Source organism: Argiope bruennichi, chromosome 5 (assembly GCF_947563725.1).
Source record: "Argiope bruennichi chromosome 5, qqArgBrue1.1, whole genome shotgun sequence".
In the NCBI taxonomy this organism is placed as follows: Eukaryota; Metazoa; Arthropoda; class Arachnida; order Araneae; family Araneidae; genus Argiope; species Argiope bruennichi.
Genome location: NC_079155.1, coordinates 82,677,633 through 82,729,596, shown reverse-complemented (window position 1 = coordinate 82,729,596; position 51,964 = coordinate 82,677,633). Strand labels below are relative to the sequence as shown.

The 51,964-nt window shown below is 25.6% G+C and overlaps 2 protein-coding genes across 2 annotated transcripts; one reads left to right on the top strand and one right to left on the bottom strand.

Moving 5' to 3' along the window:
* Positions 1 to 30,412: 30,412 nt before the first annotated feature.
* Positions 30,413 to 42,635, bottom strand: LOC129968713 (UPF0415 protein C7orf25 homolog). Its single transcript, XM_056082889.1, has 6 exons — positions 42,395 to 42,635; positions 41,988 to 42,243; positions 40,022 to 40,561; positions 37,958 to 38,142; positions 35,856 to 35,936; positions 30,413 to 32,651 (listed from the first exon to the last, which is right to left on the bottom strand). The coding sequence occupies exons 1-6, from the start codon at positions 42,545 to 42,547 to the stop codon at positions 32,571 to 32,573; spliced, it is 1,296 nt and encodes a 431-aa protein (XP_055938864.1). The 5' UTR covers positions 42,548 to 42,635; the 3' UTR covers positions 30,413 to 32,570.
* Positions 42,636 to 42,878: 243 nt separating this feature from the next.
* LOC129968718 (peptidyl-prolyl cis-trans isomerase H-like) lies at positions 42,879 to 51,734 on the top strand. The gene is made up of 7 exons (XM_056082895.1): positions 42,879 to 43,061; positions 44,368 to 44,432; positions 45,579 to 45,647; positions 47,747 to 47,789; positions 47,949 to 48,044; positions 50,686 to 50,773; positions 51,579 to 51,734. The coding sequence occupies exons 1-7, from the start codon at positions 42,978 to 42,980 to the stop codon at positions 51,686 to 51,688; spliced, it is 555 nt and encodes a 184-aa protein (XP_055938870.1). The 5' UTR covers positions 42,879 to 42,977; the 3' UTR covers positions 51,689 to 51,734.
* The last annotated feature ends 230 nt before the right edge of the window (positions 51,735 to 51,964 follow it).

Genomic DNA, 51,964 nt, shown 5'->3' with positions numbered 1-51,964 from the left:
TTTGAAACTCGGAGTCATCGTTCAGCAAATTTTAAAACTATAACACAAGTACGGACAACTCATGAGTGAACCATTAAGGAATATCTGTCGTTAACTTTAGGCAATTAAGCGTTACTTTTAATTTGAAATTTTTAAATATAGTTCTATCTGAAGCAGAATTTTTGCTTATTTAACGAATTATTATTTTTGCTTATTTAACGAAACAGATATTTAACGAATTCGAATAGTTTTATCAATCGATTAGTGTTATCAAAATTCTTAAGCTCCGAAGTAATCACATTAAGCAGCAGCTACTGTGTTTTAATATCTCTATTTTATTTTTAAATATAATTTAGCAATATTTTTCATTGGCTTTTAATTTGTAAAATATTTGTAAGTTGTAAAAATATTTTATGTTGTTCAAGAACAAGAATACAGATGAAGAACTGTAGCTAGAGCACTATAGCTTCTGGAAGAATGCTAAAAAAAAGTAAAAAGGAAGAACTTTAAAATAATTCTGGAAGAACACTGAAGGAAAAATTTAAAAACATATGATTAACAATTTATACTCAAAGCAAATATTGATTTTATTTATTGATATAGAGAAAATTAATATGAGCAGTTTCTAAAAGTCATCTGGTTCAAATGATAATCTAGTTTTAATTTCAAAAAATATTTTGGACGACAAATGGATTCTGTGTATAGTATAATTTTAAGAAAAAATCATTATTTTACATTAATAATATTACACAAAAGTGTATTTTTACCCTGAGCAACGCCGGATATATCAACTTGTCAAATAAAATATGAACAAAAATTGTTATAAATAACAAAAGAATATTTCTAATCAATGGATTCAAATTTCATTTAGTTGATCGCTTCACGTTCATCACATTAATATGAATGGACTTCATTGATTTTAATTCACTCTTTAAGAAATTTATAAAAATAAAATATGAACGCGCCAAGTTAATGCATTGTTTTTGTGAAATTTCGGTGCAACTTTCTTTCCAAAAACTCGTCCGTGATTGCTTTGAATGTCTGTAAAATTGGACCAATAATTTTTTCAGAAATTTTACTTTCCGAAATTCTTTCTTGCAATCGTTTTATTTCCAAAATAAGCAACAAGAATAATACAGAAACAAATAACAATAGCTCAGTATACACTCGTTAAGAAGTTTTTCCAGAGAAAAAAATTGTGCAATGAGTAGCAGTTATTTCTCCGTATTTGCCTGAAAAGCAACGAAAGTGAAATTGGGCAATCAGGCCATATGGCAGAATAAAAGCTTTCATCTTTCATGCTTTAGTTACGAAAACTTTGAGAAAAACTCTGTGAGAGAATTTCGAAGAAAGAAACCGATACACGAATCAAAATTAACATATTTTGTAAGTTATTTTGAATATCGCTTACCAAGAAACTGAATAATGAACTAAATATATCTTGATTCTTCTAAGCTATATTAAATCTGTAAGATAATTCACTATAGCGTAGGATATATTGTATTACTTTCGTATTTTCAGAGAAGAACTATTTTTTTTGTAACTTATATTTAAGAAAGTTCATTAAAAAGATATTCCTATAGAAATATCTTTGCATTATTGATTGATAGTAGGTTTGCTTTTATCAATTATGAATGAAGAGAGAACAGTTTTTTTAGTTAATATAGTTTAAAAGGTTAGTAATTTTACTTAAAACAAACTCAGTAAAAAAAGAAATTAATTGACTAAAATTGGCACAGTAAAAAATTTAATGTGCTTGAATGAATGAACTAAAAAAGATATAAGATTTTTTTTATCAAAAAGATATGAAGGTCAGAATTGAATAATAAAATCTTGAAAAATTTGTAGAAATCCTCTAAACAAAATGCAAATATAATCTCATTTACATTTTTTATTTTTCTTGAAAGTTCAGCAGTTTTCTTTCTTGAAGACGTTGTAGAGTATAATTTTTGATAGTGCTTTTAACATTAGATACTTTTATATTTTTGTTACATAAGAAACTGATACAGAAAAATATAAACAGTTTCGATTAAAAAAAATATTTTTAAATATGTGCTTATTAATTATTTTTAAAAGTGCATATTAATAAAATCATTTTTAAAAACTTTATTTTTTATATTTTATACCTTTTTTTAAATTAATAAATTCTTAATTCATTCTTATATAGACATTATGGAATTTCGCAAAACATTTTTTTGCTAACTTCATTTTATGATTGAGCCTCTTATATGGAATTAAAATTTAGCTAACATTGATTGAATAATTAATATTTAAGCTCTGAAAATATTAAACTAATATGTTTTCTTGGGAACATATACGTACAAAATTTCAGAAATCTAGTACATCATAAAGTTAAAGAATAATTTATTATATAGTTCCATCTTTACTTATAGTGAGAAATCGCAAGTTTAAACAAAAATGAATCAAAATTGGGAATATATTTCTCTCTCTAATTACTCATATATTTCCATTAAAGAATGGCATTTATAATATATGGTCAAAAATGATTTTGCCTAGGGGCTTGATGCCACCAATCATTCATTATATTTATCAGTGAAAATCCTCTTAAAGTATCTGTTATTACTTTGTCATTGGTTCTATTTTTGATTTTAGTGTTCTGACATATTCTAAAGCTCTTCTATCCAATTAAAAAACTCACAGTTTCACATATTTCAAAGTATTGTCGATTCAATGACGCCAATTTGGTCTACATGATCATTTTTCTCTGATTTTTCCAATTAGTAGAAATTAATTTTTTATAAATGGCATCATAATTTGCATATTGATAAATGCATTTTAACTTTGAAGGCCCTGTGCAGGTAAATAATTAAAAATCTATATATGAATTTCGTTTAACAATATTGCAACATCATAAACTCTAAAAACAGTTCAGATTTTCATATAGTTTTATAGAATTGGGAAGAAAACTGAATATGAACTTAGTTGTATGTCTTTTCAAAGAGTTTTGCGTGTAATTTTATACAGATCTTCAGTACAATCTAACTATCTAATACAATATTTTATCCATCAAAAGCATTGTATTGTACGAATATGCAATTATTTTAACAAGATGTAATAATTTTATTACTGTTGAATCACCATACAATAAGATTATCTACAAATTATATACATTTGAAAAATGAAATAATAAATTAGCAAGCATAATGCCATTTACAATAAATAAAAATATGATTTATTTCTCTATTAATAATAAAGATGAAAGGGTGTGTGCCAGGTCCAAATTCCAATTTTACAAATTATATTTGAACTGAATTTGGAGAACTCTAGGTCAAACTGTTTGGCGTGTAGAAGGCCAGAATTCTTAAATAAGCACACACAGTCTCCTTAATTTCTACTACTAATAAAAACGAATGTATATGTTTGTATATATGTTGGTGCTTTACAGATCAGGTCATTTATTTTAAAGCTATTAAACTTGACACATACATATTTTGAAGATTGGAAATGCCCATTAAAGAGCAATTTTAAAAAAATTATATTTGAGTTTTAATTAATTAAAAATTAAGCAAATATACAACTTCTGAAAATAACGAATTCAGACGAATGCAAATGAATGAATTGGAGAAAACATATAATAGATACTGATAAGAATTAATTTCTAAGCATAAATGGGATAAACGAAGGGTTCAGATTCTGAAAAAAAAAAATTCATTTCATATATATACTTCTGTATCTGCTGGGAAGTCCTTTATTTAGTCCATTCTGTCTAAATTTTTTACTCATTTTATTTGCGCATTTCCTACAATCAATAGAATTAGTTCATAAAAAATCACGTGTTAGAAACTATTATAATATAGCTTACATAACATAATGGATTATTTTAGAGTTTTTTGTAACTAATGAAATTTATTATAGCTTGTCATGGTGAATTTTTTTTCTTCTTATTTTTGGAGACTCTTCATAATTATTTAAATAAGCTTTCAGTTCAACATAATGGCATAGAATTTTTGGTGTACACTTAAGCATAATAATTATCCCTATTTGTTTATTTCCTCATATTTTGCTTTTGTGGCACGTTGAAATTCAGAAAATAATCTATCATTTCATAAAGCTGAAGTTGAAAATTCTAAGATTCATTCCAAAAATAATATGCCGTTTTACAAGTGCAGAACAGAATTTCATCTATTTAAATCAATCGAACATTCCCCGAACTTAATTTGTAAATAAATTTACCATTATCCTTTATCACGTTCACAAGCTGGTTGGGAAATCAATTTTTCCATTACCACCAGATATGCTGCTATAAAATCAAAAAATTTATTTCTAGATGGTCCCTCTCTCTGAGCGGATTTTCTCCAATTTGCTGTTACATCAGAAAGCAACAGGTGGAGTCGTCTGGGAAGGCTCATATGGATTATTCGCTTCATTTCACTATAACCGCAAAAAAAGAAAGTGTGCATTCATAACTTCCCGTAGCAGACGCGTAAGTCTATTAGATCTGAAAGAAGAAAAACTATATAATCGAAATTTAAATCGGTTGGAAACTTGCGCATCAGAAATTTTATAAACAGATCTTTTCGTCGAATAAATGTTTAAATTAAAGATTAGAGTAATAATTAATATGAAATATGAAGTAATGAATAGCAATAATAATAATAATAATAGTGTATTTAAGTAATTAGTATCTATAATATTTGAATAATAAGTATGGAATAAAAAATTTTAGCACTTAATTATAAAACGTGATATATGATTAAATTTACTTTATAGTAATCTTTTTTTTTTTTGCAGAGAAGGTGTTAAATGGAAATATAGCCCGTTACGTTTAATTTCAATTAAATATTTTATACATAACGCGATATCTATAATTCCCTCTACAAAATATATTTAAGCATCAAATTATGAGAGGCATTAAAATCATGTTATTTGAATAGCCCTTACACCTGTTCAATTTACCATATGCATGAACCTTCCCAATGAAATATCAAATTATCTATCTTCAAATTTCATACTATCCTTCGGGGTAAATTCGTTTTTTCGTTCTTTATGCAAACTGCACAGGTGATAAAAATGATCTTTCTTCCATTCAATATTGGGAGAAAGTCATGCATTTAAATATTTGATGAAGCAATGAAAAATGGTTTTAACTTCATTGTAATAATGAAATATATTATTTAAAATCATACAAAAAAAAACTATTTTTTAAAAATTGTTAAAATTTAGGAGAACATTACGTGATAAATTAATTGATATAATTAAAACCCAAGTTTTTTAAATTTTAAAATGGCATAAAAGTTATATTTTTATAACGGCTATAATATTTTTGAAATATTGGTGAGAAAAAGTAAAATCCTGTATAAAACTTTTAAAAAATGCGCTGTTAAGTGCATATTCTCACCTATTCTAAATATATTTGTGCTATGTTCCGTTACTCTATGTCCAGTGATCTGCTCTGCAGAAAGTCATCACACATGTTTCTCCCATTTATTAGCAGAGATAGGCAAGCGTAGATTTGGAAAATTTTCGTCCTCATGATGACCTAAAACTGCCCTTTGTTAAGCATTTTTTTAAATGTCTATAAAGAAGAGTGCAAATACTAAAATATTACAAATAGAAAATAAAATAACGAATAACTTTGAAGTAAGTAAAACTTCATGCCCTTTCATTCTGGAAACATGTAATTATGTTTTATTTTAAATAGTATATAGTTGATTAATAGAATTATATTTTGAAAACTTTTCATTATAAGTATGAAACTTCATACCTGATACAAATAACTATAATTCAAAGAATTTTCCCTATAAATTCGATATTCTATAGTTGATACGCAGAATTATAAATTGAAAATTGCACGTCTTTTTTTATTTGTGTTCCAAAGAAAAAACAATTTAGCAAACTCCGTCGTTTTAATTTATAATTTTTAATCCATAAATTAAATTCACTCATTAAGTCTCAAATTCTGTTAAATGAACTTTTAACTTAATGAACTTAATCATCCATTAGAAACATCACGAGTTCATTGATGAGACGCCAGTTCAGTGGTGCGATTCCTGCTTTCTTGATTGGCATAGAAATACTCCAATGAACGGAAATACCTCCTACGGGAGGTGTTGCGCTGTGATCAATGATGATCCCTAAGACTCAATCTCTATTTCTTCCCTGCGGGTATCGCGACGACGCTCGCTTAGTTTAACGGGACTAGTGAATTTGCAACTAGCAGACAAGACCGCTGGTCTCAGAGACAACCGGAAGCAAGTCGAGAAAAAGACTTTATTTTACTAATTGCGAAGTAAATAGGTTTGTAAAAGTATTAATGTCTACATTTTATTATGTTTATTTGATTATTACAATATTAATAAAATCGAACGTCTGCTTCTATTTTTAGTCATAATGAATAAATAAAAACAAATGCAATTTCAGAAATTAAATTGCATAAAAAATATTATATCAATAAGATATAAAGATGTGTTGAAATGTGAAATTAAATTGACTAGCTATTAAAAAGTAAAGACGCTTCATAGTATGCACTGCCTAATGCCGGAAGATATCTAAATACGCAGTTACCAACCCGGATGTTTCAGCAGGGTGAAAATTACTGTTTTGTAATTATAATTTATAAACAACGAAATATTCTATTACACTTTAGTTTTTAATATGTAGATTGTACACTATAATCGTGGCCCAACCGTTAATTTCTAAATTGTTAAAAATAAGTGTATACTTCCAACTGAAAAAAATGGTTCTACATGACGTAAAGAATAATATACTATAGCATTTCAATACTTTAATTTAAAGTTTAGTTACAAAATTAATTTTTATGTAATTTCCCTGTTTTAATATTTAAAGTTAAGGAAATATTCCCGACACACTAACGTTTTAAATTCGATTCCACGATTCTACACCCAAAACTGACCAAGTTATGAAGTTCTGGATTTCCTCATTTTAGGCCATTCAACATCCAATTAAAAGAATCTCCATTTCCTTGGTTGGTGGATCTTCCTCGAGACAGCGAATGAAATGAATATTGAAATTCTGATATTCGAAGCTTCATAATTCAAAGTTTTAACCGAAACAAAATAGAACTTTTTGTTTCTTTAAAATATTGTGTGTCAAGATTTTTTTTTGTTAAATTTGACCTATAAGACTGTCGGACTGTCTAAAAATAAATTTCATTTGTTTATTGACTCAATAAAAATAAAATATAATATTTCATATCATTTAGAGCATTTTTCCTACAATAAACAATGAATCATTAAATCATTAACCTGCATCTAAAGGTTTAAAAATTCAGCTAGGCCACAATTAGAGAGGCCATAACAAACCGAGAGGCCAAGAAACACAAATACATAATTCTTATGAATAAATTTATTTCGCATTTAAAACTTTTTTTTTGCTCACACCTTTGGCATATAACAAAATAATGTCTTCCATCAAATATTTACTACCAAAATCTATCCTCGATTTCTTTTAACGAAATATTAACTATGTAAATTTCACGTTAATCTTCAAAACACGAGACGTATCTTTTTAATCCCAATTCTTGTTCTTTTTTTAATAGTTTACTTCAACTCTTATAATATTTAATGTTTTCCTATTTTACTTATTTTACACTCTTTTGAGAAGGAATCAATGAAAATGCCTTTATGTTAATAAGTAAGACTTAATATTTTAAAATAAGTTTATTAAAAAAAGATATTATAGAACCAATTTAACATTACAGCTTTAACATAATTAAATTCGTCTGTCAATAAAAATTAAAAGAAATTTGTGATTCAATCAAAATGTGTACACATACAATTAAAAAATGATTTTATCTCCAGAAATTGCTGTTAGGTTTTTAAATGATTGACATCAGAAATAACAGTTATAGATAAGTCTACAAGCAGTACTAAAAACACTCACAGCATCAGAAAAAAATAAAGAAATTTTAACTTTCCCTTTTTTGTTCCTTATCTATAAATAAATACAAGATTGCTTATACTGTGTATTAGAATTCCATTAAATGCATATCAGTTTCTTTATACTTCTGCAAGTATAAGATTGTAATAATCATCTGCATCTACATATGTATTAACAATAAAAGGGAATGTCTCTTTATTAATGCTTACAGGACAAATTAATTACCAAAACTGGAATAAATATAATTTGGGCACACCTCGAAATGATTTTTAAAAATTTTATTTATATTTCGAATTAATTATAAATTAAGCATTTTTGGGTGTTTTCCGTGATAGCTAGCAGAAATATTTGAATAAAATGATTTTTACCCTATTTTAAAATTTAAAGAAAAATATTTTGTTTACTTTATTTAATTCTTTAGCACTAAAGTAGATTTTCATTTCTTGTATGTCATATATATATATATATATATATATATATTATTTTAAAATTTTAATTTACTCGTATCTGCTTATAATATTAAATATTTATACGTAATCTCAATATACTTATCTTTAAAGTATTTTTTCTTAAAAAAAGATCATTCGTATTGACATGCATAAATTTCAATTTCAATTCAATTCTTATTTTACAATCTTATTAATCAAAATTTAAATGGTTATATATTGTGTATTAATAATTTAACGATCATGGAAGCCAATATTCTTTGCATATAAAGTATTCGACATAGAGGGCTTATAAATATATAATATATTTTTTTATATGGGAAAATAGTGCCAAAACTTTTTTCTGGAAAAAAAGAAGCCTTTTATTTTAGTGCATCATAAAAATTTCAGTCATCCAAATGTAATATATCTTGCAAATCTCTTCAAAGAACTAACAATATATTACATAGCTTTCTGGCCATTTTGCAATGAATATATAAGATTTTCAATACTTTTAAATATAATAAAAGCTAAAATTCCAGAATGAGACTTTGAAACGAATTGTTACTTTAAATTCTTAATAACTTCTTATAGATAAGATGCATTAAAAAAAGTATTCTGTTTCGATGCCATATTTAAAGTATATAGAGTACACTTATTCTATCATAAAGCTAAACTACCCCACTATTGAGCTCCCAGATCACGAATAGCTATCTCAGATACCCAGTAGTACACTTATCTGCAAACAGCTTAAAGAAATCAAAAATTCGGCATCCTTCCACAGTTTCGTCCCTCTGGATATACTCAAATATTTAAAATTCGATTCTCTTCAAAGAAATACGTCAAATAAAATAAATAAGAAGTGAATAACGCTCTATATCTCAATTTCTCAAAATAAAAGAATGTTCTTTTGGCGGGAAAGGGAGAAAAAAAAAATGGCGCGCTTCGGTTATTGAAAATAAAAGTTTTTCGAAATCTTTTCTGAATACGATAAAGGCCGGATTTTCTGTCCTCGGCATAAAGAAGTAGAGAGAAATTTTTCAAAGTTATTTGTTTGAGGTTTATCTCTTCTATTTTATTATTTATTTTTGGGGGGTTGGGTTTTTCATCTCTTTATTTCGACCTGGAACAGACGTGATATGTTACCGTGCGGCGATCGTGACAGCCATCTGAAAAGGACACAGGGTCGTGCTAAGAAGGACTAAAAGTTAAGACAGATAAATGTTGGCTGTCGAAACGACTTAAAAAAGAGAAATTAATGATCGAAAATGAGAAGTATTTTCAGAATTGATGTTGATTGCTGTTGATATAATTGATTGCACTGGAAAAAGTATCAAATTAAAAAAAATATTTTATAAATTCTTAGTAACATTATATCGTTGAACAATTTTAGATAAGTTAAATTAAAATGTTTAAGTGTAGTTAGTTAAAATTAAACTATCACTTTTCAGAGCACTGTTAAAAATATCAGTTATATAAGAATACCGAGTTTGGTTTTTATGAAATTCTGAGATCAAGAAAAGAAATGGCACAAAATATTTTATATAATTTGGAATCCCTTTATGGAATTATCAATTATTATTTATTATCAAATTCCACAAGTCACCAGTTTGGTGGTGGAGAATAAACACACAACTTCATCATGAAAAACCATAAATTTAATTAATCATTATTAAAGCCCTTTAAGTACTTGAAAAATATGCGATGCACATCAATGATAAACTAAATTCAAAATTTGAACTGCAGCAAAATCGAATAAAAAATGGCAACATTTTACAGTGTTCCATCAGCCAGTTATTTTAAATAATAATAATAATATATTTTTAGCTGTTGTTGCCAACACCACAAGTAGAATACATTTGAGCTGAATAATTTGAGCTCCTGTTGCCAACGCCATAAATAGTTGATTTACCAAACATGGAATAAGCTTGAGTCTATCAAAGCTCATTTTATAGTAATAAAGAATTAAGAGAAAAAGAGAAAAAAAAAAAACAGTATTTTTTTAACGTATTAAGATTAATTATGAATGCAAGATTGCCACCATCATTTTATAATTTTTTTTAAAAAAGGACTCTTTGATCTTGAGCTGTTAAGATCTATAACTTCATGATGATGTGAATTCATATTCACATGGCACATATAAAGTTTATATTGTTAATTTAAATTTTAATTCCATTGTGAATTTTTCAATAAGAAAAGAGTCTTAAAGTCATAATGTAAAATAAGGAGTTAAATAATATAAATAACATTTATCACTTGGCTTCATATGAATGTATTCCATTATTGTTTGTTTGGCTGTTTATTGTATAAAAGGGAAAGATGATATTCCACTCAAATGCTAAAATATGTTGTGCAGTCAGATGGTATACGTAATCATGTTTTCATGTAACAATGAAGTCATGTGATTTTACTCGGTTAGTGTCTTTCTCGGTTATTGTCCAAAATCATTTGTATTTTACTTTCTCGTATAGGTAGTTTAGAGAAAGTATAGTAATTGTTAGAAAATTCGAACCCGAGATTTTGACGAGAAATCACCACGTTTTAGATTTTCCTGAATTCGAAAAACACATTTTTTAAAAATTTCTGGCTATCTGTCTGTGACAAAGATAAATCTAAAACGTTTCAGCTAAACGGTTGAAATTTTTTATACGGTCTTTATACCGAATTTGCAGATTTCTATCGAATTTTCAGGAAAATCTGTTAGCAGGAAATCAGTCTGTCCATCCGTTCGAATATAAGTTAACACGATAATTCAAAAGGAAGAGAGCTAGATAGATAAAATTCGGTGCCCATATTTTATATCTAAATTGTAGACACATGTTAATTTTTGCGCAATATCCAACTGCGGGTTGATTATTTTTCAGTGTGCAATTTTAGAAACATGTAAACGCGAAAATTTAAAAATGCAATAACTTAAATTTATCAAATTTTGTATGTGATTTTATGACTACAAGTGCTGCTTTTATGTAAAATTATTGTTTCAATCGGTTGAGAAAAACATGTCTAAATCTCAAATTAAATTTTTGGATATTATTAACGCATGTCAGAGATAAATCGCCAAATAACTCGCCAAGGATGATACTATATATTTAGTAAAAATACTAAATTCATACCAAAAAATAATATATCGTGACTATTGTGCGTCAATGCCATGTAAGTCTTCTCTGGCATGACAAATTTATTAGAGAATATGCTAGCAAGTTTCGGGGAGACCTCTCATACTGGTTTTCCATTGAAGCAAAAAAAAAATATTAGAAACAGAAATCAAATATTAAATCATCAAAGAGAGGATTAACCTGATACAAATCAAGGCAAAACAAAAGAAAATTTATTGAAACGGCATAGTCTAAACTTATTCCTGTATTGATTTTGTAACGTTTGTTCAAATGACCGATGTTTAATTATCACCAATTTTGTTTTATAATTTTTGATATGTTTCTATTATATATATTTTTGTGAAATTTTCATTTTTTTTCAGACTAGATAAGTTGAATTACCTTGCAAAATATTCTATGGAATTAAACCAGAAAATTATTTAAATGAACGAAATTTCAAAGCAATTAATTTACCGATGAAGATTTATTACCTATATGTGATGTCCTTGTCACTTGAAATATGAAAAAAAAAAAAATCAATTTGATTATGTCATGGTGAAATTCTACGTCAGAATGCTCAAATATATGCAACACTCTTTGAATTTCAATTTGCCAATTTCAGATCTCATGTAATATGATATTAATACTATTTTTAATGTAATTAATATTACTATTGTTCCATTAATACTTTTTTTCAAATTCTTTTATGCGTACAACATAAAATTCTTAAATTCGAAATTACTCTTTCTTAAAATATAACAAATTTATAGTCATTCTTCTCATGAGACTCATTGTTTCTTTTCGTTTTCAAATTTATTTATTTATTTTTTATTTTTTTTGTGAATAAGAGTTTTCCTTATTCGGCTGGTAATATTTCTAATTCTTGAAATATAAATTTTTATTCTGTAACGATTTTTATATTTCTCTCAAATTAGGTATATTGAAAGCTATTTGTCCTTAGGGGAGGGGTTAATCTATAACTATTCAAGAATCTTTATACATCTATTTCTTAAAATACGTATTGATTATTTTCATCTATAAGATAATTTACTTTAGCAAAAGCTGTTCATAAAAGGCTTTGTGTGAAAATTTTTCTAAATAAGAAAATGTAATATAATACTAATTATAATTTATATTTTATAGATACATATACATATTTTATATACGTTTTTTTAATTTATTTATTTAATTAAATTTATTAAATAAATTTTTTTAATAAATTTTAAATATTAAATAAATTTTTTCCGCTATTTAAATAAAGTTTTGTGTAAAATTTATATTGAAGTGTTCTAAAAATAATATATCTTCAGCATTAAGAACGTTACTGTAAAAATAAAGTTAAAGTGAATGAAAAAGAATTTAAAAAATTTGTAACTTTCTGCGATCTTTAGCGATTTAGAGTTAGAACGTTCCCTTTATATATTCGTAATATACAAGTTTTTTTTTTTTAAATATCAAAATTTCCAAATCATTCTTAGTTTAATTTATAAATGAAGATATCGGCAAAACTTTCTTTTGTTTATAAATACAAATGCTCAAAATTTTATTTAATCCAAATTTATATTTAAACAATATGATTTAATATGACTCGTTTCATTATGGAAAAATGAAATCTTGTGAAATCAGAATTTTCATTTATTCCTGATATCTGGTGAAAATTTGTAACCTTGTATATTATCGATGAAGTTGTACTATTTTAGAATATTCATAATTTAATCATCAATTAATCGATTAATTTTTTTTTTAATTCTGCATGAGTGGCATTCGCTGATGGCGAATATAAAAAAAAGAAATAGTTGAGTTCAGGATTCCGTAATGTTCATAATAAGGAATTATAAAGTTGAATTATGAAGTCGTGAAAATTGACATGTAGCGAAAAAAAAAAAATGAAATAAAAGATATCTGTTTTTTCGTATTCAATGAAATGTGTACTTTTAAAAACTGTAAAAAATTATTTGTAATATATTCTAAATTAACCATTTTAGGTAAACTGTGAATAATGAAAAAAAAAAAAAAGAATTTAAATCTAAAAGAAAGATTTAAAGAGATTATAATATCATAGAATTTTTTTCAGATCAATCATTGTATATTATGATAAAATCCTTCAATTACATAAGAAGCAATAAGATTTTTAAAATAGTGTCTAATCTGTGACATTATCGGTCACATAATTATTCTATGTAAGTATATTTAATAAGTTAAGATACCTGGATTATTCAACATTTTAAAAATATCTGAATTAAAAGAATATATAATCTGATTTGTTATTTCTTTAGTTTTAATAAAAAATTTTAAAAAGTTTCTACATAATGTCAAGAATATAAAAACAATTTCAAAACAAAAGTTGGAGTTTAAACAACAATGCAATATTGAAGAAAATCGATAACGTTTTTATTCAAAATAGTTAACAAATCATAATGAACAATAACAAAACAAATAACATAAATATGAAAATAAATAGCCAGTTTTTTTGAAGTTAGCATATTAATTAAAGACAACCGTTGTTTCATTATACCAAAAACATATCAAACAAGAAACATTTTTCAACAAATTCTCTCAAGAAATCACAATATTAATGGAGCTTGATCTAATACCACACATATTAGCTGCAAGTTCTCTGCTTTTTGAATTTTAATCAAAATTAAAATAATATAAAATGGAATTAATCAAAACAACATGAAATTCATAATACTAATGAATAACTTTTGCAAATTATAGCAAAATTTCAGAAGTAACATCACTTGTTCAGAAAATGTTACTTAATCACAGAAAAGTGAAACAAATGATGAAAATAAATAAATACATAACAATATACTCATTTAATTATAAAACGGAATCCAAAATTAAATAAAAATGCGCGTATGAAATAAATAAGTGCATGAAATTCGATTAACCAATAAAAAATATCACCATTTTATCATAAAATAATATTCAAAATTAAATAGGGAAAAAAATATATGCAATAAATAAGTCATGAAATCCAACTCTCCAATCAAAAATGCCTTCAAATAATAATTAAATAATATCCAAAAAAAAAAAATAGATCAAAAATACATACATCAAATTCTACTCAACCCTAAAAATATCCTCTAGTGATCATGAAATAATATTAAAAATTAAATTTCAATAATATGATCATCAAATAAATAAATATATGAAATTCCATTTGTCATTTAAAGAGTGCGCTGTCATAATCTTTTAAATAATGTCCGGAGTTTAATAAAAATTCTAACATAAATAAATTCAAAATCAAATTCAACTCACCAGTTAACATTATGTTCAAATGATTATTGGTATAAAAGTAAATTAAACAACAAGTGCTTTTAAATACTGAAATTACTCAGGGGGAGTGATCCCAACAACAAAAGCTCTTTTACTTTGAATTATGGGTGGTTCGGTGGGGACACACGCCACGGCAATTTCTTCCCAACCTTCCTTGTAGACATGCAAGGCATCGTCGCAACCAACTCTCCAAAGAACGCGAATTTTCGACTTCAACTCAGCACAGGAATTTAAACAAGAACACTTAGCTTCATATAGATACTCCGGAATTCTGGACGGATTTCTTTCCGATACCACCCACTGGAAAGGACAAAGAGCTCTTTGGATAACATCCTTGTCAGGCCTCATGCGTCTTCTGAACCCACAAACAGGTTGGCTTGAATCTTTGCCTATTGAATATCTTTCCAACATCTGTGCTTTTAAATCCTCAGAAAATGTAGCACTAAGATGTGGCTCGAGTCTATATTGAGGACTTGACGAACAAGTCTGCCCATCGTTAAAGGAGTGGTTGGTCACTGAACATGTATCTGGTAACAGTTGATCTCGTGACAATGCTTTGTGTAAAAACTGGAAAAGAGATTCTCTTGAGTGGTAATCTGGTTCTTTCGGTTCGATAGGTTCATCAGCTGATTCTTTTGACGATAATGCTTCCTTTAAAAAATCAGACAGGGAAATAGTTGAATCGGAATCAGATTCTCGGATATACAAGATTTCTTTTACAGGGTGATGATTTCCTTTTGCATTTGATGAAATCTTAACTTCATGGACATCAATACCATCATTTTGATGCAATAGATTGGATTGCGGTACATTTTCAGCTGATGTCAATTGTGGTTCTCCACTGCCTCTTGGTGTTAAAGTCTCTTGGACATCTTCGTAAAGTAAATCATCTGATTCCTCGTTTGATTTATCCCAATCGTCAGTATCAAAATGCGGCAAGTTTTCACCTTCTTGGTAATGCTGAGGATTTTCTTGGTGTTCTGTCAAAGGTTTCGCCATTTGAGGAATTTCAATCTCATGATTTGAAATCTTTTCATTTAACCAGTTTTGAAAATCGACAACTTCTTGATTAAGGAAATAATCTGATTGTAAATATCCAGGGCTTTCGCAAAAAACTGCACAAAATAATTTAAATATGAAGAAACATTTGATGACAGCGAGAGATGATGTTCTAAAGGCGCAAGACATGTTGGATTAATAATCGAAGTCAGCACAAAGGATAAATGAAGAAATATATTTAATCCAATAATATATATATAATGAGAAGGAATATAACGGAAAACTGATAAGAAGAATTATGAACAAACTTATCTATGTAATATGCAAATTCTGTTGCTAATCAGGGCGCAATGATTTTTCCCTTCATTGTTTGTATTATAACTGTCAGTTAGGAAATATAAACAATTGAAATGTTGATTCCAAATAGGAGTAGTTCCCGAGTTGAATCCAACTCAAATATTGAGATAATGACTTTATAATGCAAGGAACTATAAGGTTTTTTTTTAGTTGCGCTGCTCTATTTTCTCTATTTTCTGGGATAATTTTTAATCATACAACTTAGAATTGCAGGAAAACCTTTTGGTTAAATGCAATAGGAAGCCTTTATCACTTAGTCTGAGATGAATTACATTTATAAAGTGATAATAAAAACAGTTTTTATAACTGCAAACTTTCAAGGAAGCATTTTGGAAGATGTAGAAGTTATTTACCCTTCATAAAAGATAAGAAAAACTTTCTACTGTTAAAACTTTACATCTATGAATGTTATTCCAATTTTCGAATTAAAGGGATTTCCAATGGAAACACCCTTTTTTCTTCAAGGATGGAAATAATTACTCTTTAAAGTGCACCTACTTCTTTCCTCGCGCTCTGAGAGTCTCTTAGCTGCTGTGCTTTCACTTTCGATTCTTTTACAACATCGTTTTTAAGATTCAAAAGATGTTTATAACTGAATCAAACGTCGACAACCCTTTTACTATCATCGCGAGTACAAGCATTTCTGCCTCACCTTTTCTTATTATTTTTACCGGCCATAACGTATTTTTGAATGATTCAGTTCAGATGTCAAAGCAAAATTTTGACGATTTTTGCAAAAATTAGCGATTTTTTTTGTAAGTTTAATTATTTAATTATCATTTTTTCGGTGATGGGGGGAGTCTTTGCTTTTTCACTATCCATTAGAACAATTCATTTAAATAAACTAAGCTTTGGTTCATTTTAAAAATTCATTTAAATATTCATTCATTAATAATAAATATTCATTTAAACAAAATAAACTTTTTCTCGATTTCCTCTTTTACTTTCACGAATGCGGCACGTTTCATTTTTAACTTCGGGGCATATTGGAGAAGATCAGGTAACCTATTCCTTTTGATGTGGTGGATCCAAAATTTGATAGAGATAAAGCAATGTGTTACATTTAATTCATCTAGTTATGCATGCTTTTTTAGTATAGTGTTCACATACACACAGATCAACAGATAGATATTCTGTCAAAGGAATTCCTTCAAGATTCGAGAGAAATTTGTAATTATGATGTAAGAAGTATAAACTATATTTCATTCATCTAGCTTAGTACATTTCTGAATAATAGTGCCCACACACAGACATAATTAAAAATTAATTTGATTAATCCTCATTAAAACAGGAATATTAATAAAAATCTCAAAGCCATATAACTTGACGATTAACTAATTCTTCTTTTTGCTTTTATTTAGTGCTTTACGATCCCTTTTCAAGCGAGTATAAGGTTTTACGCCCCCATGTTCGTCTGAAATATTTTATCGAAACCCATGATAGACGCATAAATTTAAAAATGTAACAATGAAAATACATTGAATAATAATAAATATAAAGCATTAGCTCAATTTAAAGTTTTTGTTGGCTCAAGTTTTGAAAATGCAAAATACAAAACTGATGAAAGAAAAAAGATTTATGAAAATTTTTGCTGCTCCTAATGGGGTAACGATTTAGGAGATCTGAAATTTTTGTAAAGCAAAGTTGTTTGCTAAAGTTCGAAGTAGTCTTTTAAGATTGATAAAATATTTCTTAAATGTGTGGGAATTTATTTCGGGCATAATAAAAAAAAATACGAATTAAACTGTATTTTTATAAAATTAAAAAAGTATTCAGAAATTAATTTTTCACACGTATTTTTTATCTCTGTCAATAATAATAAAAAAGAATTTATCTTTTATAATCTGTCTAGCAAACTATTTGATTTTGAACAAGCTATATATTTTGGATGAAAAAAATGCATGGCTTGGGGAATTTTTTTAGAAATTTAAATTAACAAAAAATTAAACAAGATTTTTTCATTCTTTCGTTCCAAATTATAGCATAAATTTTTTTTCCGAAAATATTATTGCAGAAAAGATATTTTAAAGCTAGTGTTGCAGTAAAAAAAAAAATGTTTTACTTACGTTAATTTTAAATTAATAATTATAATAATAATTTAATAGTAAAAGTTTTTTTCTAATTTTGACAATTCTTACAAATAATTTTAGGCATAATTTGCAAAAATACTTTTCATTATTGCAATGAAATGCAAATTTTTTCAAATATTTCTTCAAATATTTAACTTCAATAATTTTATATACCAAATATAAAATTGTTCCTGTAAGTATTTAATCGCATTCTAAGGGTATATTGTTGTTTTGTATTTGTTGCTGCATTATCGTGAATTTTTCCCCATTTTATTTTATTCCGTTTTAAGAGAAATTTAAACACAAAGTTTATTAAGATCGTAAGCCTACCAGGAAGTAAATTCTATGCGCGGAATGAAGGCATTTGATATTCTTCAATTCTTATTCCTTCGTGTACGATAAAGTACAAAGTAAAAATGTGGAAAACGTCAAAAAGTTTGAACTCGGGATTTTCACGTATCTTCACATTTTAAACTTCCCGAAGATCACGTTTTTGTAATTGTGTTTATCTGTGAAATGACAATTCAAAACTCTTTGAGCTGGATAGATGAAATTTAGTATATGGACTTAACACCGAATTTTAGATTTCTAAAAAAACTTTACGTGAAATTTACACAGAGATAACCTGTCTGTCTGGCTTTTAGAGTGCTAATGAACACTATAATTACAAAACGTAGTTATTATTAATTACAAAACGTAGTTAAACGTAGTCTATCTCTTGTAGTTACTTACTACAAGAGATAGACAGATAAAATTTATTATATAGAATTAGAATCTACAATGTAAATATCTATGAAATGTTGAACCAAATCTGTTAAAATGTTGATTGTCTGTCATTGTGTACTTTTGCACGTCAAAAAAATTTAAATGAATTAAATTTGGTCATCGTTTAGCATCTAAAGTGTAGATATTCTTCAAATTTTGAACCAAATCTTTCAAAGGGGCGACTGCCAGTCGATCTATACTTTCTCATGCACATAAACACGATAACTCAAAAACGCAGTGAGTTAAGTAATTGAAATTCGTTATATTATCATGTGATTATAACTGAAATTCGGTACCAAACTTTGATTTCAATTGAATGGAAAAAAGGCGTCCAAAATACATATTCGATTTTCTGGTACTTGTGTATTAATAGCATTCCAGCGATTAAATGCCGAAAAATCGCCAAAGATTATGCACTAGATTTAGTTCACGTCAAAGATTGATATTTCATATCTATTGTTCGCCAGTCTTTGCAATAATTACACAATCATTGGATTTCTTTACTATTAAAAAACTCACATTTCTCATATATAGGACTTTGAAAATAAAAATCTGCGCAATTATGGAATTCACAACTTTGCCACAATTTAATGTAGGTTTGAGGAAGATGACATCTTTTTCAGAGAATATGCAAGAAAATCGGGTCAGCATTTCAGCTCGTTTTATGGACTAATATGTAGTTGGTTTCTCGCGATTTCTTATTATACATAAATTGCGCACACCAATACAATGTTGGAATTAATTCCTTTGAGGAATAAGAAAATGAAATGAACCATTTCACTTTTTTATCTTTTAAATATCTCATGATATCTGAAAGAAAAAAAACACAATTATTTTATGCTACTTTTATAAAAAAATTGCCCTTTAGCTGAAATATTGAGTATATCTGCAACCAAGCATAAAACAATTAAGAGGAGCAAATGCAGTTATGCAGATTATAATTTTATTGTTTCATAACTGACTTGGATTTCTCAACCATTACTCACTCAATAAAATCATCTTAAGCGTTGTTATTCCCTAAAAACAAAAAATGAGAAGGTGTTAATTGCATCTGCTTATTAATTGTTTCTTTCTGTTTAATTTTTTTAATGTATAGATTTTTTCAAACAATGTCTCAACGAAGTGTGTTTATTTTTTAGACCACTTCTTGATTTCTATATTTCCTTTTCTCATATTATATTAAATTTTTCACCTCATGTCCAGTAATTTATTCTGTTGCTTGGGTACACATGTTCTATTTTTGGTTGAAGAAATGAAATTAACTGCTGACAAATTAATGCAATTAATTAAATTATTATTGTTTATTTGGTTTTTTCCGTTTTATAAAATCCAATGATTTTTGATAATCTAGTTGAGAGATATATCTAGTTGATTATTTTTGTAACATAAATTATTTTCAAAACATTTTTTTGCACTTAAGAAATATTTTATTAAATTAATTAGAAACCTAAGTATCAACGTATAAATTAATGAATCATTTAATTAAAGAATTCCTCATTAAATTAGTAATACAGTATATAATTCCACTTCGAACTCAGGAAAATCTGAAATGTGGAGATTAGTCAAAATCTTGAATTCGAATTTTTTGAAGATTAAAATACATTCTCCATATTTCGTAAAAAAAGTCACAAACAATTATCCAATTATTATTAGGATGAAAAAATACTGAAATATAAATCAAATATAGAACTATATTAGGTAAAGGCTCATGCTTTTTATCTTGATACTTACATTTGTTAATCTTTGCTATCTTTTCTCAAAAAGATACCGAAACAAATTTTAAATAAAGTTTTAACTACTCATGGTTATTTTCCATCATAACAAAATCGTTACTTTTCAAAATTGGCAGAAGTAAATATGTTATATGTAATAATTGGTAATCAATCATTACATATAAGAAGTTCTATAATTTTTTTTCAAATAGTTATGATACTCTGAGAAATATGGAACTAGTACAGCGTAGAGATCAAGAACATTATTAAAAATACATTTGGAAACTTTATTGCAAAATAACTTTTTGTTGAATATTAACTTGAGATTTGAACCGTGTTATAAATATGTCACATATTAATTTTAAATAGATTATTTCTCCTTATCATTAATAAGAAATTTTTGTTATACTTTAAATATATTATTATCTCATTATTTATTTTTTATTGTATATTTACTCATATTATATTTTATTATTTTATTTATTATGTTATATATATATATATATATATATATATATATATATATATATATATACTTATAATATTATTAATTGTTAATCTTATGCATTATTGTTATTTTATATCTTACTAGCCGCCTTTGGCGACCAGCTAGTTCGCCAATCTTCATATTCGTTTAAATTTTAATAATTAAATATTTTACGCAATTCCTACTTTAATAGATTCTTCATCAAAATATTTTAAAACTTCAAATTTTCATAGTCATATAATTCACACATAATATTATAAAGGCCTCCAGTCATAACGTAATATGTATCTCTCTAATTTTCTGTTAGTTCCCATAGAATGTATGCTTTAAATTAAAGTGGAAAGAATTAATCTGCAATAATTACAATAATATTTTTTACTGAAACAAAGCAATTTTTTATAATATGATTACTGATAACAGAGTCACTGAGTGTTTAAACTTTATGGACACTAAAGAATATCTTTCTTAATTTATGTAATATCTCAAGAATTTGTCAACAAAATTTTCTCAGATTCATCATGAACAGATCGATTCATTAACAATGTTTCATTTTAAATGCATCAAACACTAAAAAAATAAAATGAATCGTTTAAAATAATCGGTCGAAAACAGGTTTTAAAAAAACGATGTACTTAAAACTATAAACATATACAAAAAATATATAACTAACATAAATACAATTTAATTACAAAAGCATGCAACTAATCTAAAAATAATTTAAATCAAGAATCATCCGTTGATAATATTGTCAACAATCAGAACACAATGCACATGCGTGAATTTTCAACCCCAGTTACGGTAACGCAAATGCGTGAATTTTTCTACGCCAGTTGGGGTAACGCTATACTGATTAGACATTTTTAATTTCCTTTATTCTGCGTTATTTTAATTCAAAAGTATTTCAGAATGAATCTGAAAGATCGATTAATTAACAATGTTTAATTTTAAATGCATAAAACATTAAGAAAATAAACAGAATCGTTTGAAATAATCGGCCGAAAAATGTTAACCCTAGCCTCATTACTGTTGGGGAAAAAAAAAACTGAAGCCTTACTCATTTGGCGGTGGGGAAAATGGAAGATTTTTTGGCGGGAAAGTTAGTTTTTAATTAATAATTAAAAATTCAAAAAAGGAACCCCAGGTGCACATTCCCGACCTCTAAGGTATACATGTACCAAATTTGGTAGCCTGTCGGTCAAATGGCCTGGCCTGTAGAGCTCCAACACACATACACACACACATTGAGCTTTATATAGTATAGATTACATTGTTTTGTATTTTATATTACTTTTTTATTTTTTAAATTTTATTATTCTTGTGAGTTTTATATATTTTGAATTTCCTAATTTTTTGTTTTAATCGTTTATTACATATTTTTTAAATCCTCATTTATCGCATTTAAATTCTATTTTAATTTTACTGATACTGCTAAAATTAAAAAAAAAAAAAAAAAAAAACCGTCAAACCTGAAACTTTCTGTTGTATCTTCCTGGTTTATTTTGTTTTTGCGGACTTGCGCCTGATTGTTACTAAATTAGTATAGAGGCTGTAAATGGATCAATTTACTTCATCTTATATTCCATGCTAAATTATTGTAGAATAACAGTGTCATCTTCTTTTTATGCCAATTTAATTTTCGAATAACCAATTAAATTTTTGAATCCACTGCATACTTTATAGATTCCACTATATGTTTGGCGTAGTTTAGTCGAAAATGGTTCTAACGTCAAAAAACCCGAATAACTTAACCTAACTTAGCATATCCTATAGAAGAAAAAGAATATAGATACTAGACGATGTTCAGTTAAATTTTAGCTGACAAATGCAATTACATTCTTCTTATGGCTGTAATGTTACAAAAATTTACTTAATTATGCTATAACAAAAATGCCTAATTAAACTATAAAAATGAAACAAAACGAACTATATAAAAATTTATCTAATTGAAAAATACTTTTTAATTTAGTGAAATAATAACCAGTTTAATCATGCAAATAATTTATTATTGTTGCATATTCTCAATCTGCGCTTATTAAAACTTAAAACTATCAAGATTTCACAATCTACTAATAAGTAAGCATATAAAAAGGTTTTACAGCGCTGTCACAATATTAGCGTTCATTGAATAAAGTTGACAGATTTTCACAATGTAAACAATTCGAATAGATATAATGCTGAAGTCGAAACTTATTCAACATTAATATGTGCTTTCTTCACAACTCTTAAATGAATAAAGTAAGCCAATTTTTTTTTTTTTTTTTTTTTTCCTTCGTAAGAGAAGTGATGTTTTTATCTGCCAATTTTCCTCCAAAGACGCCAATCCAACGAATAAAAATAATTAACGTGTCATGAATCTAATTTCCTCATTATTTACTTAAGTTTGCCAAGGGAAGGAGAAAAGATTTAAAATTAATATCCTCTTTTAAACTACTTTTTGATAACCTTTTAAATAATTTTCGAAATATCTCAGAGTTGTCTGAATTGATTGTCAGTTCTAGTTGAGATATACAAATAAAATTTTTTTTCTTAAAATTTAATGAACTGCACATCATGATCTCTAACAAATAGATTTATATTACGAAATCGTTTTTTCACGAAGTTAAATATACTGTTCTAACCTTTATTAAAATAACCATTGTTAATTGAATGAAACTTTTGTCTTAAAAAGTTATCTGATGCCTATTCCTGATAAGAATAAATTAAAGTTCTGATTTGAAAGAAATGTAAAAAGGGAATATTAATGCCTTTTTTAGTGACTAATTAAATCCAATACATATCAGGAAATGTCAGAAGGAATTTAAGAAAATTACTTATAACTGAGTATAGTTAGTTTTGAGCGGACGAATTAATTTCACTTTTTGAAACTCGTTAAATTTATTTTGTGACAGATCATGCAATTTTTAATGAAGGTCAGACGACGAATCCTGACCATACCCTTTCTTCCAGATTCCTATTCTTCACCAGCAGATTGGTGCTTTACATAAACAAATCTACAAGTGCATCAGAGTATGTATTAATAAATATATTTTCAAGTAGCCTAAAACTTGTAGATGTGTAATTACTTTTTTATAATGTTCTTAATCGATTTAAATTTAATCTTTCTGTAAGCAATATTTAAATAAACAGTAAGATGGAGGAGTACTTAGGGTATAATTAAGATATGATTTTACAAAATAAAACGATTACTTAAATTAATAATAAATGACGGTAGGATTGTCATAACAAAGCATTTAATTCTACTTGACCTTCAAGAAAAGATAATTTCAGGGTCTCGGGTATATAAAAGAATAAATTTTAAAGAAATTTTAAACAAAATCGTTAGCAAAAACTCAAAATTCATTTGATACAATCTAAATATTTTAACATAAAGTTTACAAAGATAGTTAACTTATAAGTTATATTTATATATTATTTTGACTCAACCTTTCTTTTGACTCAATTTTTCTTTTTTTGTGAAATAAATTAGGATAATATAATTCATGCTCGAGATTATAGGATATAATCTAAATATTTAATATTAAGTTTACAAAGATAGTTGACTTATAAATTATATTTATATATTAACTTAACCCTTTTTTGCATGAATTTTTTTTTGTGTGAAATAAATCAGGGTGATATAATTAATTCTCTAGATTAAAGGAAGAATGTTTAAAAAAATAATAGTATAAATATATAATATAAAATAAATAAAAAAAAAAAAAACAGTATAATGGAAATATTTATCATCTTGAAAATTTACAGTACAAAATCTTCAATGTCCCTCTATTTTAAATTTCTCAACTCATTATCGCTTTTATAAGCAAAAAAATCTCAGATTAGTTATATAAAAATTATTCAAGGAATCCCACGTTTCTTCCAGCCACAAGAAATAGCGGAATGACAACTTCAAATCCGCTATAATGATTGTGACATTTGATTTCTTTTTTACAGCTACGCTTCTTACTACGCAATAATCGTGAAAAAAATTGCCAACAACAACCAGCTTACAGTACACCTATTTTGAGTAAAATTTTTTGTTCGCTAAAGCAGGGCCGCCGCGTGGGGGTGGCAAAATTGTTCACCGCACAAGGGCGCCTGGGCCAGGGGGGCGCCAAAATTTATAGTACTTATAGTTTTTTAATTTAATGTTACTTAAAATAAAGTTGTTAATTATACGCTTGCAATTTTGCATGTTTTATATTTTCTAAGTAATAAAATTAGATTTTATTTTATACTTTAATATTATTTTACTTTTGTTTTCCTTTCTGCGGGTTGTTTTCTTTTGTGTAAAACAAAATTTGATTCCCGATACGAACAATAAAAACACGTTCCGTGTGGAGTTCGCGCTACCACACGGAACGTGTTAAAAATCTAAGAATTTGTGACATGAAACAATAGGAATTGGGAATGTTTTGTATTGGCATATATTTATTCTTTATGTGCTGTGAAGCTGTTGCGGCTCAACGTCTTTGTTTAGTTTGCTTTTTTTTATGATGGTGACGGCACCACCGTGCGTGTGTGCCCTTGAATTAACAGAGAATACCTTTATTTTTAATCATATGCGTAGTCGCTACTGATAAAGTGCGTACATTCTGTGAATTGCTTCGGATGCAAAGTACTGTGATAATTGTTTTCAAATCGTTTTTTGTTATTAATTGCTCAAAAAAATATCACTATTATTTAGAGGTAAATGAACAATCTAAATATATTATTAGTATTATTTTCATAGCAGTAAAAATTCATAAAAAGAAACAATTCATTAAGAAAAACTTTTATCTTTGAAATTAACAAAATAATTCAAAAAGCAACTTTTTATTTATCTCTATAAAACCCAGATAAATCTTACCCTTAATTGGGCAGAATTTGATTTATCTATTTCTGATATACAATTACAATTTCCAAATAATCGAAAAAAAATTCTAAAAAAATTACTAATAATTATAGCTTTTTTTCATTAAAAGTTTATAATGTACCTGAGATGTTTTCAATATTTCAATTCTTATAACAAATGCTTTTTAGTAATTTGTATTAATATTGGTTTAATTTACTTAAATATTTTGAATCAGCAGAAAGAAGAAAAAATTTCACATTAAACTCTCAAAAATAAATTTTCCGAAAAAAAAAAAAATGTTTCTAAAATTTTAGTTAAATTAGTTTCGTTATCTGAATCTTTATTTAATAGCAAATGACATAAATGGGCTTTCGACATTTAAATAGTATATTGAGAGAAAATCATATGATGCAGCACATATAATTTGCAACAGTGCAACAGAACCCCATAAAGGGGCGCCAAATTTCCATTTGAACAAGGGCGCCTAATACCCATGCGGCGGGCCTGCGCTAAAGGTTATGATGGAAATTTCCATCATCATGCAAAGAAGGGTCAAGAATCAACTTTATATAAAATAGTTACTTAGCTAATCAGCCAAGTTAAAAAAAACGGCCTCACTAATTAATGTAAATTTGAAATTATATATATAAAAAAAACACTTTAAGAAAAATGTTTTTTATGTTTATTTATTTTTGTTCTTGAGTTGAATTTGAAAAAAATCGACTATATTGCCCTTTTAAATCAGTCGAACCCATAAAAATCAAACCGTGCTGAAAATTTAAATTTAAAAAAATGCAAAGCTTTTATGTAGTTATTCAATCTGTCGATTCGCCAATCAAACACTGCTGAAAGCTTATTTATAGACTATTAGAATAATACATATTTCTATTTTAAAATATTTCTTTTCGTGCACTTGTATAACAAAAAGTGAACTGAAGGTTTCCTATTTTGATCATTATTATGTACATGTAAGGCTGATAAGATCGTATCATTTAAAAAAGAAAATATCTTAACTATAAAATAAGCATATTTTTCTTATCATTTTGTGTAGTCTGATGGTGCACAAGTTATAAGCAGCAATAAAATGAGAAAATAATAGTAGATTTATTTTGAAAATCGTGCGGCAGCTATAAATATGTAAACTAATGCGCGACTCATCTGTGAATCACACTATTTTCTACTTATTTCAAATTTTCTAGCGAGTTAGATGAACTCTTCTCAACTACAGTTAAAAGATTACAAAAAAGGACAACTGATTAACTTCTGTGGCAGCGAAAGTATCAACATTGATTTTCATATTTTTACTATGTTCTTGTTTGTAATTATGTTGTTCGAATGAATAAGAAAAGGAAATCAAAACTATTCCATAATGCCACTAGCACAGACTCCATCTTGATGCGTTTCCCCCCCCCCCTTCTTCTATATTGCCTCTATTCAGTGCAATCAGCGACTTACCCATCTTAAAAGATTCCAGAGATAAAAATCCGACTCAAAAAGCGGAAGTTCAAACGCAGACGATTTTATAATCAGTGAGCATTAAATAGTTTTTAATTGAAATTTTTATGTGCTTTAAGAAATCAGAAGGAGTGGTCTCCACAAAACTTTCTCGCATACACTCTAAAAAACGTTTCATGCCAGAGAACGCCTTACTTAGCACAGGCATACAATAATTACGAAATATTAACTTTTGGCGTGAATTTAGCATTTTTACTGAATATATCGTGCCATCCTTGGCGAGTTATTTCAGGGTTATTCCTTGGCATGCATAATAATATCCAAAAATCGAATTTATGCATTAGACAAGTTTTTCTCAACAAGTAAAACACAAATTTGACACAAAATTACATTTGTAGTTACAAAATCTCATACCAAATTCGATATATTTAAGTCACTGCTATTTTGAATTATCGCAGTTACATGTTTCTGAAAGTACAAGACAGACAGTCAACCCAAAGTTACATTTGGCTCAAAATTTGTCAGATGTCTACACTATAGATGTTAAATCTGTGAACCGAATCTTATATATCTAGCTCTCTTCGTTTTGTAGTTATCGTGTTCACTTATATTCGAACAGATGGACATACGGACTCCTCTGAACAGATTTTACTCAAAATTTGATAGAAAGCTGCAAGTTTGGTGTAAAGACCGCATATCAAATTTCACCCATTTAGCTCAAGGCATTTTTGAGTTATCTTCGTCACAGATAGACAGACAGATATTTCCCAAAAATGTGTTTTTCGAACTCTGGAAAGTCTAAAACGTAGAGATCGTCAAAATCTAGAGTTTGAATTTTTTCACGAGTACAACATTTCTTTTATATTAGATATACGAGAGAGTAAAAAGTGTTCTAATCCAACCTAATATTTAGGAAAATCGCAGAAAATGTTTCAAAATAAAATTTTTGTTTAATATATTCTTAATGCTGATTAATAAACGGTTCTATACATCGAAAACTATAGAACAGACATTATTTCAAAATACACTTTTCTAGTTTTTAATTATTATAGATTTAAATATTTATTATTTTTTTATATTGAAATGGAAAATTTGGGATTTTTAGCAGCTACTATTTAAATATTTCCTGTTATCAAATATGTTATATTTTATGCAATTGCCATTTAACAAAATTCATAAAAGTTATTAATTTCCGACCGAAACTTTATTCTTCATTTTTCATTTGCTTTTAAATATTACAAGCGCAGTTTTGGGTTTATCAGTAGCAAGCAAATAAACGAACTCGTAAAGCAAATTTAAAATCCATCCTATTTTTTTAAAAAATTAGATGATTTGAGATAAGAGATGATATATACGTATGATTGAATGAATTAATTAGTCTTAAATAAAGCGAAGCTAAATTCTTGCATATATTTTAATGGCATATTTCAACTTTTAATCACGATAAAATTAAATGATAATCTAGTCGACTAAATAAACCGAATTTTGTCTTGAATATATACTAAATTTAAAAATTTGCAATACCATGGATAATAAGAAAAAGACATCAGCTAAAAGATCAGAAAATTCACATAAAAAAGAACTTGAAAATGGTCATTCGAAAGAAGCGAAGAATTTACAAGATCAAATCTTTGACTTGACTACTGCAAAAATTTTGAGCGATCTGGGATTACTCACCAAATTTAACGCAAAATATCAGTCCAGGAAATATATGTGACTTTTTAATCTAAATTCTATTAATACCATGAAATAATTTCTGCCATTATCGAAATCTGCTATACTGAGGAAATACTATAATGCAACAAAAATATTTGTCTTGTTAATTGAAGAAAATGCAAAAATTTTATTAATAATAAAGCAGTATTAGACTCGTTTTTTAATTATTTTTCTTTTATGTTTGGTAACTAGTTGGCTAAACTTTGATATGCAGTCATTTGGCGCCTTGCAAGGTTGACAATTTTTCGGTGGCGCTTTTGTTATCGTAACGTTATTGATGCCGTTCGCGCCACATTCAGTCATTTCGCTAAAATTTGGTGATAAACTTTTTTTTTTTTTTTTTTTACTGATAACATTTAATTTCAATTAAATCACGTTTGACTAATTTGATGTTCACAACTCCTACAATAACATATTTCAACCCCTTCTAGGGCCGTGGGAAGTACGCTTCCCACCAAATTTATCAATCTTTGTATGAATTTATGTAGGTTGGCATAAGTCCTGACAAATGTTTTTAGAAAGACAGAAACTTAGATGCTTCAGTTCTTTATCTCACACAAAATGATGTGTCTTGATTTGTTACTTAATTATTAATTAACCAAATTAAATTTATCTAATAAGTTAAATGAATCCCTTTTCTTATTCTAATTTCAAGCCTAAAAATATTTTAACATAATATGACTAGAAAAAAAATGGCCCTTTAAAGGGTTAAAGCATTAAATAGTGATACACATTAATATCAAGGATTGAAATTTACTATGACGTCACCTCGCCAATTCGCAAAAATAAAAGGTGCACAATTCAAAAGGAAAAGCATGAGTTAAAAATCAGCATTAGGGTGGAGAGAAAATTATTCTGTTGGCTTGTTTGTTACCACATTGGTGACAAACTTCAGGGGCACATTAAAGTAGATTCTAATCAAAATTCTCATTAAAATTTGGGGAAAAAAAAAGAACAAAGGTACAAACTTCTGCTTTTCAAAGTATGTATCTCAGAATGGTGTGATGTAGAGCCCCAACATACACATGCCTTTATTAGTAGAAATGAATATCTTGGAATTTTATATTTTGTTTCCCAATGAATTTTTCAATTTCAAACTTAAATATAGATATTTTTACTGTCAAAAAGTTAACTGATACATGCCCAGAAAGTTGTTGCATATATATATATATATATATATATATATATATATATATATATATATATATATATATATATATATATATACATTCAGCTTAATTCAATGAACATTGAAATCCAGCAAAATATATAAAAATAGTAATCATAATAATAATAAACTATAAATAATTCTATTAAATGCAAAGATAATAGACAAAAAATTAGATCAATGGGTAGAAATTTTTTTTTTATTATCTAATAATAAATATCATAAATTGATTCCAATGAATTAAATTTTATTATGACAGAAAATAAAAAAATATTTCATACATGCCCACAGTTCTCAAATGTACTTCATATAAATTATTTAATTGAATTCATTTGTCAAAATCTATGCAATAAAATGCATTTATCAATGTTTCTTAACTCAAAAGTGCTAACAATCTTACTCAATCAATGTAGTAGTCTTAATCGAACATTATCATACTCACCATGTAATTTTCCAAGCTAGATTCATTAAAATTGCTTCAAGCTAACTTCATGACTTTGAAATAATAGAGCATAAAATTTATCTTTTCAAATAAATTTAAGAATAGCATTTTAAACAGAACAACAATATAAAGTTTAGAATAAAATATATAGCACAGAAAAATATAAATAAATTTTAACACTGTGAAATAAAACACATCTATTTTACTTACACCAAACAAAAAAATAGTTCCAAACAATTTGGTTCAAACAAATTTTTTGAAAGCCAAAATTAGCCGCAACATGTGGTATGAAAGTAAATAAGCATTTTTAAAATTCAGAAAGAAAAAATAAACAAACAATAGTATGTGAGTGGAGGGCAAATGGGAAACAAGTAAACTTGAGGAATATAGTGGAAGCAAGAACTATATATCAGATAATCAATTCTATTCAAAATGATACTAAAAGTTTATTGTTAATGTATCAGAAATATGTTGCATTTATTATTATACTCAACACATATTTTGAATGCTTTATATTAAATTTTTCAAAAAAAGCATGCTAGAAAAACATATAATTAATCTGATTTACTATTTTAAATAATATGCTTATTAAGTTTACATTAGGGAAAAAACATCAGACAGATTTTTAGACAAATATTCTTAATTGATAAGAATATTTCTTTTCCATTCTTTTTTTATTTAATTAGAGTCTGTACACTGTGCTTTAGAAAGACATTTTTTTTTTTGATTCTTATCCTCTTTTTCGATTTCTGCTCTTCTTTATTATTATTATTTTTTTTAAATTATTTTTTTAATAAAAAATTAAATAATCTCTTCAAATTTAAGAAATACATTAAAATGCCTTCATGTAAGGAGATGAAAGATTAAATTATTATCTACACATTTTTATAATTATATATATAATCAAAAATGGCCAGTAAAATTTTGTAATTTAATTAGTTAATGCAAATAAATCATATCATTGTAGTTCCATTCCATTTCTTTGCTCCTCCCCACAGTACTAAATTACTGGAATACTTCAAGTTCTACAGATTTTTTTCTTTTAATCTTACAAACAAATTTGATGAAATTTTAAAGAAAAATTTTTAAAAAAAATCCTTTATTTTAAAAATTTGAGTTAGTTTTATTATCAACTTTAAAAGCCCCATTAATTTTTACCCGTTAATTTTGTTTTTGTATGAAAATTTAGACATTTTGAAATTTGTTTTATCATATTGCAGAAATACTAATGAACAAATAGTAGTAATTAAAAAAATCCAAAAGAATAATTCATTAAAAATGAATTGATTCAATTGGTTACTTCCTGAACAATTTTCACTTTTTACTTTTGTATTAATTGCATGTAATTGGTAAATATATGCTTATTGCCACAAGCAATTAATTGCCAAAGACATCACATTACTTTATTGACTATGCTTATTAATGACATGCAATTATATGTAGAGTTCAACACTGTCATGCTGTTAAGTCAAAAGTTTGTCAAAGACATGTGGTTGATATACAAGTATCCAATTTTCATTAGTTGCCTTTGAAATATTTTCAGTGGCACTGATTAGAAGCAAATGTTTTCATATTAATTAACAACATGACATTATTATTTCGAAATTTACAACAACTTTTAAAAAAGTTATAAAAAATCATTTTAGCTATTATTTAGTTCATTAAAATAAAAAGATACTAAATGCCAATAACTTTGGCTTATTTTGAATGAAAATCTAAATTGCAAAATGTTTTATTTTTTTTAATATCCCTATACAAACTTAATTAGTCTTTGAATTTGAAAATTCATGTTTGATTCTATAGTAAAATAATGAATAAAAGAATTACAAAATATTTATGAAAATTTTAGACATTTTGATGCTCAAGGAAACCAGTATCACCAAAAGCTATACATATCACATTAAAAGCATAAATATTTGCACACATTTTGAAAGATATTTATTTAAATATCAATCATTATCAGCATTCTTCAGTTCTTTACATTCAGTCAGAGCTCTAGATTCATGTACAAAAGCAACAAATTTAATACCCTGCAAAAGAAAAGAGAAATGTAATAAATTTTCCTGTACCATTTGAAATATCTTTGTTATTTAAATAATCAAAAGGAATAATAAATTCTTACAAAATTAGTTCTCATTTATAATATACACATACAATAAAAATTAGTTTTAGAATAAAAATATGTTATAGATTATTATACAAAAAATTACACTCACAGGACAATTTAAATGCATATAGATAGTATATAGAAACCTATAAGCAATCACAATATTTCTTAGTGCTATAATTCCTATTTTCATGTATCTTAGGATGATAAAACAAAATTATGCAAACAATATATAATATATATAATTTGGTATTTGTGGATATTTACGACTCACAGATTTTATTACCAAACAAACAAGAAATATTGACAAGATGGTGGTATTATGTAAAATGAAGCTCAGCAATTTTGGTATATGCTGAAAATTAACAAGTAAAATGTAGGCCATTAATATCCATAAGTACCAAATATTCTAGTGTGCAGTATAATGATTACTAGTGCTTAAAATTAAATTTTATTCATATATAAATTACTTTAACATTAAGTATTATTATAGTATTAGACATTCAGTATTATGCTCAAAACTATTTAATATAAATAAATATCTTGTTCACTATTTTTTTTTCTTTTATAAAATATAGATACCATATGATACATTATACATAAACACTCACTACTATTCATCTTTAATTAGTATAAAATATTTTACTTAAAAAGTTATTTTGATTAAATTTATATTTAATCTAAATCTATCTATATGTCTATCTATCTATATAATATTTATTCTTAACAATTTATATTTTAATTAAATTTTTTCTTTACTTTAAAATTGTAAAGGAATAAAAAGAGATTAAAATGATAAAAGTGCATTTCCAGAAACAAATGTGTCTTAAAAAACTACAATGCCATGATTGAACAAATTTGTTCATTAAAATAATGTTTTATCTATAAAAACTTGATATTTCACAATGGAAATTCTTTATATAATATCTTTATTCCCTTAATTACTTGAAAATAAATTTAAATTCTAATATTTTTGATCAAAATCTTTTGAAAGAATAATAGCAACAAAATTCTTTTTATCCTCTTTGAAAGTACAAACATTTATCTTTCTAATGACACTGATTTAAATAATATATCATTTCATGTTTTTATAGTTTTTTTAAAACATGATAAATAATTTTATTGCAATATGTGATGAAAAACATTCAGGAAGAAAGTTTTATGTACTATGCAAATGAAGACAGGAAGAAAAATTAACAAACAGGCCATAGAAGCAAGGGAAAAGAAAACACAGGGAAAGACTATATACAAGGGAGCATTTACTAGTTCACTCATTACAGGGAAAAAAGTTTTTTTAAAGATGAAACTCGAAATTTTATGAATCTATCTATTAATCTTACAGCTCATAACATGCAGTTTTTAGCAAGAATTTATATAAATTTTTTAAAAAAATTATTTCAAATTACAAGGTGACTCAATCATTCAATAAATTCAAATAGGAAACCAGAAATAGAGTTGAAAAAAGGATAAAGTATTAAATTAAAATATTATTAAAATAATTTTTTTTACTTACTTGAATGAATGTTTTATTTTATTATAAAGCATTTTCTGATTATACAGGATAACCTTTCAAATATTCTCTAATACTGGCTTCAGTTAAAAGCATTTTTTTAACTTAAAATTAATATATCTTTTCTACTTTTATGCCTTTTTTTTATTCAAAATTAAGCTATATTTCAAACTGTTTGAATGATGTAACAAAAAAATTCACTCAATATTGGAGAAATGTCATTTATAGTTCTGTGAACAACAGATTCAATTTATTTGCTGTAAAGCATTGAAGTGTGAATTAATAGATCACTAAAGATTATCTATTTTTGAATCTTGATGCAAAGTGATTGGACTCATAATTTACTTCAGAATTAAATTTCATCCCTTCACATATTTTTATACAAATTATTGGCTTGAAACATTAGTTTTATCCTTTGTTTTGCTCAAAAGTAACAGTTCATTTTATACAGGAAAATCATTTGAAATTTATTTCTTTGAAGAGATTTAATTTCAAATTAATAATATAAAGTCCAAAAATAATGTTTACTATGTCAAAAACATAATATGTTGCAATGGATAACAAGAAACAGTTTTGGAACAAAAATTATATTAAGAGATGAACAGTATTTAATTTTCTAATAATTCAAAAAAATTTGGATAATTATTTTCAAGGTAAAAACTTTTAAATTTAATAAAAAATGAAAGTTAAAATAAATATTTTATATATTTGTTACTAATTGTTTTTGGCAACTAACTAATTCACTAGGGATATTAGTTATATTTAATTTCAGTTAAATAATTTAAAAATAACTTCATGTTTCCAATTCCATCAAAATGTCAGACATAAAATGTGTTATTTTATTTGTCTTATACATATTTAGCACAGGAACCAGTAATATAATCATAGCACTACAATGTCCAATCTATCTATTTTCTAACTTTCACAGCATTGTAATATCACTTTTGTATTCATTTTGTAAACTACATTAATATTAAATAGAATCCTCCTTTAATTTTCAACAATGGAAGAACATCACAAAGTTAAATATTTAATGATAAAATCAGTTTGAATTTCTGAGAAATAATTTAAATCAAATAAAAAGTATTTTGAAAAAATTGCAAAAATTTGAAAAATTTATTAAATTGGTCTATTAAAATCAATTTTTAATAACATTTGAAGTGATGTACATTTTTTTTCTTTTTTTGCAATACTATTTTTGGAAGTTACTGAAAAAATTGCTAAAATTCAGTATAATTTTTAATTAATTAAAATTGTAACACAGAAATACACATATACATACATTTTTATTATTAGTAGAGATTTCAGACAGGACATAATAAAAAAACTGTTAACTATCAGCATATCAACTGTACAATTTCCAAGTATGAAGGCAATAAGAGTTACAAAAAAAGTTAGTGATATAAATGTCACATTATAAAATCCTACATTATAAATAAAACAGAAAATTAGTTTGCATGAGTCAAAAATTGAAAAGATATTTAAGTGCATGCAACAATTAAAATGGCCTGAAATAAAATGGGGCTCAAAACATCCAGCATTAAAGCGAAAAAAAAAAAAAAATTGGAAATTATGCTTGTTATCATTTAACTTATTGGGAGAAAATATAAAAATTACCTGAGATTGTGCAGCTCGAAGAAAGCCCAAATTAGCACTAACAGTAACAGCTTTCATAGAATCCCCAGTACCAAATACAATCTAAAACATTAAAAAAAATTAATGGAATTTTATTTCTTTATTTTTTTTATTCATGTCTTGGGATGCATTTTAAAATTATAATTTCTAATTATTTTTAATTTCTAACATTTTTTATTTATTTTTAAGAAAAAAGAAAGAAGATGAAAAGTTACATTACAGTATTAAATGGCATTAACACATACATGGCAATGTGCTAGTGGTTATTTAGAGTACACAAAACAATAAAAAAAAAGAGCAATTTAATTATCATGAATGTAAATGATAATAATTAACTGTTTCATTCAGTAAATAACAATTATAAAGACAAAAACATTCAATAAATAAATTATTAACAATAAGAATGTGAGATAACTTTTTAATCAAAACCCTAAGATATCAATATTTTATTTCAAAATAATTATGTGGTTTAAAACATAGAAGTGATAATGATTCAATTAAGCAAGAGGAATCATTAAACAACATAATTTTCATTTAAAAACATATAATAAGAGCAACATAAATAGGTTCAAAAAGTAAAAGGAACATTTAAAAAAACTTTTACAATTATTTACATTAATTTAGAATTCAAAGGTATAAAACACTATTGCTACATTTCAAAAAATAAGTTGTAAACAATCTCTATTTTACATCTTATAATAAAATAAAAATCAGATCAATGAGTTATGTCAATCACAATAAAAGGCAGTAAAAAAATTTAAGGAAAATAAAACTAGATTTTTATTAAGTATTGCACACACATTTTGTACAGTTAAAAAGTACAGTAAAATATCTTTAGTTTATACAAAAAAAAAAAAATTCACAAATAAAATTCTAATAAAAATGACGTACGTTTGAAACTGTGATTCCAAATGTTACATTAGCCAATGCAACATTTGTAAACAATAAAACAGAATAGGTGTACTTTTTTTTTTTGTAAGATTCTAGAAAAAATTTGATAGATCATTAACTTATAATATTAGGGCTTCAATGTTTATAAATTTTAAATTATTTAATTAAAATTCTCTTTGTAATTAGTTTTCTAGAAAATAATATCTTTTCTAGGTTTCAAGGAAATGCTCCACTATTTGTTTATCAGTAATATTCAAAATCATAGCAATAGTAAAAATTTGTGTCACAGGCTGAGTTAAAATCTCAGTATTACTATAGTGTAAATTTAATATAATTAATTTGATTCTGAGAAAGCTGAGATATTTGCTCAATCAGAATAAATGTTATTCAATCAGTTTCGATTGTTACTTTGTCATTACAAATTTCACTAATTTAAAAAAAAAATCTCACTCAGGATTTTGGAAAATATTTGAAATTTCGAACTCTTTAAATCTGCAAATACATTTCTGGAATTATATCTGGCAAGAATATAGTAACTTGAATAACTCAATGAGCCAGAAAAATGGATTTTAACATTTTTAATAATATGCTGTAAAGGTCAATCAAATTGTGCAGGTTTTCTATTAGTATGTATATGGACTTGATAACTCAAAAATGTAATAGCTAGATGGATGAAATTTAGCATATGAAATGCAAAATTGCAACAAATTATGAACCAGATACATCATTAGATTAACGGACTATACATATTAGAACACAATAATTCAAAAAAGTAAAAAGCTATATGCCCAAATATTAACAAATCAGCTTTATACCAGAAACAATTGAGTATTGAATTTAGACCAAATTGATCAATGAGATGAAGCCCTGTTCTGAAATGCAAACTGAAGTTTTACTGTATAATCAAACTAAACATAAAACACTTCACATTCTGAAAGTATATAAGAAAATCTAATGGTGGTAATTGACATTCTGCAAATTATTATATACATTTTTAAAAATTTATATTAAGTCTATTTTCATTGGAACTTCAAATTTGAAGCTTTCAAAACTTTTATAAAGCCATTTTGTATCAATGTGATAATTTTCATAATTCACTGCCATAATTTTAAAGTCATCCATCTTCCTTTACAATAAAATTAATTCATCTAGTTAAAGGCAAAAATGTTTAGTTGAATAAGAAAATTAGATACCTTTGATCTTTCTTTTATTTTGCTGGTCTTTTCCAAGGCAAGAGCTTTAGGGGAGGGATTGTCTGGAATAACTGAAACTTTATCCAGCATTTCAGAAGCTCTTTGTTTTTCAGTTTCACCACCAACTGTTGAAAGGATTTCCAGAAAATCCCTATGAGCAGTTTCACAACAAACTAATTTTCTACCTGCCAAAAACAAGAAGGTTTAAAAAGTTTTATAATAAGTATAAATATAGAGATATCGTATAAGGTAATAAAATAAATCACAAAAAAAGTATTTCATAATCTTGCATATGCAATAGGATTCATTTTAATTTTGAGTGAGATGCATTAAATTTCTACATTAAAAGATTTTGTACTTTAAAGCAACAACAAAAACAGCACTTCTCATCAAGAGAAAAAATTAATGATTTTTTTAAAAAAAGAAACATGAAAAAAAATCTGATTTCCAAATTATATCATGTTAAAAAATACACTTAGCCCCCCCCCCCAAAATGATGAAACATGAAATATATGAAACCATAAAAAATGTGATAAAAATGTCAGTAAAAACTGGTATGGTACATATGTTTTCAAAAACAATGACATATAAAATAATAATTAGATAATTATTTTATTTCAAAAACAAGTCACTTTCACTTCATAGGCATGATGTCTAAATAGCATATTTAAAATATCAGGACATATTATAACAACAAACACAATGCTTTTTTTTAGTAGTTCAAATTTTAGATCAATAAATTTTACCTATTTAGATCATTGAACAATAAGGATAATAATAGATTCATCAAAAAAAAAAAAAAAAAAAAAAATGTAAGCTAGGAAATTATGATTTTGGGAACTTTGCTTTATCTTATGTAAATTAAGATAAGAATGGAACAATTACTCAATTAAAATTCGCAAAGTATAAAAAAAAGAATATCTGTAAAAGCAAAATTATGTGAAAGGTAAATAGACCAAATTTAAATCAGAATATGAAACTTTATTTGAAATCTTTATGTAAATAATATTTTTCTAAATAATTTTTGAAATAAACTAAAATATGTACAAAATATTAATATTCAACAATAATCTAAATTTATTAAAAATATACTCCAGAATTTCGGTCTTTAAAGTTACAAAATGAAAAGAAATAATGCAATTAATAATTTGCCAAATGAGAAGAAAAACCAAACATAATATAACAGGGTGCATTTATGCAATCTGAAATCTACTAATCTAAACCTACTAATGAATTCCAGATTCAATATTACATTTTGCACTTAAGGTACATTTTATTATGCAAAGATTATTCATGTTCATAAGCTTCATTAAAAGATTATTTAAAAAGCGATAATTACTATTAGGAAAATGTAACATTCAATCCTATATAATGATTCTTTACAAAAACATCTATGTCCGAAAATGTAGATTTTTTAATTGGTTGCCAACAGTACAACTGAGTTGAACCAGCAACTTAAAATTTAGAATAGAACATAATGAAATATGTAAGTTAGACAGATTCAGCAAATTATTTTGAAATGAATGTTGAATATTTTAAAGAAAAGAGGCTTTTATAAAGCTATATAATATGTATCAGCTTTCATGGAGCTAAAAGTCATATGTTAAAATTTGATGTGGTTTACAATCCACCAACTGGTTATCTTTCACATCACCAACTGACACTAAGTTGCAAATGTCAATAAGCAAGATAGCTGCTAAGGTTTGTAATATGATAAATGGAGTAAATAAACATCATGTATGCTTGAGAGAAAAAATAAATAATTAATTAATTAAGAGTTCTATGCTAAAAAGAAAATTTATTTTAACTTCAAACAACTGATCTTTCATTATCACAAATTTATTATATTATTTAATTTAACAATGTTTTATGACACTAGCTCTTAATGATGGTATCGAAGATTTATTGGAAGTGTTATGTATTGGAAGATTCACGATTTTGAATTCATTTCAATACAAGTTCAGAAACACTTAAAGCACAAATCACTTAAAATCAAATCAGGAAAATTTAAATCTTAACACTCAAAAACAAAACAAAAAAATCATGAAATTTTGAGTATAATACCTTGAAATAATTGATCTAATACAGGCTTAACAGGATGAGCTCTTTCCATCTCCGCTAAATCCATTAAGAGTTTTTCTTTATATTTTGCATGACAATGTCCATTTGTCATATTTGATACATATGCTAAAAATGTGGATACATCTAAATTTAGAACTGCTTCAGAAGGTATTGACTGTAAATTGAAAAAATTACTTTCTTCATTGGATTCTGAAGAAATAATATCACTAGAACAATGCTCTGAATCTTCATCAATATTTAAATGAATATTTTCTAAGCAAGTTAGCTGATTTTCTAAGCTATCAACTAAATCATGCTGTTTATCGCATGTAACATTAACATTTTCTTCAGTTTCTGAACTAACTATTTCTCCAATAACTTGAGCACCCAGTTCATCTAGAAGTTCTTTAAGCTCTTTGGTTACACCTGCAGCTAAACGAACAACTATTTTAGGGGCTGCAAACATATGATGATTCTGTTCTGCACATTCTATCATATCTTCAATCTGTTCAGTGATAGATTTGCGCCCATATTTTCCATGACCTACAGCATGAAAGACATGGAAAATTTAATATTTATTAATGGGGAAGATATTTGAATAATATATAGTTTAAAGAAGAAATTTAACTATTTATAGATTCAATAACTGAATTTAAAAGATAAGGAATTTCATATACAAGCTTGATTAACTATATTTCAACACATTATTTATTAATAACTAATAATGTTATTTTAAATTAGTAATTAGTTAACTAATAATGTTATTTTAAATTAGTTATTTAATTAATAACTAATTTAAAATAACATTAATTATTTTAGAGAAATACTGGATATTCTTATCAATTTTTTTAGATTAAAATAATAAAATACCATTCAAAATTATATTTTAATTTTAACTTTTGGCAATATAAAAAGAATTATTAAAAATTATTAATATAGTAACAAATGAAATATCATCAAAATTCATTTAAAATAAAAAGAAAAAATACAGAACAAAATTTTTCAATACCATAAATTTATAGCAAAATAAATTAAAGCTTCACTAACTAAACAAATTATTAATAGAAAATATAATTGAAAATTTTGCAACATTTTTTTTTAACATCGAAATAAATTACAAAAGAAAATATAAATGTTATCATAGGCAAGACATATCATCTGAATCTACTAATTTATAAATTGTAGCTTGCATTTAACTTGAAAATTTATTATATTTGGTAGATGAAAATTTTTCCAATTAAAATTTTTTCTATTCTCTAACTAGAACAATGAAAACAATATCTTTTTTTTAATGCAAAAAATAGACAAGTAATATAATAATAATAAAAGGTTTCATATATTTATATTATGTTCTGCAGCTAAAATATCATCCAGTTTCAAAAATGCTGAAATAAAAGAGTTTAATCTAATACATTTTAAGGATTTAAAGCATAGAAGTTTTGACACATACACGCTTTAAAAAACAATTCATTATATGAATAAATGAATGCAATTAATCATATAATAAATATGAACAACTCAAAGACAAATTTATCGATTCTAATTGAAAAATTAGCTACACACTACACGAGATAATGCATAATAACATTTTCCATGAAATACAAAATGTAAAATTTTCAATATTAATTTATTACAAAAGTTATGGAATTAAATGTCCAATTTAAATTATCATTAGTAATTTGCTACAAAATGATATTGATATTACAACTATGTATCCATAATGGTACTAAATGATTGTAAAATGCACTATTTTTTTAAACTCAATAATTATAACCAAGATATCAAAACAATTAAATGTTACAAAACATTTTAGATTAAACTAAATTTATCACTGGATAATGATTAAATTATTTGTAACATTAATGGATGTTTAATACTTTATTTTTTTAAAAAAAATGTAGCAAAACTATTCCAAGTATTCTTTAAATATCAAGGTCAAGCAATAACCAAATGTTATGTAAATATTTACCAACTGAGGCTTGATATAAATGGAAAGGATTACGTGTAGCAACTTTGACCCAAGTTTTTCCATAATCAGCAACTATATCAACTGTTAAGGACACTTCATAAGCTTCATCTTCATCATCTTCTATTACATATGAAAATGTTTCCAAAACTTTTATAACCCCTTGCATTTCAATACAACTGCGGACTATCGCAGATAGATGATAAATATTTGAGCTTCTTATGTGTTCTACCTTTAGTTTATCTCGATTCTTCGTGAGCTAAAATTTAAAAATAAGCATTTTAAAAAATGTTATGAAATACTATGCAATAAATTCTACTATACTACATTAATCAATGAATTATGAATTTTTTAAAATATAAATAGGAATTTTAAAGAAAAGTAGAAAAACAAATACTAAAAAAAATTACTCTTTTAAGAAATTTGAGTTCAGCTTCTATTTTTCGCTGCAACTTAGATTTACCAGAAATATCAGGTAACCTTTTACATTCTTCAATTAATTTTTCTGTTTCATCTATTTTTTCCAATAAACCAATGTAAATTTCTTCAGGTGATTCATTCATTTTTCCGTATTAATTCTAACTTATATAACATCTGTCAAGATGTAAACCTGTAAATACACAACTTCGTAACAATAACAACATTCTAGCAGACCGCTATGCAGTTATTTGTTGCCATATTTAGTTGCTTTGCAACTTAAATAAATAGCTGTGTAATATATAAAGAAATATAATTAAAATATTAAAAATTCTATTTTTTTGTAAATTTTTTGATTTTATACAGATATATTTCTACAAAATGTTTATTGTTGCAAGCTTAACGTACCTGCCTTAATAAATTTTTTTAGAAAAAGAAAGCTTTAAGTCACTGTAACTGTGCTACTTCAAATTCACCGGTTTGAGTTTTGTAAACACAATTTGCTTTTTGTTTTTGTCAACGTGAAAGGGACTTGAAAACATTATTTCTTTAAATATTATAATTTAAAGCATTATAATGGCTACATGGAATCAAATACAGCAACAACTTCGCCATCCAAATAACCCTGTTGTTTTCTTTGATATTACAATAGGATCAACAGTTAGTCAATCAATGTTTATTTTTTGTTGTAGCTATTATAATTGTGAAAAAGAGCTTTTAGTTGAAATTTTTTTGAATCATTGACTTTCACAATTGAATTCACTGTATGTGATCTTTTAAGAAAATTGATAAATTTTATTTCAGAATATTTCTTTTAGGCCATACTAGGGAATCGGATAAAAAGATTCCAGCCAAGGCGGAAAAGAATCAATTATTTTATAATATATTTAACTATTTTATCGTATTTTTTTACTATTCTTGAAAATTAAAGATGAAAGATTTTTTTTATTATTATTGCCATGAGAAATGTGAAAGATCACTTACTGTGCTGTGAAAAACATTTATATGAAATGTTTTTATATTAATGTTATATATTTATAGAAAATTTATTATTATGTTTATATCACAGTTATGTTAACCCAAACTATTATATTTTGGTAAAAAATTATATTAACTCTGACAATTATGTTTTAATGATACTATGATATCATTCAACTTCACTGAATTATGAAGTTCATGCAAATAATAAACATTATTGGTGTAGTCTGTTAAAATAATAAATTTTAATGCTTATTGTCATTAGATTAAAAATACTTTGTTAAGAAAATCATGAATATCGAGTTGTGTATAATTATTCTGTATCTTATTGAAGTTAAACTCTGCCATAATATTTCTGATGAATTAATTGATTGTCAAAAGTGACTGATTGTGTTTTATTTTGAATATATGGGTATTTTTAAAAAATATTTTACTCAAAGAAAAAGCAAATGTTAATTTTAGCCATTATAAACATTGTTTTTATATGGCTATGTAGTAATAATGATGATAAAAGCAAGCAATAATGCATTTATTTATACTTCTTTTATATAATTCTTATGAAAATTGATAGTTGTTATTTTATTGAGTATTCAATATATCTATGTTTACATTAAAGAATAAATGCTGTTGTTTTGCTTTGGTTTTTATTAAGATAATCAAGCCTATAAGTTTACTTTGTGCAATTCTTTTTTTTTTTTTTTTTTTTTTTTTTTTTGTAATTTTATTATGAATGAAATTGTTGGTGCTAAAAGGAATGTGATCTTGATAGAAAATATTCTAATATCTCATTCTATTGTTCTAAAGAACTTTATCTAAAGTCATTTATATTTGAGATCTTTTACAAAATATGACATTGGTTGCAGTATTAAAAAAAAAATCGGACACTTCCTAAGCTGTCTGAAATTAATAAGCATGTGATGATAATATAACTGTAAAATTTCAAAAATATGAAAAAAATTTTTTATTTAAATAATGTTTTGGTTTTTAGGAAGTTGGCAGAATGAAGATGGAATTATTTGCAGATGTGGTTCCAAAAACAGCTGAAAATTTCAGGTAATTTAATAATATTTGTAATTTTTTTAATCCTTTTTTGTATGTCCTGGATGTTAAATATGTATAGCAAGAGATTTTTTTATAAGAAATTATTAGAAAGAGTGTAATAGAATTATACTCTTAATTAATTATTAGAAAGAATATTAAAATAATATCACTCAAATGACACATTAAATTAGTTATAACAGCAAGGTAATTTAATTTTGATAATTTTATAAATTATATTAAATGCTGCTTGTCATCAAATTAAAAATCATGATGCTGTTTATTGAATTATAATTAGTATTATTAAAAAAATGATATTTATATCAATTTTACTTTCTATTCTCATACTTTTGAAAACATGCATAGTTTTAGCTATGCATGCTTTGGTTTATGAAGTAAAGTAATTTCTAACATTGCATAAAGGTGTTCAATGACATTGTTGCTATTTTTTCAATGAAAAATATATTCTAATGTTGTATTAAATTAAAAAAAAATATATTAAATATTTTTTGTGTTAAATTTAAATATATTACACTGACAAAGAGCTGTCTTCAGTGTTTTGATACTTGTCTTAAATAATTACAAATCATATTTTTTCATATGTGACCTAAAGCCAATATTTTTTAGTCATCAATTTAATTAGTAAATTAGATTATTATTTCTCAAAATCTGGTTTCTTGTGAATTATACAAAATCATAATATTTTGCACATTTGGTATTAACTGTGATATGATATTGAATGTAAAATATAATATTTCTAATTCAAGACAATTCTCTTAAAATTTTAGATTGGTTTAATTATTAAATATTAATTTTCAGAATTAGTTAAATGGTAATTACCATTTAACACAGTTTCCCAATGTTATTTTTAAGCTTTGTATCAAAATCTTATTTATTCATAAAAGTTTGTAAGATATTGTATGTATAATATGAAACAATTATGATAAACTCTATTTTTACAAAGTTGTAATATAATGTTAGTAAATATTTTGTTTCCATTTGAAATTATGTTTAAATATTAAAGTAATTAATATATTAACCAGTTTTACTGTAAAACTTCCGTTTATCAATTGGAATTCTTTAACGGATATATGCATTATGAATCTTTTTTTTTTTTTTTTGATGTCTTGTCTGAATATTTACAAAGTAATTATATTACAGACAATTTTGTACTGGTGAATATAAAAAGGATGGTGTACCGATAGGTTATAAAGGCTGTATATTTCATAGGTAAGTTTTTTTTTTTTCATACTTTAATGCCTTAAAAAAGATATAGTTCATAAAGTACGATTTTGCACCAATCATGGTGGAAAACATTGATGGAGCATATAATCTTATCCAACAACATTCTCTGATGCCTAATACTTGTTTTAACTGGATGTTTATTTAATTGATTTAAATCTAGATGTTGTGCTCTTAGGAGTAAGCCAGCTTTCTGAGTGATGGTCTTATTAGCTACTGGCAGTTTTGATTACTGATGTTATTTCATATCTTGGAGTGAGAAAAAATTTGCCCAACTTTTTAGCAAATGAACAGAACTTCTTATGGAGTATAAGATTCATTATTTCTCTCTTAGAATTATATAGAATGTGTATAATCAGAGCCCCCCCTTTTTTTTCTGTTTGATTTTTTACAAAGTCTTGCAGCTTAAATCAAGTTTGGAAATTAAAGTTTTTTAGGATTTCAATGGATTCCTTAAATCAATGAGGTCACAGGGGTAGGTCCTATCTATCAATATTTAAGAGATTCATTTTTTTAAAATTTCATTTCTACTTTTCTGGTTGGCTTTGGTATTATAACTTTCCACATTCTTCCATATTTTCTTGAATTTACTTATGAGATGGTAGATTTGACTTTATATGTTCTCCAGAGGCCTTGATATCCTTCTTCTCCACAGTGTTTACCAACTAGGTGTTCTTTTATTTATTTATGTTTCAAATTTTGCATCTCATGACATTCTGGCCACTTTATTTGAATGTTTGCATCATGAAACAGTTATGAGCAGAATAATTAAATCATGAGCAACTAGAGCAAATACTATTTTATAGATACTAAAATTACTTTTATGAAATTATCCAATTAATGAAAAACTAAACTAAAATTTGTAAACTATAGATTTATAAAAACAATTTTATTAATTGAACAATGATTATGTATTGTAAAATTGAATAAGTTTAAGAAGCTGTTAAATTTATCACAAGTGAGCAATAATTTTAATCCTCATAAATATTATTTTCTCATTTGTTCTTTCTCAATAAGATGAAAATTTTAACTATGAAGGAGAACAGAAAATGCAAAAGAATTTTGAGAAGTAAGAATAGAAGTATTAATATAGAATACCTCACATATACAATCACAAAATTCAAAAACCAGAATTGACCTATTTTATGTGTGGGATTCTGGGTTGACTGGGAAGCTTTAGCTTCCTATGCCTTAAATGTCAGTGATATCATCAAATCTTAGTGATGAATTTATGAAGGAATGCCAACATTCAAGTTTGGTGAAGTTTGAACAATAAAGACCTTTTTTTATTATTATTATTTACAATAATCATTTTATAAATTTAAAAATGGGTCAATTTTTGGGTCAAAATAGGTCAATAAATTTAAAAATGGGTTTTCTTGCAGACTTTTTAAGTATTATGTCCATTTTTTATTGTATTGTAAATTCAAAGGTTAACTAATTTTTATTATTTTTATGAATTTGGAAGTGTTATTTCTGTCTCATCTTTTCTTCTTTTAATTATATAAATTCCATGTATAATTTGCTTATAGACATCTGGAAATATTGTTGCTTGTATTTATTTTTCTGATTTTTGATTACAAATTATTATAAATAGAGAATTTGATTAAATTTATGAAACTTCTTTTTTATTATCTTACTGTGTGTGTTTTTAATTATTACATGTATTTGGTTGTTTTTCCTTGAAAATTTAGTCATTCTGTTGAAGTAATTTACTAAATAGTACTGTTTCTTATGAAGACACTGAAATGAAGAAAAAATATTAATTAAATTGGAAATTACAATTCTCTAAAAGGAGAATGTATATTTTCCCTTGTTATACATTTTTTTTTTTTTTTTTTAGTATCTTATTTATAGTTTTTACATATTTTATAAAATGTAACAATTTTTCGATATATATATATATATATATATATATATATATATATATTAGTAAGATTATTATTGAGTTGCATGTTCCCAGTGTATTTTGTAAATTATATATAAAAAAAATAGTGAAGCTTTTTAACTGCTAAGTTTAATATTTTAAAGATTTCTCTCTTTTTTTTTTTAAATTTATTTTCATACTTTGATATTTTATTTTATAGGGTTATCAAAGATTTTATGATTCAAGGTGGAGATTTTGTTAATGTGAGTATGATATTTCTTTTCAGTCTTAAATGAAAATTTCTTAAATGATTAAAATCACTTAAAACTACTGCAAAGATTCTTTGATGATCATTTTTTTATATATAAGTTTAAAACTTTTTCAGAATTTTTTATATTTTTTTATTTGCGTTTTTTCAATAGGGTGATGGTACAGGAGTTATGAGTATATATGGAGCAACTACTTTTGTGGATGAAAATTTTAAACTGAAGCATGATGGACCTGGATTACTTTCAATGGTATTTAATTCCATACACAATACTACAGATTGTTCAACACTGTATATATTATTTATTTGTAAAGATTTACTAGTATATTATGTTGAAATATGTTATTTAAAATTTTTGATGTACAATTTTCCTTATTTAAAAAAAAAAAATTAATCTCTTAATTTCCTATTGAATATAACTAAAATTATTTCATGTTATTGGAGAATATAAAAATGTTTTTTATAAGAAATGAGATATATAAATGATAATAAACTGAAAAAAATATCAAATATATTAAAAACTATAATTGATCCTATTTTAATGAAAAAATATGTAATAATTCCATAAATTGTAGCAACATTTATTATATTTATCTACAAATTTATATTTTTCATTTCTGATTTCTTAATTAAAAGTGTATGTGTATTTTCCCCCCTTGTTCTGCATAGTATTATCATTCAGAGTTTTCTTAATGCAATCTAATAAATTGGTTTCAATTTCTTCATTTTTTTTTTCAAAAATCATTTAACCTCTAAATTGCTAGCTTAAAAACTCAATTAATTAATTCACGAATTTGCAAATTTTAAAATTGTGTTACGAATTTTAAAGAATTATTTATTTAATTTTTTTTTAATTTCTGCCTTTTTTATAAAGCCAGTTATGCAATTTATAGTTTATATGTAAAAATCCAAATATTGTAAAGAATTTTGAGAAACCTTAAGTGTACAAAAAATATTAAATAATTTTCATAACTAAAAAAAGTTTTAAAAATTGTTTCCTGAGAAAAAAGAAATTTGATTTTTTTATAAAGAAAAATGATAATAGTGACTTTTATTTGTAAAAGATAGCATCTTTTTTTGTACTGAAAATGTTTTTACTTATTGTCTTATTAATTTTGACATTAATTCACCATTGGCTTGTATTTGGCATTATATTATACCTACAGACAAAGAAAAATTCATGTTATATTGATCAATGCATACTTAACTATTCCTAGTGCAACTTAACATAACACGAAGATTTGGGTTAATACAATCATTAAACATTTCTTTTCTTGTCAGAATATCGGTTTTTGTACTTGTGCCAATATTAGAGCTGATTTGATGCCCAGCTTGCAATATTAGAAGCAGACTGGTATTGATATTCAATTTCAATATGAAATAAAATTATCGGGTACTTTTATCTGATTTTTTTTTTTTTTTTTTTTGATATTTCTGGCATCTGATCTTTTTGCTGTCAATAGTATTAAAACACTGTTAATGGATATTATATTATTAATGGATATAATGTTAATCTGTTATTGGATATTAGCTTTTAAGATTGTTACTTCTAGCCATATTTCTTATTACCTATAATTTTTTAAGATATTATTTTATAAGATTTAAAGAATTACATAAACTAACTTAAAAAACAAGAGTTTAATCTTCTTTTTCCTTGTAAGATATCTTCATACATTTATTAAGAAATTATTTGTTTTTGTTATAAAATTATAAATATTGTTACGGAACTTTCACCACTAAGTCCATAAAATCAACGGGTTCACTTGTAGTGAGTGTATGGTGTAACACAATTAACAGGCCTTAGTAACAAATGATGACTTTATTAACAAGAAGAAACGAATATATAGATGAACACACGCAATACACAACAGCGCATTATAACAAACAGTAGTCTACAAGTAGTAATTTGTAGTAATAACAACCACAGCGCACAAAACGGCCAGACAGAATTCAGTGGGCGAAAGGAGTCTCTCTATGGTCTCTCCAAATGACCTCAACTCACCACTGTCACTCCGCTTTAAGTGCATCCAATTGCTGACTCACTACTACATGCCTGGCTACTCCTCACATGACTCGATGCTGCTTCTATAATAAATTCCAGGATTCGGAACAGAGCTCAATTAACTCCATCAAGGCTCACATGAGCATTTCGCAATGCCTGCACTTTGTTGGACTGATCCAGCAATTTGCCGTTTACTCAGAATGCAACTCTAAACTTCTAGACAGCTATCTTTGGCTTAGATTGCCAGCATTTTATAGTCTCTGGATCAGGGCAGAGAAGGTTCAGAAACAATTAAGCATATTTTGTTTCCTATGGCTTTATCACCAAAATTCTTGAAGATTGTAGTGCTATCTATTTTGTCTCCAAGCCCGAGGATCATTGTTCTGGCATCTGATCAGCATCCCATAGAGTTGATCATAGAAAGCTCTTTCTTATGATGGAACGAACCATGCTAGGAAGCAGCATTACAGATTCATAACAATAATTTCTTTTTAAGTATATTTTTTAAATCACTATATTCTGAAAATTCTATTCATGTTCACTACTTAATATTTATTTCCTTTCAGTTAATTTTATACTAATCATTATTGATTTCTCTATTTATTTCAAATTTTAAAAAAAATGTTTAAAACAAAATTCATTTATTTAACCATAGAAAATCTGATAATGTATATTTAATAAAAAAAGGAATTAACAGGAAAATATTTTTACAAAAATGTATTAGAAATATATTTATTTGAGGTAATGGTAAGAAATAATATTTAAGTATCATTTTTTTTTTAAATTTATTTCTCATTTAAATTATCAGCAATGTTAAAAGAAATTGGATATTGAAGAAAAATTACTATGTTTTGAATCATGTAATTTCAATTATTTTTGTATCTTTTAGGCAAACAGTGGTAAAGACACTAATGGTTGCCAGTTTTTCATAACTTGTGCTAAATGTGACTTTTTGGATGGAAAACATGTAGTTTTTGGTAAATTCTTTTTATTTAATGTTCTGAACAAACATAAATTCTTTAATCTGAAAAGAAAATTTGTTATCTGTTAGTATAATCAAATATAGATTTTAATTTAACATTATTTTAATTGCTTAAATTTTATATATGTGTGTTATTACATAGAATATTTTTTTATTTGCATTTTTAAATTATTAGTATATTATGGTAAATATTTTATTATTTATTATTTTATTATTAGGTAAAATTTTTATTTATTATGAAATTGTGTTAATGTTTCTATTTAAAAACAGCACAAATTAATACCAAAAGCTGTTATAATCTTATTTTAGAAACAAATATCATAACACAGAATATATGTTTTTCAGTGATAAATATTCTTGAAAAGTATTAATATAATTTTAATCCATCAAGATAAGGCAATATTGATCTAGGTCTAGCAAATTAGAAATGTATTTCCCTTGTCAATTTTTACAAAAAAAAAAAAAAAAAAATGTAAAAGTGTTAAAAGATTTTTTTTTTTCAATTCACATTTAATATTTTAAGAAATACTACTGGGCTATATAGTAGATCTATTTTAACTGTAGACTTCTAGTAAATTTGATATTAAAAAATATTCTTATTTTATTTAATCTGAAAAACTTTTGTTCTCTTTCATTAATTGATATAATATTAAGCAATAATAATGAAAAAAAAAATTCTTTAAATCTTCAAAATGATCTTGTTTTTAATCAAATGTATGCTTAAAAGTTCAATTGCATATTAATAAATCAATATGATTCTTTCATGTATTTAATCTTAGATCTGTCCATTCAATTTATAGGTCGAATTTTGGATGGCCTTTTAGTTATGCGCAAGATAGAAAATGTTCCAACGGGTCCAAATAACAAGCCAAAAATACCTGTTATTATATCACAATGTGGAGAAATGTAATTTTTTTTTATAAATCTCATATACATGTATATATTGTGAATAAATTTATTTTTTAAAATTGTCAATTGATTTTTTTGAAAAAAAAAATTATTATTACCTAAACTTAGAATTTATTTTAAAAATAACCATGGATTTTATTTTTATGATTCCCCATCTATGATATGATTTCTTTTTACTATGATTATGTAAAGTAATATGTAAATAGAGTAATACATATTATTTTACATAAGTAAAGTAATATGTATATGTAATAGTAATATGTATTATTTACTATAG

Excerpts from the sequence above, each read along its gene's own strand:
- LOC129968718 (XM_056082895.1), top strand. The coding sequence starts at position 42,978 with ATGGCTACATGGAATCAAATACAGCAACAACTTCGCCATCCAAATAAC. Across the intron at positions 44,433-45,578 it reads AAAACAGCTGAAAATTTCAG|ACAATTTTGTACTGGTGAAT; the intron begins GTAATTTAATAA and ends ATTATATTACAG. Across the intron at positions 47,790-47,948 it reads AAGGTGGAGATTTTGTTAAT|GGTGATGGTACAGGAGTTAT; the intron begins GTGAGTATGATA and ends TTTTTTCAATAG.
- LOC129968713 (XM_056082889.1), bottom strand. The coding sequence starts at position 42,547 with ATGAATGAATCACCTGAAGAAATTTACATTGGTTTATTGGAAAAAATA. Across the intron at positions 35,937-37,957 it reads AAATAAAAGAAAGATCAAAG|ATTGTATTTGGTACTGGGGA; the intron begins GTATCTAATTTT and ends TTAATGTTTTAG. Across the intron at positions 32,652-35,855 it reads TTCGAGCTGCACAATCTCAG|GGTATTAAATTTGTTGCTTT; the intron begins GTAATTTTTATA and ends TTTCTTTTGCAG.